We start from the raw sequence: 71,315 nt of genomic DNA, 5'->3' as shown, positions 1-71,315 counted from the left end.
AGGCCAAGCCACTGGCGATGCCTACACCACTGTGGAGAACATACTGGATCTTCCCAGGAGTGACAGCCTTTGTCTAAAGCCAGAGAGAATGGGGGTGGGGGGGGGTTGTTAATTTGGATTGTTCCAGACACCCCCCACCAGGCGCCTGCAGGAGTCCAAGCTGCGGGGTGCTGCGGGCTGAGCCTTGAGTGGGAATATGGAGGGTTCTGGAAGGTCCTCGTGAATAAGGGCCCCAGCAGGGTTTTAAAAAAAAGGAATCTCAGTCTCACGTGATTGTTGGTGGTCGACATTTGAAAGCAGTAGCTTGAAAGATTTTGGCCAGTTGTATATTCGTCTGTATTAGGGAGTCTAGTCTTTACTAATTACTACATCATGGCAGCCTGAGGCCTTTTTTTTTTTTTAAGCAACAGAAACTTATTTTCTCATATTGTGGAGAATAGAAGTCCCCGGTGAGCAGGTCTGTTTCCTCCTGAGGCCTCACTCCTCCCGGCTGCCTCATCACCGTGTCCGCACATAGTCTTTCTCCCAAGCTCACATCTCTTGTATTCTGTCCTCTTCTTACAAGGCTGCCAGTTAGACGGCATTAGAGGCCACGGTAAAGGCCTCACTTTAACTTAATTACTCCTTAAAAGGCCCTAACTCCAAATTCAGTCATGTTCTGAGGTCTTGGGGTTTGGGCTTCAACACAGGACTTTCCAAAGGTCATAATTCAGCCCGTAACACCTCAGAAAGGGCTCGGGAGCTGGATTTTCATTGACAGCCTCAGGTGACATCGAGACTGTTGGCTGTCGTATCCCACTTTGAGAACCTCTGGCCTGGACTCGACAACCAGGAACACCCCGGCACGGCACCCACAGAGGCTGCTGGCGTGTGGCAACACTCTCCTGCCACCCCTGCTGCCACTCTCGCTCACAGTGGCCAAGACGCCCATTTTTCTCACTGCTCCCCAAGGCTTCATGCCGCCCTGCCTCAGCCTGACACACACTGTTCCCTCTCCTTTGATTCTTGCTCTTTCCCCCACTTACTCACTGGACTTTCACCTGATTTCTACTGCTCCTGGACCCAGAGCCATTGCCACATACATTTAAGCAAGGGCATGTAACATCTCAGGGCTTGTTTCTTCAAGTCTAAAATGAAGTGTCCCTTCTGTGCTTGAGTTTTACATTCCATATGAGAGAAAGACAGAATGATCAGGACACAATCTCTGCCCTTCAGGAAGAGAACACCTGCAAAGCCAGTGGTTATAGGACCTTCTGGAAACCTGTCCGCACTCAGTGTGTTTTTGGCCGTGGGTGCCTTACCTGTCATGCCCATGTGATAGTTGTGGAATGCATCGGTAAGCCCATCAGAGAGGATGCTGTCTGTCAGTGGCATTTCCCCCATCTTGACTCCTGCCCTCAAATGAATCAAGTGAGGAGCCTGGAAACAAGAAATACAAATGGATTTGGGATTGTCTGTCACTAGCTCTGTCCTTGTGATCCCACTAAAAACTACCCAGTGGCTACTCAGTCTTTACCTAGATCCCCCTTGTGACCCTTCTCCCCAGTTCTGGCCCATCCTCTGCCCCACCCAGGTCTGGGGCCTGGGGACCCCTGGAATCAACAGACTACTCTATCATTTCTACCCCTGAAAAGCTGTTACTCTCCTACCCTATTTCCATTTATCACCAAATCTCTCCATTCTGATTTCCTTAAGAACCTCATTTATTCTTTCCAAAGAGGCAACTAGTTATCTGTTAAATGAGGAGCTCATCTAAAGGCATAACTGACGCTAACAGTGTGTAACTTCCTCTGATAAAAGACATAATGCCTATAGTGAGAATCATCAGGTGGCCTAACTAACTAATGGAAAGGGATTTCTAGGTGGGGATCTTTTTAACTCCTACCGATTCAATAGCAGCTGTAATAGAAAGGAAACACTTGGAGTCAGAAGATCTGTATTCGAATTCTGGCTCTGGGCCTCAGTTTCCTGATCTGTAAACTGGGAATGATACCTCCTACCCTCTAAGAGCTGTTGTGACTATGTGACTATATAACCACGGATGTGTCAGACCCCTGCTCAGTGGGGGGCCTGCTTCTCCCTCTCCTTTTGCTCCCCCTGCCTCCAACCCAGCTTATGCTCTTGCTCTCTCAAATAAGTAAATAAAATCTTTAAAAATATAAAAATAAAACCATCAAGATAGAGATCAAGGTTGAATCCGTTTTTTGTGTGTTTACTGTTTGGTTTCAGCTCTGCTATGGCACGGAGGTGAGTCTATTGGCAAGAGGTCAGTGACAGCCATCTCTCCAGAGGCCTTACCTTGCTCATACTTTCCATGCCTCCTGCAACCACAATGCTGGAGTCTCCTATCCCTATGGACTGTGCTGCAAGGCACACGGCTTTTAGGCCTGACCCACAGACCATTTGGCAGCTCCATGCTGGAACAGAGTAAGGGATTCCTGCACCCATACTGGCTTGTCGAACAGGATTCTGCCCACAACCTGGCGGAGGGAACACAGAGACAGCTCAGCAATCAAACAGAAGGGGAAAATGTTTAGATGAAAGTGCACAGTATTAGATTAGCAACTGGGCTCCTATCACTTCCCAGCCAAGCTGAACCAAGCCACACTCCCAACCAGACAGAAAAAGGCCCGTGTCCGTTCTATACCTGCCAGTCTAGCCCCTGAATACGGATTAGTCTGTGCTTATGGATATAAGCTTTCTTTTCCACAAGGAAGTTATTAATATCATAAGAAGGAGGAAATGTTCCTTCAGTGATCTTTCAACTAGATTGTGAAGGGTACCTAGGCTTAGGGAGTAGGACAGATGAGGATTCAAATACTAGCTGCACTTCAAACTGTGCCCCTCAAAAGCTCACTTACTCATTTGCAAAACGGAGATAATACGATTCAACGCACTTACTGACGGGACTCAGTAAAGCAGTGAAAGCACTAAGCCCAGTGCTTTAAAGGCCCAGCATTCAGCAGGCCCTCAATGAACATAGCTATTATTTGTTTTATAATTATGTGGAGATACTAGAGAGCACAGATGTGGAAGAGATAATGGTCCATCCGTCATGATGGACCCTATGGCATCTGAGTAAGTCTAAATCATGGGTCTGAGAAGGAAGGAGGATGTGCGCTGAAGACAGCCAGTCTGAGAATATTACATATTTTAAAGCCCTTGAAAGTCATGAGAAAGTGGTAGGCTCCAACTTTATGGCCCCTCAAGACAGTATGAGAAAGGAGAATCAGGAATTAGAACTACAAAACTATAAAATGAATATATGCAAAAAAGGGCCAGGTCTCAGACAGGGTAAGGACAAAAGTTGGTCGTAAGTGAGCATTTCCAATTACCACGAGGATCAGAATTTATGTGGCTGCCTGAGCATGAACCTAGTTCTTAATAACTGTCTAAGAACTGTCAGTGGTCAAGGATCTAGAAACTCAGTGGGAAGTGAGACTGGAGCACTCTGGTGACTCACCTGCCCCCATCCAGGGATTTTATCCCCTGTGAGGAGCTGGAAGTGAGCCTTACCAGGCCTAAGGGCCCGAACCTTACCTGTGTTGTTGGAGCCCTATTCCCAGCACCTGGCACAGTGCAGGGCACAAAGGAGGAATTCATCCACTTTTGTTCAATGTGTGACACTTTAGGCGCACATAGAGGGCTGTGTACACTCTCCAATGGGCCTGGTTCTAAAGAATGAAAAGGCAGGGGCGCCTGGGTGGCTCAGTGGGTTAAAGCCTCTGCCTTCAGCTCAGGTCATGATCCTCGGGCTCTCTGCTCCGCGGGGAGCCTTCTTCCCTCTCTCTCTCCCTACCTGCCTCTCTGCCTACTTGTGATCTGTTTGTCAAATAAATAAACTCTTAAAAAAAGAAAAAAAAAAGGAAGAATGAAAAGACAGTGGAGGGCGGTGGTCTAGCCTGGGCTCATCAGGAAACGCCTAGGAAAGTCGCGGGGTATCAAGCTGGACAGAAGCTATCGACAGGGGCATGGCAGGGGAGCGACAGGAAGAATTCCAACAGAGGTAACTCCAGGAGCAGATCTCCGGAGTTGAACACTTGAGTTTCGGGAGCAGGAGGTGTGAGCGGGGTGTTGGCGGGCTGCTTCCAATGAACCTGACCTCCGAGGAGTTACCTGCTGCCAAAACGTGTCCGAATATGACCTCTGACACCTCTTCGGGAGCCACAGCGGCCCTCTTCAGGACTTCTTTGATGACAGCTGAGCCCAGGTCACGGACAGGGACAGCGGCTAAAGCACCATTGAAGGAACCTAGGGCAGAAAGGAAGGCGGGCGCGACAAGGGCGCCCAGGCGGCTCTTCTGGGTACGGACCCGCGGGAAACCCTCGCATCCATCTCCTAAGCGCCAGCAGACGGGGTCGGCCCACACTTCCCTAACAAAAGGGCTCGACAGTCCCGCGCGCCCAAGTCTTTGAAATCTCTGCCGCACTAAGCACCGGGAGGCAATTCTCAGGAATCCTCCATTCAGCTGCGCGGCCCCGCTCGGACCACCAGCGACCCCACCCTTGCGGCCACAGGGCTGACCTGGTTCCTCCAGGAGGGGCCAACCAGAGGACTCGAAAGAGAGCACCTCCCTTCGCCAGCCAATGGGAGAGCAAGGCGGCACGGTGGTTCTACCCGCAGACCCAATCAGAGCACGCGAGGCGGAGTGGGCTCCGCGGGCTACGACGGGGTGGGACCGTCGGCCGGCCGGCCCGAGAAGGCGTGGAGTGCCGGTTCCGGGAGGTCCCAGAGGTTCCGGGGTCCTCGCGGCTGAGCCAACGCCGGCCACTTACCTATGGCGGTCCGCGCCGCCGAGACGATGACCACGGGATCAGAGCTTGCACTCATCCTGCCGCACGATCAGTCCTCGAGCTGCTACCCACCTGCAGCTGTGGGCGAGTGAGGCAAAGCCTTGCTCGGCAGCTCACAGGCCGCGCCGGGGGGCGGAGCCGCAGGCTGCCCCGCCTCCGTCTCCGCGGGCGCTAGTGCGCAGGCGCGACGGCGGGGCGTTCCGGGATGAGGTGGACTCTGGGGGCCGAAGCAGTGGGCGGACCCGCGGGCCCCGCCGCCCCCCGCCTCAGGCCTTTTATCCGAACGCTCGTGTTGTTGTTTGTCTTGGCGTTTTGTTTTGGGGGCCGGGGGTGGGTTTTTTTGAACCTAGTGTTTTTCGAGTCATTGGAAAGTGGGGGTGACAGTAATACCCCACGTTCAACCCAGGACTCAAATCCCACTGGCGAGAATGTGGCTACGAATCCTGACAGCTGCAGGCCTGCAGGCGGTTCTCTGTGTGCTTCTGCTCTGGTGGCTTCGAAAGCGCCTCTCCATTTTGACCGGGCGCCACAGATCATCATCCATTCATTAGGGGTTAACTGGGTTCTCCTCTGGGCAAACCCTTCTCCGTGCCTTCCTGTGGGGTTGGCACCACTTGCCTTATAATCATGCTGGCAGATCAGCTCCAGCGCTGATGTGTGAGGAGGTCGGAGTGTCTTAATCCCACAGACCAAAAGGATTTCCTCCAGGTAACAGTTTGGAGAAATTTGCAAGAAGCGGGTGCATGTAACAAGCTGGACCACTCCTGTTTCAAACCCTTTACGACTTCCTCTTACCCGGCAAAGCTCGGACTTTCTCAGAGCTATCTAGGACCTTAATACCCACCCCCAACCCCACCCGTTCACTTTTCAGCCTCCGGTTTGGGCGTTTTCTTCTAGACACACCCCACAGTATAGCCCACCCTTCCAGAGACAGACCTTGCCTTGTCTTCTCTCTAGCCCTCAGGGCAGTGTTGGACCCACAAGGGGTTAATGCATTAATAAATATTAATGAATTTTCATATTATCCAAAAGCTTTAACAATCCCCTAGGGTTGCCTAAGACCTCGGTTTCTGCTCAGGTCATTATCTCACAGTTGTGAGATTGAGCCTCGAGTTGGGCTCCGTGAGAGCGCAGCATCTGCTTGAAATTCTCTCTTTCCCTTCCCCTGCTCATGTGCGCCCACGGGCTCTCAAATTGTTAGGTCCTTTATTAAATGAAACAAGACTGAGACAAAGTGAAAGTTATTTAAAGCTTTATTTTATGATAAGTATTAGAAGTTAGACTGATCGGTCAGGGGAATGAGACTGAGACAAGGTGAAAGTTATGCAAAGCTCTATTCTATGCCAAGCATTAGAAGTCAGACTGACCGGCCAGAGCAGTGATTGATTCCCAACATCCATTTTACTCTAATTAATCAATCTTAGCCCTGGGCAATGGTTTCAGAATAGACACGTGACCCAGAAGGGTGAGGGGAAGCTGGCTGGCTGGGCTCTGGGAACAATATTCTCACTTCTAAGAAACAGGAGGATGGATCCTTCTTTCCTTTGGACAGTGTCTGGATGCGAGGCCTTGAGCAAGAGGGGAGCCAGTATTGCTGCTTTGCTAACAGCACACGGGGTAAGAATGAGGTACAAACAAGTCAGCTGTAAGAGAATGGCAGCAGGGGACGACAGCTGGAAGGACTGTGCCTGAACAACTCCTCAATCCCGTATTTATTAGATACAAGATAACAAAGGAGAAGAAAAGAAGTTTATACATTAGCCGTATGTGTAGTAGGTAAACAAGGAGGAATGTGAGTCATATGTAGGTCACAAGTTTTAGAGGTAAACGAAGTAAACAAGAAGAGCAGGGCATGTCTGGTCCAGCAGCATGATTCGCAGTTGTGCAAATGCACTTAAAGGGGTAACTGTAACAGGAGGCTTTCTCCAACAACGTGGGGGAGACAACGACAAAGGGAAGCGGCTGGTGTTCCACCCTGAGCGGGCCAGAGTTCCAGCTGCTCGGCTTCCAAGACGTGTATCATCCCCTGCACTAGAGGCCTGCTGCTAGGACATGTTTTTCTCAAGGTCATCTTTAAGTATGCTTGCGTGACCAGTACAACTCCTCGTTGGTTAAAGTTATAGTTTAAGCAGTGTATTATTCTGAAGGACGGTTACAAGCATGACCCTTGGCAAGGCCAACACACTGAGGACAGCAGAACAGAGATGGAGAGAGTACAGCCTTTGAGGGCATCTCTGAGGTCAACCCTAAGTTCAGTGTCTGAATCCAACCTCTGATTCTCCAACTATGTGAGACAAATATTCCTCCTTGTTCAAGCCAGCTTGAATTAGACAAACTAACACATGCCACTGAGAGCATCCTGATTTATCCACACTGAATTCCTGGGAGGAAGGTAAGATTTCTGGATATGGGAGGAAGGAAAGGGGTTTCTCGGCAGGCAGTGCAACCTGTTGAGAACACTAGGACAAGAGAAATTTGTCACAAGGTTGTGTGAGGGAAGCTGCTGCCAAGCCTCCTCCTGAAGAGCTTTCAAGCAGATTGAAAACTCATTAGGTCTTAGGAATGGACATTAAGACTTTGCAGAGGTATGCGGATGGGCCAAATGAACCGGAGAAGACCGCTAGAGCATTGGCCCCGCAGTAGGAATAGCTTGGTTAACAGTGTCTTCTTTGGAAAAGATCCTTGCTCTGGAGTAGTGATTACCAGCAGTCCTCCCTAAGAATTCAGCAGCAAATCTAAGATCCTTCTGTCTGAACGGTGTTCCCTGTTCTGAAACATACGAGTTCAAGGAATGTACGGAACTTGTGCCTTGGCTTCATGCTCTGTTCTACCCCGGTGTCCCTTTACATCTGAGGCTACTCAGTCTCCTTTGTGGGCTTACTTTGACTGCCCCTTAATATTTTCCCCGGGTTGTTACTTTGCACCAGCACTCTGGGTAATACCCGCCACTCCCATGGCTTCAGTTACCCATAGGCTGATCACCCTGAAATCTCTCTCTAGTTGTCTCCTGAGCAGATGCCCTCTCCATTAAAATCTCCCACAAGCACATCAAGCTTAACACATCTAAACCAAACTCATTATATATCCACCTCTTCTAGCCTTTGTTTCATCTCTGTTCAAAATCTCAGCTGTAACTTATCTCCTGTCAACCAGCCTACTGGGTAGCAAGCATTCCACTAAGGCATCACTTCTTCCAGGAAGCCTTCCTACCTCCTGCATTTGGTGCCCCTTGGCATCATCTACCTAACTTGTCTTCTTACCAGATGTTAAAATTCGTAGTTTCATCCTGTCGCCTCTAGTAGACTACATAAGCTTTGCAAGATCATCTTGTTACACTGTGTTATGCATAGCCCCTAAAACATTGCAGGAATTAAGTATGAATGAATATAATGTATTCCCTATGCCCAGTGCCTAACACAAATGAATATGAATTTATTCTTCTGGATGCAAGGAATGTATTCAACTGTCTCCTACCTAGAGGCTCGATCAAGAACCAAGTTAAGGGGCGCCTGGGTGGCTCAGTGGGTTAAGCCTCTGCCTTCGACTCGGGTCATGATCCCAGGGTCCTGGGATCGAGCCCCACATCGGGCTGTCTGCTCAGCAGGGAGCCTGCTTCCCCCTCTCTCTCTGCCTGCCTCTCTGCCTACTTGTGATCTCTCTCTGTCAAATAAATAAATAAAATCTTTAAAAAAAAAACAAAACCAAGTTAAGATCAAAACCGAAAGGATACTTGCTTGCTTCTGTTGAGGGGCTACACAGCATCTGTGGCAGGGGGTTCCTCATTATTGTAGCTCATCAGGCTCTATTCAGAGCTCTGTATGGGCCAGAAAGGAACGAAGAACAATAAATAGGCAAAAGTAGAGTATCATTTTGAAAATGGCATCAGATCTACAGTCATATGCTACCTAGGCTGGTGGAGTGGGTGGGCAGCCACCATCATCTCCAAGTGCAAGTGAGGGGCCACGGCTACAGCAGGGCTACTGAGCCAGTTTCTCCTGAAGGAGCCTTGCAACCATTCTGGGTTAAGTTTCACAAATAGGGTTGCAGGAGTACTGGCCAGATTTAAGCCGGGAGGTAAATTCCCACAGCCTACCATGTAGCAAACTCACCGGTTAGTCTGGAGGGATCAGTGACTCAACACTGTGGGCTGGCCACAGCTGGTTTGCGGTGCACTCCTGACAGTAGTGGGAGCTCCATTCCTTCCTGGCACACATCCCCCATGGTGGCTCCAGATCAAAAGTAACATCACCCAGGGTTGTAAGAAGTATTCATTATAACCACGGGGATAGACGAACTCCAAAAGAAAGAGACAACAAAGGAGGGGGCAATGGTCTAGAGGACAAACTGCTAATGAAAAATAAAGAATATCTGAGAGAAAACTGTGAGAAAGAATGGCTTTGCCTTATGTTTGATGCAACTGATGCAACTCACTTGATGCAACTAAGCCCTCTAGCTTCTGAGAAGTGTCCCAGAAGCTAGAGGGCTCAGTTGCATCAAATATAGCTGAGAGGCCAAGGAAACAAAACATCTAGAGAGCCCTCTGCACCAAGCATGGTTACGTTTGCTCTCGTTACCTTCCCAGCAGCAGCATCCACTGAACCTTACGTGAAGAGATGGCAACTGGTACACCACCCTCCCGTCATGCCAGACCCTCATGAAATGTTCTCATCCCTCTCGTCCACAAACTGGTGCATCCTTCCAAAGTCAATCCACTTCTAAGACTATTCTTAACTAAAGCCTCTTACTTTAGCCAGCATCTTCAACTATATATTCAAAATTTTTATAATTTGCATTTTCCCCCATCGCCGCATTGCTGGTTCATTTGGCTGTTTCCAGCTCCTACGTGTTTGGCACAGCAACCATTCAAACTGCTTGCGAGATGTCACGCTCAGCTCCAGTTCTTCCTCCTACTCCAGCGGATGAGACAGGAGGACACAGCACCAAGCCTGGGCTCTTGGAATCAGATACACGTCTGCTGCCTGCTCTGAGGTGGGTATTGTCCAGGAAGCTCTGATGACAGCACCTAAAGGGCTGACCCAACACTTAGCAACCCTTGGGGGATCACTTAACCTTTTGAAACCCATTTTGTTTTCTGTAAAACACCCAAGTGCCTCCTATCAAAGGGGTGATAATGAAATTGAATATGAAGTATGTGTCAGTTTCTGGCATTTTAAGTATTCAATAGATATCAAAATGTTAAGGGTTGTTGTTGTTGTTTTTACTATCTTCATAGTACAAATATCCCTGGAATGATGCTAAAGTAGAGACATTGAAACTATCTTACTAACTTTTTGGTTTTTTTTAAGATTTTATTTAGTTATTTATTTGACAGACAGAGATCACAAGTAGGCAGAGAGGCAGGCAGAGAGAGAGAGAGAGGAGGAAGCAGGCTCCCTGCTGAGCAGAGAGCCCGATGTGGGGCTCGATCCCAGGACCCTGGGATCATGACCTGAGCCGAAGGCAGAGGCTTTAACCCACTGAGCCACCCAGGCGCCCCAACTTTTTGGGTTTTATTCAAATCGACTGCCCTTAAAATTAACCTTCTTTGGCAGTACACTCAAGCTTTTGCCAAATGGTGGGGTTCCCAGTTCCAGGAGTCATCTAAAGAATGCCTCAGCACTCCCACTCGCCCCACTTGAAGAGAAGTAATACACTTTTAATAACTTTTCACTATTACATCCAAGACATCACAATCCATTTAAAGTAAGCTTCTATCTTTTCTATCCAATAATACAAATTTATATTTGAAGTAGTTTGATCAAGGGAGATGGCCTGTCATCAGGACTGGAACTTTGAGATAATAGTAATGGCTAATATCTACTGAACAGTCACTCTGTGCCTGGCACTGTCATAAGCATTTTACATGTATTAACTCACTTAATGCAATTTACAGGAAAAAACTGAGCCACAGACGGAGAAATGAGTTTCCGCAGGCCATGAAGCAGGTTAAGTGGTAAAGCCAGGATTTAAATCCATTCGTTCCAGAGGCCACTCTCTCATCCTGGATTATGATTTACCACCTCTCTTATCATAGTCATACTAGCAAAAAAAGTATCCAATTCCAAAAATGAAGAATACTCTGTACAATCCAAAGTTCTCTGCCCAAGTTACTCATCAACTAACACAGATACAACAGAAACTTGAAAATTGGTAATGACATACAACAGGTCTACATTAAATTTAGTCATAAAACTTCTATCGCTTGTTGAAAATTTCCTATTGTACACCAAAGATTACAGAACATTGAAGGAAAGAAATTCCATTTTTGTTTAAACTGGGCAAGTTAAAAAAGGACACACGTGAGAAAAACCAAAGTCAAAAGTACTTCATAAATCAAGGGAATATTTAGCATTTTAATATACACCAAATCGTTAAATTATCCTAAATAAATGTATTTAAAATTGTGTAGATCTATTTACTTGAGACTACAGGAGAGGCTAATCAAGAGTCGGGGAGTACAGTATCTTAAACACATCAATGAAGACAAGATGTATCTGTATGCCAGTTAAACAAAAACACAGGAGGGCACCTGGGTAGCTCAGTCGTTAAGTATCTACCTTCAGTTCAGGTCATGTTCCCAGGGTCCTGGGATGGAGCTCCGCATTGGGCTCCCTGCTCGGTGGGAACCTTGTCCCTCTCCTACTCCTACTGCTTGTATTCCATCTCTCGGTCTGTCAAATAAATAAATAAATAAATAAAATTTTTTGTTAAAAAAGAGGACTTGGGCGCCTGGGTGGCTCAGTGTGTTGGGCCTCTGCCTTCGGCTCAGGTCATGATCTCAGGGCCTGGCATCAAGGCCCGAGTTGGGCTCTCTGCTCTGCTCCCCACCCCCGACCCCTGCCTGCCTCTCTGCCTACTTGTCTGTCAAATAAATAAAAAATCGTAAAAAAAAAAAAAAAAAAAAAGCGGTTTTTAAATAAGCTTTACCTCAGTTTCAAGTGTCATAATTCCACTTCTGAGGTGCCTTATGTTACAATACCTAAAACAAAAAAATATTTTGCTTTCAGCATAAATCACATTTCATCTCAACCACATATATGAAGAGCTACAGATTCTAAAGCCATTCCATACCATAGACTTTGTTTAAAATCAGAAAATGGGGCGCCTGGTTGGGTCAGTCCTTAAGCGCCTTCCTTTGGCTCAGGTTATGATTCCAAGAGTCCTGGAACTGAGCCCCACATCAGGATCCCTGCTCAGCGGGAAGCCTGCTTCTCCCTCTCCCACGGCCCCTGCTTGTGTTCCCTCTCGCTGTGTCTTGCTCTGTCAAATAAGTCTTTAAAAAAAAATAAAATCAGACAATGAAGCAACCTTGAGTCAAAAACATTTTCTCCTTCATTTTAACACCCCACAGCCTTACCACATAGTATCAGCAGACATGTTATTATAATAGCAGTGGCCAATGTTTTTTTTTTTTTAAAGATTTACTCTAGAGGAAGAGCAAGTAAGCAAGCGAGCAGCAGGGAGAGGGGCAGAAGAAACAAATTCCAAGCAGACTGTGGTGATCGCAGAGCCCAATGTGGCACTTGACCTAATGACCCCAAGATCATGACCTGAATGTGGCCAGTGTTTTAAAATGAACATCACTGGGGCCCCTGGGTGGCTCAGGCAATTGAGCATCTGCCTTCGGCTCCAGTCATGATCTCAGGTCCTAGGATGAAGCACAGTCAGGCTCTCTGCTCCGTAGGGAGCCTGCTTCTCCCCTCTGCCTGATGCTCCCCCGCTTGTGCAGTCAAATGAAAATCTTAAAAAAAAAAAAAAAAAATTGACTATACAGATACCCTAGTTATCTGAAATCATTTCGCAAAAATAAATCTACTTTTCAACTAAACACTAATACGTAACTGTTCTTCTTTATACTTTTCTTTATATTTAAAATATTTAAGTATTTTATAATTATTTTTACAAGTCAGAAAAAACATTTATAGTCCTAAATTCCATGTTCATTTGAAAAAAACAAAGCATACTTGTTTTTAAAAGATTTTATTTTTTTAAGTAATTACTATACCCAACGTGGGGCTGTAACACACAACCCTGTGATCAAGAGTTGTACGCTCCACTGAGCCAGCCACACTCCACAAAGCATACCTTCCTTAAAAATTAAGTGCACAATCAAAACTGATGCGTGAACTTAAGCTTCACCATTGTGGTATGTTGAAGGATAAGGAGTAGAAACTCAGCAGTTCAATGAAGAGAAGTGGCAAATGCTAAACCTACAGATACAAGCAAATAAAAAAACTAATGCAAGTGGTTACAATAAAAATCTTTATTTAGGTTTGGTCAGTACAGATAAGATATACTGGAGTCACAGAGCAATATGCATTAACAGGATACAACAGTTCATAAAAACTGAGTAACTATGCACACAAATTTCTTAAACATTCAGTCACCTAAAGAGAAAATGCACAGATGTATGGTGGAAAAACTGTATCTAACACTGAAACTACTATAGGACTCCATCAGCAAGTCCAACTTTTAGTGATAAAACTACTGTACTGGGCAAACTTGGCAGTCATAAACCCACATCTACTACTCTAACAAGTCTGAATGGTGCATAAGTATACTAACAGCATGAGTAAGAATGCCCTTACACAGCACAGGTTCTAGGAGAGACACAGATTCATACAGACATCATTGTGTTATACTTTAAGGAAAGATTTCCATTTACAACTTCACATTAACTCATATAAAAATAACTTGACCCTACACAAAATGTCCTTTTAGCAACATTCAAGGTAATTAACTGTTACAATTTCCAAAGTGGCAGAGGTATTGAAGCAAAGAAAGGGAAGGGGAAAAAAAGGGGGCGGGGGGGAAAAACCACACCCACAAAAAAAGGCAAATTGTGACAAAAAGTATGCGTTAATTTTCTGGACAGCATCCTCTCCCAAATTAAATGACACGGTATAAAAATTTGCTGGAAAAAATATTACAAAACTGAACCCTGTACATTTACACTTGAGTCCAAGCCATTCTGAACGTGGCGGGAACCCGCAGTTCGGTTACCTTTCCCACTCACTGTTTTCTCCTCTTGAGGGTCATGATTGGAGTCTGTGTCATTTGAGTGGTGTGTGAGAGAGTTTTCACTGCCCGTGGGAGAGTCTACACTTTCATACCCCGCACTGAGTTGATTTACGTAACTACTACCTCCTCTGCCAGTTCTCTCCTCTGAGCTGTTGGAGGCCTTATTACCATTCCCTGGAGAAGAAGGAAAGTCATCTTCGGCTGTGTCCCCCTCCCTGTGAAATCCAGACCCAGACGTCCTCTGCCGGGAGGAGCTGCCATTACTTGGTCCGTTGGCCAGTCGACTGCAGTCTTTACCTGTGGCCTCTGCCTGTCCTACAGGCTCGGAAGATGTAGTCCTGCTGGTACCTGGGGCTGGAGCTTGAGGCTGCTGCTGTTGGTACTGAGCCAACTGTTGGCGAGTCTCTTTCAGTTGTTGCTGAAGAACTAGAATTGTGCTCTGCATACCCTCTACTTCTTCGTCAAGTTGAATGATGAAGTCATTCAGTTCTGTGCAAAGGAGAGTCAAATCTACTTTAATATCTCTTAAACATATTTTAAAATATAAATCTTTAAAAAGTACAATATTAGTGTCTGTCACAAAGCCAGATAGTCAATAAATGTTTAAGTGAATGAATGTAATTCTGAAAATCACAAAACATTTTTAATTTTTTTTGGCCTGGAATTTAAAAAATAGTCATTGAAGAATGACTGATTTTGGGGGAGGGGGGAAGGGGAGACATGCTTAAAATATCTTAAAGCAACCAAGTTAACTGATTCAAACCATCTAGCCATATACAACTGATTATAGCCCCCCAAATCCACTCAACATGTTTACCTGTGGGCCCACATGCTGGTACCCTTCCTCCTTACCCCCCCAGCTAGTGTTTGTCTCAGCTCCACAGCAGGTCTAGCCCTAGGGAGCAGTGGGTCCTCTAATCTAACACTCAAAAGAGGCCTATGCTATAATGAAAACAAAAATCAGAGAAAATCACTCTTGAAAATTGATAAAAAAAACACATGTCCATTAAGTCCTTAAAAAAAACGCTTGACAGAGGGTAAAGTCCTTCGCTACTATACAAAATCTCCTAGTCACTGTTAACAAAAACTAAGAGCTAATAACTATCACTTTGAAAAGGTACTTTAAAAGGTATTCTATTGATTGATCTTTTCAATTGTCAAATATATTAATTTCCATTTATTTTGAAAATTTATTTGACAGAGAGAGAGCAGAAGCAGCAGGATCAAGAGAGAAAAGCAGGCTCACCAATGAGCAGGGAGCCCAATATGGGGCTTGATCCCAGGATCCTGGGATCATGACCTAAGCCAAAGGCAGATGCTTAACTGACTGAGCCACCCAGGCACCCCTTAACTTTCAATTTAATTTCCAGAGTTCGGATATTTTAGTTACTATTCATCTTCCTCAAAAAGAAGAGAAACAGAAGGGACGCAGCTATACTTGCCCCCCAAAAAAGGTGGGGAGGGCAAAAGGGGCTGACAGTGCAGTTCAGTTTATCTTTAGCAAATTTAAACATTACATCTTATTTACTAAACAGGACCATAACAGGTACAATTAATTCTGTGTTTTTAGACCACTGGATAGCCTAATACTTTCAAGATTTAACACTCAGAAACTGGTTAAATGAAGATAATCCCCTTTTAAATATTGAATATAAATTTGTATATGTAATGCCTTGGTAATAAACAGACTATCTTTCACCAAATTCCAATGCCCCCAAAACCAAAAACTTACAAAATTTGTACAATAAACAAGAGTGTGCGTGGGGAGGGGGAACCACTAAAATTAAATGGCTTTGCTGACTCAACTAGAAATGTTTCATTTGTAATTTTTCAGACCCACTGGCACAGATTAGTACATACAGAACCTCATCTGTAATATTCATGCCTGGCAAGGTTTTTTGAAGCCAGTGCAAAGTTAACCGAACTTTCCAAAAAACCCCTTACCATCCTGACTGCTTTTAAGCTCCTCACTATATTTCTTCTGTAAAGCCAACTCTGCTTCAAGTTGTGCAATACGTCCCTGGGACAGCTGCCTTCCAAGCTCTTGATTCTCCTGGATAAGCATTCGACACTTCGCCATTAACTTTTTGCCTGTTTGGCTGCAAAGGAAAGAGCCGTCCATCACAAAATGAAGACAAGTGTCTACAACCTTGCTTGCTTACAGTTATTACAGCAATAGATGTAACACGTACAGAATATAACTGTCACAGCAGATGCCTCCCTATAATTACCATCTTCTTTTCTGGAACACGTCCATCTTCTGCATTTCAGTATTTTGCCAATACAGCAGCAAAAATAAACCCTTAACAAAAAGTACCCAAATGGCCACACCTTCTACTACACTAATAATGGATTCTGATATCTAGTTTCATCCCAAATTATCATTTGAAATGGAAACAAGCTAGTTAAACAATGCAAACCTCAGATATACTGATATTAATAAAACACTAAGGTACTTAACTTCATAGAACAGAAAAGTTCTTGAAAAGGTAAAAGCAGTAACGTAGAATATATTGATTGTTGCTAAAGTAGCATTTGATGAGGGTGCCTCTTCACAGGCAGTTGTCATAAGAATGTTTATTGCAGTAAGTGAGGCATATTCAGTAATTAATTGTTTATAGACTTTTAACAGATTTTTTTTTTTTAAGAAATCTCTACACCCAACATGGGGCTTGAACTCATGACCCTGAGGTCAAGACTCACATGCTCTACTGACTGAGCCAGCCAGACACCCTTAAAGAAACTTTTTAAAAAGAGCCTTAAGAATATTTCCATCCACTAATCCCTCATTTTTTATATACTTTTGAGCTGTCTTAAACTGTAACACGAGTTAAAAATTTAATATTGATATGTGGTTAAGATTTTATTCATGTTATAAAGGATTATCTGTAGAACAGAAAAATAAGACTAGGGTTATTTGTCACAAATAATGCAAATATGTTAAGTATCTGCCAAACTAGGAGCACCAAACTTTCCACAAATTAGTTACCAAGTATTAGTGCAACCTTCTACAGAACCTACACACACATACACAGCAACAGCAAAAATACAATCAAAAGCCTTGATAAGTCCTTAATGAAGCTTGGGTCTTTTCTTTAGCCTTAACAAGAGAAATAATCACTTTTAAAGGGATCTGATTACATAATTGTGATCTGACCTGATACTTGAGTAGGGACACCCTGATACTTTAAAAAAAAAAATTTGGCTCTACACCCAGCATGGTACTTGAATTCACGACCCTGAGATCAAGAATCACATGCTCCATCGGGGACAGTCTGATATTCTCGTGATGGCATGAAGTTCAGAAAGATCTAACCTAACTGGTCAAAAAAAATTTTTGTTGACACTTTGTTCTTTTCTTCACTTACTAGGGCTTTCAATTGATGATGTATTACTTCAGATGCAAGGCCTTCAAAATTAAAATGAGAACATTTCGTAACTAATTCTCATTCTTTCATTCAGTGTTGTAAAATGGTCCATATTTTTTAACCCATAGTAACCCATAGTACATATTCTACCCTGATGTAATTCAAGCAGAAATTTGTAATTTAAATTTATTTGTTGTACAGTAAAACCTGGTTATTGCTGCTCAAAGCAGCCTCAGGTGAAAGCACTTGCTAAGGGTTTTATTCTCTATATGGCAAATTTATTTGCGGGTGTTCTTGTTCATTGCAATTGTAGCTCCAGACACCTGCCCTCCCCACCATTTTCCATTAGCATCCTCACACTTTGGCCTCAATGAACATGAGTTTAGAAATCCCATGAGGAGTTCAGAGATAGGTACCACTGTCAGGCAGTGTTACTCCTCCCACCTTACTGTCCATGATCCCACATTTTGTTTCCTTACAAAATCTATTTAGCATTAGTGTTTTCCAACTAACCTGAAAATCCTTCTATGTGAATTTAACAGAGATTAGAAAAAAAAACTATAAAACCAATACATTAATTTGTGACCTGACTTAATCTCATATAAAGTATGTCATAAACTGAATGCAGAATGTTTCATTCCTAGTTATACCTTTTCACAAATGCCTGTTCTAAGACAATCCTATCACGTATAAAATTAGTGGTTATTCAAACAAGTCTTAAGAAAACTGTTCTTTACACATTTTGTCATTTTATCATGTCATATAGTAAAATTTATGTTGTGTTCATCACATCCCCCAAAATGAGAAGAGTTCAATTACAAGTAACTGTCTTTGGAATAATTTTAATTACAACCCTCCCAACCCATTCCTAAAATCAAATAACTCCAAAGAAAATATGAAAGGAAACACTTTGAGAGAAAGATTTATAAAAAAGAACAGACGCTATACATTGCTTTCCGATCACAAGAAGGGGGCTAGGATATCTGAGAGGTGTACACACAATTACCTAAATGATTATAATGCAAAACAGAACTGTCAAAACAACTGAAATAGATCGTTCTTAAATACTCTTAAACTATATTCACTGTTACATGTATGGAATATCTTAACTAAAGCAGAGAAGATAACTCAATCTTTCTCTTTCAAAATTAAAACAGAATAAAAGTGTGTGGGGAGGGCCCACAACCCACTCTATTTGAATTGTTCCAAACACAATACTGATTGAGCACTATTCTGTTTCAAGTTAACGATGTATTTATCGTACCGTTTATAGCCTATTCTTTACAGAACAAAAATCCATTTGCAGGTGATTAAAATATATTATGATTTATTAATACAAAGAAAATATCATGTAACCATTAAAAATGAAGTAATCTAAACGTACTTAAAAAAAACTGTGCAAGGGATAAAATGTATGGTGGTGATTGCGGGGGGGGGGGAGGACGCCAAACTTCAATCATCTATGTTACGTATGTTCACATTTAAAATCAATATATATAAAATGACTGTATATGCATAGAAATTATCTTGATGATACCCAAGAAATTTAACAGTGGTTACTGCTCTTAGAGAACAGACTGGGGAAGGAAAGGTCACATCCAGGAGTGACTCTCACTTTTTGTCTCCATCTTTCTTCATGCTGTTCCAATTTTATACATGAGCATGTATTACCTTATTAAAAAACATTTTAACAGTATGAAGAGGAAAACCCACAGACCTTACAGTGACTCTTACCTACGTGGCAAAGAAAGATGCTGGCTAACAAATCTGAGTACATGTTAATAATACATTTTATGAATTATTTCTTGACCTGCTAAAAATAAGTAGGCCATTTCTACTGTAATCTTAAATGGCATAAAATATAAACAAATGCCTTAATGTGGCAATATAAGCTAATTTCAAACAGATTTGGTTACTTACCCTCCAACCCCACAAATAGTGAGAATTTGAGAAGCGGATTTCTTGCCGTAAAGTCACACAAACCACTTCTTCAACCCACCCTCTGCCCCACAATCAGTTCCCTAGAGCACAAACATACAAGATACTTACAATTGATTTGAATGGATAAGAGAGAACTTAAGTCACCCTTGTTAAAACTGCACTTAAACGTTGGGACAATCTGGAACATATATCTTCCACACATCTTAGACTCCATTATCACCAAGTGAAAATTCGCACTGGTGACTTATAGAATGATCTGACGAAAAAAATTCACCTCCACGATTGGATGGAAGCATGAAGAAAATAATGCCTCATTTATCTAAATGATTAAATGAATTTGCTAGAAATGATCACTATACCTTTTTTTCAATTCACAAAATATCTCACTTAGCCCAGCCCACAGTTCCAGTACATGAGTTCCCCAATCTTCTGGCAGGCACCCTGTGAAGCTGTCCCACATTAATTTCTACTTCAATATCCTGCGACAAGGTGTCAAAAAGTAAGAAGTGTCAAGTCTCCTTGTCTTTTACGATACCAGCTGGAAAAATGTAGGTCTTTAAAAATGAGACACGGAGCCTTTTCCTTCACTTTGATGAGCACAGCAACAATTTTTCCCAAAATCAGTCTGCTCTGCACAGCCCCCCAAAATCAAAACGTTAAAAGTACAACAAAATCATCATAGTATTCCTTGAACTTAAAAAAAAAAAAAAAAAAAAAAAAAAAAAAAAAAACCAACTATTTCAAGGCACATTTAATTTAATATCAAGAGTGCAATACAAAAGCCCCAAATACAATGAAGGAAACACATTCCCCCATTAATACCAACGACAATGCTCTTTCAACATGTGCCTGTTGAATGGAATGGGGATTTAATTTCACTACTAAAAAAAAAATAATGCAGTGAGTCTCTTCACAGCCAATATCCTTATACAATCTAGTAGTGAAATGAATGTTTATAATGCTTCAAACAGTTTCAACCTGCAGTTTGATACCACACCTTTTTGTTTGTACAGTCCTCAGTAAGATGATCTACAGCAATAGCAACCATTCAAAGAACAAACCATTGATTAAAACCGCATTGATTTAAGGCTCAATCAAGTAATATAGAGCCCCAAACTAAATGGTTAAATATATGAACTACTTGTATTGAAATCTATTATTTCTCTCATGACTATTAAATTGGTTCTTAGCAAATAAACTCTTTAAAGGCAAAATTCACCTCATTTGAGTTTTGACCCAGACGTTCAACAACAATCACGAAGTCCACAGTCTTATTGGCAAAACTGATATACAGTGTCTCTAAGTCACTATGCTCAAGGTTAAGAGCGATGCATATTCCATTTTTACATTTTACTGGAATTTTACATGTTCAATTCATGATTTTAAATCTCTAGGTTTTCATTCCTCCAAACTGTCTGAAGACACAGTGTGCCACAGACTTAAGACTTCTGTTTCTCTCTCTATTTTCTTCAAACAGAAACATTTCTCAAGTGTCTACATGTTCTAGAAGGGGAATTTTTCGGAGGCGGCCACTTCTTCGGAATAGTCCGACGCCATCAGGCCTCTGAAGCAAGGGGAGGGGGAAGAGAAAAAAGCTGAAACACAAGGTTCATCTGGTAAGTTTTACATTAACCATTACAAGCTGGATAGTATAAGAATGTGGCTTTTTTGGCTCAAAAAGTCTGAGTCTTGGTGTGGAAACGCGTACTTGGCTGTCCCACCACAGCTTTCTCGTAGTGGGACTGTCAGGGAAGTCTTGACTGGGGAGTATGATTTGTTTACCTATCAGGCGTAAACTTCCAGGCACTCAGTTCATTTTGGGCTTGTTCCAGTTTGTCTTTAGTCTGTTCCAGTTCACCTTTCATTTTTAGGAAAAACAAGTTGATCGCTGGGTCTACCATTGTTGATCTCAGTTGGGCAACACTAGGCTGCTGGACTTGCTTGAGGTACTGGATTTGAGTCTGTACAAAGCAAAAAAACACAATTACTACCAAATCAAAGAAAAATATATACATAGGAAGGTGGGATAAAATCCCTTTCGTTCACAGAATTTACCAACTTGTTAAGTCCTTCCCTCTTTGAGCTTAACATCCTCTAGGAAAAGTACAAATTACAAACAACTATTTAAGGTTATCCATGTAGGAATCAAGGCTATGATTGCATTTCCATATATGGAATCTTTAAAGAGGCTACATCCCACTTTGCAACCAAAACGATACCCCCCGCCCCCAAAATTCAGTTATATTTACTAAAAATGTTGATACCCACTAGAAAAAAGTCATATAAAATATTATATAAAAGAGTACAGGGAGGGGTGCCTGGGTGGCGCAGTTGATTAAGCATCTGACTCTTGGTTTCGGCTTAGGGTTGTGATCTCAGGGTGATGAGGTCAAGCCCCACTGAAGTTTCTCTCTCCCCCTTTCTCTGCTCTGTCCTACTGTGCACTCGCACTCTCTCAAAGTCAATCTTAAAAACAGAAAAAAATACAGTGGTTTACTCTTTCCAGTTCATATCTATGGAAATTATTCTATGTATAAGTCTTCTAAAAATACACCTAGTTGTATCACATTGTACTTAGAATACATATCTGTATTTCCAAATTTAAAAATACATAATGCTTATATTTATGTAAGTTGGCATTACAGCATTATAAATAGCACTGTTAAGTCAAAATAAAAGTATGTATTCAATTTTTCCTTCTGAGTGGAGCTGAATCACAGAATTGTATAGGTGGAAGGTACCTGATCAAGTCCAAACTGCTTATTTTTGAAATTATATAAGCTAACTGTCCAAGGATACAGTTAATTCAGTGCCAGAACTTTGACTAGAAAATAGTTCTCAAGCCTCCTGACTCCCAATCTAGGGCTTTTTCCACCACACCACAACCCCACTACTTACATATGAAACCTTCAATTTCCACTTCAGTTGTATTACTTACTAGCACACTAAAAATACATTTCTAAAATATGAAATACAGTTTATTAGCATTAAATGCATCACTTTCTTCACACCCACAGTAGATTTGGTTCAACATCCTGCTACACACTAAGGCTTAAATAGGATTAAAGTTAATTTATAAACTGCTAATTTCTACCATAAATTTAAGTAAAAAATACAAATAACTGATTGGGAATATATTTACTATTTCACTGAGCAAACAGAAGTAATTTTTATTTAGCTTAATGAGATTTTCTTAAGTAACTCATCTTAAACAAAAAACTACAACTGTTTATTCAATGTAAGACCAGTTTCGAAGATAACCGAATAGGGATAAAGCATGTCATGGAGTTATATACACCACGGGCTGGGATCCCTAAAGAAAACACGACTCTGCAACACTGACATAGTATTTAGGCTTACAAAGTGAACTGCTCTCATCTGCACATATAATCTTGCCCTTTCCTTGTGTTTTTGCTCCTGCTACCCTTTCTGCAAAACCTTACTCTGTAACTGAAAATGAGTTGTTCAGCTTATCTGTGCAGGGAAGAGCTGTAAAAAATGTGACTAGAGGGGCGCCTGGGTGGCTCAGTGGGTTAAAGCCTCTGCCTTCGGCTCAGGTCATGATCCCAGGGTCTTGGGATCGAGCCCCACGTCGGGCTCTCTGCTCAGCAGGGAGCCTGCTTCCTCCTCTCTCTTTGCCTGCCTCTCTGCCTACTTGTGATCTCTGTCTGTCAAATAAATAAATAAAACCTTTAAAAAAAAAAAAAAATGTGACTAGAAATGGTTAGGTTCTAGTTCAAATAGCCTTAAAAACCTGGGATGAGAAGACAAAGGGTAATAGAGCATCACCAAAGGCTCTGATCAGGCACGATATGATCAAAACTGCCAGAGTATATATAAAATAGCTGGAGAATCACAGAGTGTATCAACAGCATACACTGTCTAGGTAAGTGTTAAGAAGTCTAAGGACTATGTGTTGTATGAAAGGAACATCCCTCTTGACAAGGATCCAATAGGCCCTCAGTCCTGACATAGGGGTAAGGCATTGCCATCTACTGCATGGTATCTAACCATCATTAAAAAAAAAAAAGTATATGAACTAGGAGAGCAAGAGTAGGACTCAAGAAGAAAGAATTCAAGAGACACTGGCGCTATGAGATGTAACTGTTGGCACAATCCACTCACACTCTCATCAGCAGTCAGCCCTTTGAAAGTAAGAGCATCCTTTATGTGTGACAAGCATCTAGCAGAATGCCATGCAAACAGACACCTAAAACTGGGTAGAATCTAGAATCCTTAGTAACAGAAAAAGAAAAGAATTAAAGAAATGTGAAACTCTAGAGACAACGTGCCCACTCCATTAGATATGAAAATCTAAGAGGGAAAAAAATTTTTTTTGAAGGGATAGAGTGGGTATTACAAATAAAGAAAACTATATTCAAACTACTGAGCAAGACTTCCTAGAACCGCATGTCCAGATTAAAAAAATAACCAAAGGCTGGGATGGTCAAGAGTTGAAACTGCAGAAAGTAAAGGTATGTGATTACTGAGAAAAGTAATTTTAAGAAATAAAAGGACTGTGGGCACCTGGGTAGCTCAGTGGGTTAGGCCTCTGCCTTCGGCTCAGGTCATGATCTCAGGGTCCTGGGATCGAGCCCCACATCTGGCGCTCTGCTCAGCAGGGAGCCTGCTCCCCTCACCCCCGCCTGCCTCTGCCTACTTGTGATCTCTCTCTGTCAAATAAATAAAATCTTAAAAAAATAAAAAATAAAAGGACTGTGACTGAGCCCTAAAGAGCACTATATTGGTGAGAAAAGAACTGGGAATAAGACTGTGTCCCATATATTATCAGCCTCCAATGACCAGAACATTGCCTTCTGCATCAGATTTAATAAACAATGTATCAGACCAATGGAGATTACACAAAAGAATTCAAGCAAATTTCAGATTTTTGGGGTGCCTAGCTGGCTCAGTCAAAAGAGCATGCAATTCAGTCCCTTGGGTGGCTCAGTCAGTTAAGCGTATGACTTTGGCTCAGGTCATGATCCCAGGGTCCTGGGATTGAGTCCCACATCAGGCTCCCTGCTCAGCAGAGTCTGTTCTCCCTCCACCCTGCCCCCCTGCTTATGATCTCTCTTGCATATAAATACATAAAATCTTAAAGAAAAAAAAAAAAAAGCAAGCATGCAATTCAATTTTGGGGTTGTAAGTTTGAGCCCCACATTGGGTATAGAGATAACTTTAAAGAAATAATTTTTTTTTAAACCTCAGATTTTCAAAATTAGAATAGATAAAACTACCTCTACTTTACATAACATATATGTAAACACTAATAAAAAAAGAACAGATAAGACTACTGAAGATAGCATGTAACTGAACCTAGACTCAACCAGAGCTGAATGACCAAATATGTCACTGGACTTCAGATCCATGTAGACATGGCAAATACTACAAATGAAAGCTGTAACATTAAAAGCAGATATGGAAGAAGTTACTGATACTAACAAAAAAATTTTATACACAGAGAGGTCAAGACAGAAGAGAAAGAAGACAGTCCGCTTAGCCATGACCAAGTGCTTCTTATACCCTCAGGCATCAAGAAAAATATCTGAATCGATATACTAACTCTATCATGGAAATTTCAGAGAATAACTTAAAATTTGTAACTTCTTGGCCAAAAAAAGTATTTTTAAATCCAACAATGGGGTGATCTACCAACATTTTAGCATAATTATAGTTTAAGAGATATTCACTTATAACATTAAGTTTGTAAAATTAGCTAAATACCAATAATACACGTAATAATGCAGACTAAAATCCAATTCCTCAAAAAGACTTGAAACATCCGAAATACTTACAGTACACTCTTGCATCTCTTGCTCCTTGGTTGCTAGTCGCATTACAAGGATGTTTTCCCTGCGAGCAGACTCTTGTTGCTGTTGCTTTAATTTTTCTTCAGATTCCCTTAACCCAGTGACATCATTAGCTGATGAAAAAAGAAAAAAAAGTTCCAGAATATTATGAAATATAATTTCAGGATCAAAATGACGTACCCAAAATAAAGTTCTGACTGCCTTTATCAAGAATAATAAAAACAAGGCCAAAAAAATTTGAGTCTTTTGTTTCTATCCTACTTTTATAACAAAGAAATTTGTTCTTGATCATTAGTGTTTTTAGGAGATAGTGGTGTGAAGAGGCTTAAAGCCACCTAATACTACGTAGAATTATATTACTATACAATCTACCTCCAACAGAACACGGGAATTTAATTATCTGCATCTGTCTATACCATAGTGTGTCCACAAAGTCCTGACTATATTGTTCGTAACCTATCTGATGAAAACATGCCAATAACTGCATAAACAATTATCACTTGACGCATTCACCATACTGGGACACCTGGATGGCTCAGTCCGTTCAGCATCTGGCTCAGGTCATGATCTCAGGGTCATGAGACTGAGCCCCACATGGGACTCAGGGCGCTAGGAGGAGTCTGCTTGAGATTCTCTCCTTCTCCCTCTCTCCCTCCTTTGCTCAAGCACATGCACAGGCACTCTCTCTCTACAATAAAATATTTTTTTTTAAGATTTTATTTATTTATTTGACAGAGAGAGAGATCAGAAGTAGGCAGAGAGGCGGGGGGGGGGGGGCAGACTCCCTGCTGAGCAGAGAGCCTGATACAGGGCTCAATCCCAGGAGCATGAGATCATGACCTGAGCTGAAGGCAGAGGCTTACCCTACTGAGCCACCCAGGCACCCCTAAAATAAAATCTTTAAAAAAAAAAAAAAAGTTTCCAGGGCACCTAAGTGCATCAGTTGTTTAGGCGACTACCATCAGCTCAGGTCATGATCAGTCCCTGTGTCAGGCTTCCTTCTCAGCAGAGAAGTCTGTTTCTTCCTCTCCCTCTGCCACTCCCCCTGCTTGTGCTCGCTCTCTCCCTCCCTGAGTCAGTTAAATAAATCTTAAAAAAAAAAAACCAAAACTTTCACAATATGAATACCTATAGATTATAATATAGTCATATAGTAATTGAAATTTCAGGGTATTAAGCTTTCTGAACTTGGAAAACAATATTGCTTTGTATACTCACAGATATTATATTACTGCTAACTCAGTGAAAAATGACAGAAACTAAAATGGTTTGAAATTAGTAAACTTTGTTGGTATTATTTTTCATCAGGTTTTGAAAAATCTGTATATATGTGCCTATACCCTACTGTTACACATTAAACTCTCAGAATTTATTCTGTGTTGCTTCTATGTATCTCCTTTCTTAAACTAATAACTCCTGCTTCACTTCCAATTCTTCTGTGGAAAGACTTATGGACACATCAAGGAGTTTCAAGTAGTTGTACATTTCCCCATCTCTACTCTCAGACACCTGTATGTAATTCTACTAAAACAATTATGCTATTATACAATTATTACATATCGGTCTTCCCCAAATGACTGGGTAGGAATTCCTCAAGAAAAGGGATCAGGGTTCATTCATCTATTTCATAGCAGCAATAAAGTGAGTGCTTGGGAGAGTTTTTAACAAAATGCTTCAATGAAAATTACAATTGCTTAGGCGAACCTAGTTGGCTTAGTTGGATGAGCGTTGAGACTTTTTTAAAATAAGATTTTATTTATTTGACAGAGAGACACACAGCTGGAGAGGGAACACAAGCAGGCGGAGTGGGAAACGGAGAAGCAGGCTTCCCACCACTGAGCAGGGAGCCCAACGTGGGGCTCGATCCCAGGACGCTGGGATCATGACCTGAGCCGAAGGCAGAAAGAAGCTTAACGACTGAGTCACCCAGGCTCCCCAAGCTTGACTCTTGATCTCAGGATCATGAGTTTAAGAGCCACACCGGGTGCAGACATTACAACTGCTTAGTAAAACCAATTACCCGGTGTCTATAACAAAAATCTAAAAGGAGATATTCACACAATCTTTAGGAAGGTAAAACTCAAACTTACAATTAAGATCTGTGTACTTGCCCTCCAAAGCTTGGACATATGCTTCATATTGTTTCCATCTAGTACAAAGATAAATTCGTACATTAGTTGTCACATTAATACTCCCAGAAAAATCACACCTAAACTTATAAATTTAAGTAATGACAAGAATTTCACTATGATTTTTAACCAATAATAAAATTAGCCACTTCTTTATTCCTTCTCAACTTACAGGAACTAGGTAAAAGAAAATACAGAAAAAAGTATCCTCTGCTGAGAATATACCAAGTATGTGCCTTTGGGTCACTTCACACACCTTACAGGACTTTGTATCACTGAGTCTCAGCACGATGCCTTGATTACAAAAGCGAAGTAAAAAACTTACTACTTTCAAATATACTGTCTACCTCAAACAAATGGCACCTAAGAAACGTGCTTAATTATCAAGAACTAAAAGGTTCTTTATCTTAGCTCTTTCATGAAAATACCATAAAACCAAAGCAGTGGTTCAAAGCAGTATTTATTTTTGTCTGTAAAAAAGGGAGAATATACTATTTTCCAGGACAATTCTTTAAACACCTACTTGGCAGAAACAATCTGCATAAATGACGTATACTATCTGAGTATGAAGGAATCTTTCTTCCTTGTTATATTCCTCTACCCTCAAAATACAGGCTATGCTAGAGCCTGGTGATTACTGTTGAAAACAAGGTCACCAGTCTTATGTTTAAGCAACTTACAAAAAGTAACATGCCCTGAATGTCTGCTATCCTGCTTCCTGAAAAACCTATGCTTTTCAGCTGCTCTTCCGTTACAGCTATCAAAATTTACAGCTGATCCCTGAACAGTGTAGGATGGGGGTTTAGAGGTGACAAACCCTAAAGTAAAAAATCTGTGCATAACTTCTGAGTCCCCCAAAATTTAACTAATAGCCTACTACTGACCAGAAGGAAAACTTACTGATAATATAAACACTTAAATTACACATATTTTGTGTATATATATTATACACTACATTCTTACAATAAAGCTAGAGAAACATTTAAAAAAAACAATATACACTTAAAGTACTATACTGTACAAAATCTGCACATTAAACGGACCCACACAGTTCAAACCTGTGTTGTTCAAGGGTCAACGTACCTCTGATTTTAGAAAATCTTTCTATAAAACTTCAATATGATAGCTTTGCTATGAGATGTATTAATACTATACCATAATTTAAAAAATTCCCATAATACCATACTAATCCACCTTTTATGTAAAGACTGTTCAGTCAAAGGCATGCTTTTTTAGGATTTTTTTACCTGAGAGAAAGTGCACGCGTGAGCATTAACAAGGGGTAAGGGTAGAGGGCGAAGCAGTACCCCTGCTGAGCAGAGAGCCCGATGTGGGACTTGATCCCAGAACCCTGGGATCATGACTTGAGCCGAAGGCAGATGCTTAACGACTGAGCCACCCAAGCACACTGGCATGTTTACTTTTATGGTCCCGAGGACACAAAACAAGAATTTCACTCAGTGTTTGGGATGAATAAAGGTCTTTTGTGGAGGCTAAAATCTATTTCAGGAATGCCTGGATGGCTCAGTCAGCTAAGCGTCTGACTCTTGGTTTGGCTCAGGTCATGATCTCATGGGCTGTGGGACTAAATCCTGTGTAAGGCTCTACTCAATGGGGAGTCTACTTGAGATTCGCTCTCTCTTCCTTGCCTCTTCCCCCACTCGTGCTTGCTCTCGCTTGCATACTTTCTCTCTAAAATAAATCAATCTTAAAAAAGGAAGAACTATGTGTTTAAAGGAACAGAAAAACGTGAAAGTTCAACCAGTTTTGTTTTGTTTTTTAAAGTTTTTATTTATTTGTCAGAGAGAGAACAAGGGAGAAAGCACTAGCAGGGCGAGCAGCAGGTGGAGGGAGAAGCAGACTCCCACTGAGCAAGGAGCCCAGTGTGGGACTTGATCCCAGAACCCTAGGATCACGACCTGAGCCAAGGGCAGACGCTTAACCAACTGAGCCACCCAGGCATCCGTCAACCAAGAACATCCTTATCAGGATGACAGAAAACACAGAACAGTTAAATAAGTAGCACTTGATTTAAAATCACCAAGAGAATTAATGAGGGGGAAAAAAACCACACTTTAAAGTCACATATGAGAATCCCCTAAAAGAAGTTGAACTGACCTCAAGAATATAAACTGCAGAACTTAAAAACCTTAAAGGTAACTTAATATAAAAAATTACTCCTATGAATTTTATTTATTATATTACTGATTTCTTTCCCTATAAGTATGTCAAGAAAAAGACTGGGCACACTAACTAGAGATACAAAGAGAATATCAACATGTGAGTGACAGTATAGCACAAGCATGGGTTTACACCTCAGCAGGAGGGCAAGTGTTTTAGAATACTAAGAATTTAAATTTCATGCATGGGAAAATAAATGCAATGAAAAAAGAGTCCTTTGCATGAAGAAGATAAAGAGCTTGTCCACAATATGAACAGCTAAGGAAGGTGGGAAATTATCAAACTCCAGTTAACAATGGAACATGCCATCTGCATCTGCCTATTTTCTAAAACACCTCTTCTGGAGGGCCGGGGTGGCTCAGTCGGTTAAGCATCTGCCTTCCGCTCAGCTCATGATCCCGCGGTCCTGGGACTGAGCCCAGATTCTGGCTCCCTGCTCAGCAGGGAGTCTGCTGCTTCTTCTGCCCCTCTCCAGCTCATGCCCGCTCGCTCTCTCTCAAAATAAATAAATCAGAAAGACTTCGTCATCTAAAAATTACCATCTAAAAAATTTATCACCCAAAGTAATAAAATGTAAAAAGAACAAATTTAAGTTAGACAATGCAAAACATGCATTGATCCCGTTTTATGCTAAAGAAATAAATAATGTTAATGCTGCTCCTGATTCTTGGCTTTTCAAGACATCTGTAAGTTAACCACAGAAATTCCGAGCTTGGAGTAACCTTTGAAAGTAATTTAACTCAACTCCCTAACTTACAGAGGAGAAAATGATACAAAGTTATATGAACTGACCAAGGTCACAGTTATAACAAAGAGTAACTTTGCTATCAATAAATAATGTATTTCTTCCATAACTAAACATGGCACCCTTTAGGACTACAACTTTTTCACACATTAAATAGAAAAGGAAAAAATAATGACATCCAAACGAGTCTACATTTTGATCAACTGAAAGCTTTCTGAGAGTAGGGTCTTTCCCCACAGCAAGTTCTACACATGAAGTACCAATGCTTAAAGCTAAAATTCTGAGTATCTTCCCTCTGCAAGAAAAACTCAGGTTTTCCTAGCCACCTAGAAGTTACCCAAGTTGGTACTTTAAAGTGTTACGTTTTTTAGTTCTTTAAAGTGTTATGTTTTCCTCAATGTTTACATAATGAAGAGACAGACCACAGAAAACATGGTCAAAAAGTATATTAAATGATTTGAGGATGTATTAATGTTAAAAACAGAATATAACTTAAAAATAAGTATAGGATAGAACCACAGTATGTTCTATAGAAAGTATTTTATACTTTTGATAAAAAGAACATTTTACCTTAGAATTAACTCATCTCGTGCCATAACTTTGAAGTCTGTTTCACTCAGCCGAACCTATATATAACGAGAATTAAAATATGAACTGACTGCTTTTCCTAAAACTTTAAAATATTAAATACCACTGGCTCTCATGTTCTTCATATTTTTATAGACAGGATCTTAACTTTTTGTCCCCTAACTGCTCATTTCTGGTATTGGGAATATCCTTGACTACTGAAGACACACAAAGTCCCTCCCAAAGGACCACCGTGCTGAATCATACGAAACCTCTCCAGAGCCCCAGGTTAAATGGCTCAGTATATATTACTGTTTTTTAAAAATTCTTATTGTTTTTAAAAGGTACATTACTTATCTTAATACGGCATCATTCTTAAGGAAAAGCAAATTAAAAGTCCAATGAGCTACTGATACACATTATTAGAATGGCTTAAAAAAAAAAAGTGTTAATACCAAATGCTGGGGGAAGATGTAGAGAAACCAAACTTTCACACACTGTTGGTGAGAATGTAAAATGGTACAGCTACTCTGGAGAATATTTTGGTAATTCCTTCTGAAACTAAAAATGGATGTGCCATACAACCAACCCAGCAGTTGCATTCATAAGGATACATCTCAAAGAAATAAAAAAAAAGTATTTTCACAGAGAAATTTGCACACAAATGTTTACAGCTTTATTTATAGTAGCCCCCGAACTGGAAACAACCCAAATGTCCTCCAACTGGTGAATAGTTAAACTATTATTTAACCATACCCTTGGAATACTACATTCCCCATTAAAAAGAAATAGCCTATGGACCAACTTGGATAAACCTCCAGGAAATTGTACTGGGTAGAAAAAAAAAAAAAATCTCAGAAAGTTACACATAATGTATGACTTCATTTGTACATTTGTGAAATAGCATAATTAGTGAAATGGAGAACTTATTAGTGGTTGCCAAGGGTCTGCGATGGATGGGGTTACAGAGGAATGGCAAAATGGAAGCTTATGGTAATGCTTCCATTACCTATTTTGGTTGTGGTGATGGTTACACTAAGTTACACATGATAAAACTACACCGAGCTAACATACACAAACACACACACTGCACATATAAGCTCTGTGGATTTTATCAATGTCGAGCTCCTGGTTTTGATATTGTTATATAAGATGTCTGATAGTTATGCAAGATTAACACTGAAGGATGCTGGATGAGGAGTGCCACAAAACCCCCCTGTACATTTCTTTGCAACTGCTGGTATATCAACAATTATTTCAAAATAAGAAGTTAAAAAAAAAAAAAGGTACAATATTCTAGCTGAAACTGTTCTGTAAATTGAGAAATATTAAGTGTTTCTCTATACCAAATGAAGATTGTAAAGGCAAGGCACCTCTCTTGCTTTAGTATGAAATTAACGTTTCATAGGTTTCCTTTGTAAGAAACTTGTTTCAAATTACAACACTAACTGTAACATAGTACTATGACAGAAGAGGGAAAATCCCTGTACCAAAATATATTAAAAGTCTAAGAGAAAGCACAGAGTTAATTCTGATTATTGAAACACAGTAAAACTCTATTTCATGAATAATTGGACTCCAAAACTTAAGACAAATTTCCATAATACTTATCATCTAAACTATTCATTTAAATACTCACTGGTTAATAAGCTCATACCCTCCACTTGAAGTATAAATTACTTTCAGAAACTATATTATTTTGCAACTTGGTGCATGTGTGTGTGTAACAGTGACTACAGTAAATTAAGTTAGGGAAATAGTTAAGTTAGGGAACTAGAACAGGGAGAAAATGAAACTAGAAAACAAAAACTTCAGAGGAAAAGACAGAATCTAAGAACTAGCTATATAACCCTTTGTTGATATATAAAGAGGTGGTTTTACCTTACAACCAAAGAGATTTAAAAAGTACAAAAAAAGAATAAGTAACTTATAAGTTGTGAAGAAATCTTTTTTCACATTTACAGTTATGCAGGTGGAAATATTCACATGGCAAAGATTAAGAGCAGACCACAGAGATATACAAGTTTTTCAAAAACTGAAAATATTTTAAAAATATTGTATACAAGATACAATGTCTAACACATTATACACCCACAATGTCAGTAGTGTGATAAAGCAAAAGAGTGAAAGATAAGCAAATTAAGACAGTCCTTTCATCTCTATTAACTGCCCCCCCCGCCAAGGACTTAGAAACTGCAGGAAAAAAACACACCTTTTTGGGAAGAGGTTCCTCGTTGGTCATCTTGAATCCTAGGAAAAAGGGGCAGAGAGAAGAGGTTCAACTGATGTTCTTTCAGTTAAGGCAGGAACAAGAAATACTGGCCTTTCCAAACCAATTTATTAGGGAACTCAGTATGAACCAAATCATTAGATTATTTATTTAATAATAGTTTTAGATTTACAGAAAAGTTACAAAAATATTACAGGGTTCCTGTATACTCCACACCCACCTTCTCCTTTGCTAACACATTACCACTGTTTTTTTAAGTTATTAAAAAAAATTCCTTTGTAAAAAAGTTAATCATTCCTTTTGATGGCTCTATAAAGGACTGAAATGTAACTTTTCAATGCATTCTTATAACCGCCCCATGAGAAAGACAAATCTCACATAAGTGACATCACTGTGCTAAAGTCAGACAATGACCTCAGGCAGTATCCCAGGCATCATGCTGAAAGGATAGTAAGTATAGTTCCAGTTGCTAAGCCTTTCCTTTTACAGCATCATGTTGTTATAGTAAGGTAGATAGAATCTATCATCATAATTCACTACTGTGCAATACTTATATCATATTTAACCTTTATAAAAATATTCTGAGGGGCGCCTGGGTGGCCCAGTGGGTTAAAGCCTCTGCCTTCAGCTCAGGTCATGGTCCCAGGGTCCTGGGATCAAGCCCCGCATATGGCTCTCTGCTCCGCGGGGAGCCTGCTTCCCTCTGAGCCACCCTCCCCCGCCCCCCGCCTGCTTCTCTGCCTACTTGTGATCTGTCAAATAAATAAATAAAATCTTTAAAAAAAATTCCTATACTGTTTAATTTCATGCCGCAGAATTTGTATCTCAAATTAGTTTTGTAATTTTATACAAAATTTACTAACTCTATTGCAAAAGATACGTTATACAATAGAAAAACTCTCATTAACTTTATTATGCTCACTGAAAACACTTCTACTTCCTAATATTCAAATAACACAAGCTAATTTAAATTTATTCCTAGATTTTATTTCCAACAGCACTGTCATGAATCTTCCTCTTACATTTTTTATACTTCCTTGATATTCACTTTGCTTACTCATACTTATCACAAATCCCAAACTATTAAACATTTAACCAAAGAGAAGTAAGTCAAGGAGATGCACAGCATGGTAACTATAATTAGTAATACTGTATTGCATGTTTGAAAGTTGCTAATAAATCCTAAAGGTCTTCACAAGGAAAGAAGGAAAATAATTTTTCTAACAATGTGGTAACAAATGGTAACCAGGCTTAAAGTGGTGAGCATTTCACAGAATATTTAAATATCCAACCATTATGTTGTACACCTGAAATTAATTGACCTTCCATGTCAATTATACCGCAACTTTTTAAAAATTAGCCAAAGAACTAAGAGTGAAAAACTGAATTTTTAAAAGATACTGGACTTCATATTATTTGAGATTCCTCAAAAGAAGACAATCTTCTGATACCATTTTTTATGCTACATACTGTCCCAACTCTGTAAATCAGAAATTCCAATCATATACTGCCACTAAAACCTCATTTTCAGACTAGATAGATATACTGTTACATTTTAGGGAAAAAAAAACATAAAGTGATCATACATCACTGGCTTATTCCGTCTTTAATAATCGTATCACTGGATACAGCAAGGAAAAACCTGAGTATGTCATTTTCTTCTGAGCTAATGAAGCTGATCAAGCCTCTGACCAGTATTTATGAAGACATAACCATATCTCCACAACTTAAGGTCTGCATATTTTTCTAATTTTTTTCCTTTAAATGGGTCTCTGTTTACTTTAGACTTCTTATTGCCCAGTTTATATTCTCTGTTGGAAATAATGGACAGCTACTTAGTGACTATCCTAACATGACACCAGTGATTACAATCATTTGGGAAACAAACCTTCACCTTGTTTATCCCCACAGAGATCTACTTCTGTTTTAGTATGTTTAAAGTACATTCACTCTACTTTACCAAAACCCACTGGAACCCAGCTATCAAGCTTGGCATTTCCTTGGAATACCCCACTTGTCTGAGCTAAATATACTAGGTAAACATGGATTCTAGCCATTGGAACTTTAAGCCAATTTAATTAGTATATGTGTACTTATATATGCCACTAATCTGATTAAATCCTTCTTAAAACTAAGCTCCCCATCTCACTCAAAATAGTGCATGCCAATCCTCTGCTATCCCCTCACATCATGCTTTATTTTTCTTCACAGATTCTTATAATGATCTGATATTTTACATACTTATCTGCTTCTCCCAATTATAAAATTAGCTCCATGAGAGCTGTTTCATTCACTGCTGATGCCACAGGACACAGTAGGCACTCAAACATATGCTGAATGGAAATATGAACAAACGAATTTGCTTCAGTTACTATTGAAATAATAGTAAGCTAAAAAAGCCAATCTAATTTCCCCCCAAAATAAACAAGATGACATTCTGTAAAATTTTGAGAATAAATGTGAAACCTAATATAACAAATACTGTGGGGTAAGAATGCTGTATAAACAGTTAAATTTTCCACTACAGATAGTCTACCTGTTAACTAGTTAATGGGCACTATAGCTACTCAAAATTTTAGTTATAAAACCTAAGAAATATAAATTCCAGTTATAAACTAGTAAATGCTTCTATAACATGACATTTTCCCTAGGTTTATTTGTTCATTCTTTTCTTAATACATATTCAGGTTATTCCACTAAAATAAAATTAACTGCAAGCTTAATTAGCAACAAGTAAGATACTATTTTTAAAAGGCATTGAAAGGACTTGGAAACACAGGAAAGAAGTTCTAGTAATCCTGCTTTTCTATAAGAGGGTGGCATACTTTAAAAACAAAAAAAAAAAGCCACAAAACCTGAGCCTCAGTTTCCCCAACATCAAAAGGAGTATCACCACCAAGGCTCAAAATGAGCTACTTCTAAAGATAAACATTAATCTTTAGCATGGTGACTAGCACAAAATAAGCAATTATTAGTTTCCTTCTCCCCATCAAAAAACAAAGACTCTCAATTACTACTTCTTGAAGAAAGTGAAGGGAGAATTCAAAAGCAGAGATAACAGGGGCGCCTGGGTGGCTCAGTGGATTAAGCCACTGCCTTCGGCTCAGGTCATGATCTCAGGGTCCTGGGATCGAGTCCCGCATCAGGCTCTCTGCTCAGCAGGGAGCCTGCTTCCTCCTCTCTCTCTCTGCCTGCCTCTCTGCCTACTTGTGATCTGTCAAATAAATAAATAAAATCTTTTAAAAAAATAATAAAGCAGAGATAACAATGAAGACCTGTTGCTCTTGTCTTTTTTTTTTTTTTTTAATGATTTATTTATTTGAGAGAGAGAGACAGCAAGAGACTGGGAAAGTGGGAAAGGGAGAAACACACTCCCTGATGACCAGGGAGCCTGATGTGGAGCTTGATCCCCCGACCCCAGGGATCATGACCTGCCTGCTCTTGTCTTTGTTTCTAAGCCCCACTGCTCTAAGTCCCACTGCAGAACTCTTGGTAAGCTCGAGTTTTTATTTTTTTATTATTTTTTTATTTTTTAAAGATTTTATTTATTTGTCAGAGGGAGAGAGAGCAAGCACGCGCAAGCAAGCAGAGTGGCAGGCAAAGGCAGAGAGAAAAGCAGGCTCCCTGCCGAGCAAGGAGCCCGATGCGGGACTCCATCCCAGGACCCCAGGCTCATGATCCGAGCTGAAGGCAGCAGCTTAACCCACTGAGCCACCCAGGTGTCCCGAGCTCGAATTTTTAAAACTCTAAAGAGCACGTTTTTAAAATTTTTAAACACTGGTTTATATTCTCTTCTAAAAAGTTTGATGGTGGACAAACTTCAATTACATATCACTCTGAGAATATATATATTTTCTTTATAAAAATAAACTTATCGATTTGTAACATATGTCAAAGATAAATGCAGTTTTTGCATAAAGGTTTGCATTTCACGTTGACTCTGAGTCATGTCATTTCACATGTTATAGAATATGTGACATGGGAATTCAAAGGTTAAGCATTTCGAAAAATTCTTCCCTGATTTTTAGCCACTCAAAGTCAATCTCTCCTTCAGAGACCATATATGCTGTAAGAGTTAAATAAACAGCTTGGCAAAAGGCAAATTAGAACAGGTTTAAATTCAAAAGTATCAACACTCAACTATTTAGTCAAAATAGAACTTGGTTCTCAAATCTGATTTTCACATTGCATGAGTATACTAAGAAAATTATTCCCCAAGGCAATTTTTTTTTTACTCTTTTTGAAGATTTTATTTATTTATTTGACAGAGAGAGACACAAGTAGGCAGAGAGGCAGGCACTGAGATGGGGGAAGGAGGCTCTCTGCTGAGCAGAGAGCCCAACATGGGGCTCAATTCCAGGACCCTGAGATCATGACCTGAGCTGAAGGGAGAGGCTTAACCCACTGAGCCACCCAGGCACTCCAAGGCAACCTTTAAATTACAACTGAAAGCACAATAATCATCTAAAATCAATTCCAGATTCATGAAGACAGTGAACATCCCAGGTTCTCAGATCTATTTTTATATCAGAAAAATCAAATAACTAAGGGCCCCTGGGTGGCTCAGTCGCTAAGCATCTACCTGCTCTGCGGGTAGCCTGCTTCTCCCTCTTCCCACTCCCTTTGCTGTGTTCCCTCTCTCCCTGTGTCTCTCTCTGCCAAATAAATAAATAAAATCTTAAAAAAGAAAAAAGAGGGGCACCTGGGTGGCTCAGTGGGTTAAAGCCTCTGCCTTCGGCTCAGGTCCTGATCTCAGGGTCCTGGGATCACGCCCCTCATTGGGCTCTCTGCTCAGCAGAGCCTGTTTCCCTCTCTCTGCCTGCCTTTCTGACTACTTGTGATCTGTCTGTCAAATAAATAAATAAAATCTTAAAAAAAAAAAAGAAAGAAAATAATAGAAAAATTGAATAACTAAAATATTGAGTTGAATCCTGAATCTTGAAAAGGGGGGGGGGATGAGTATATACTCATTACTGAGTCACACACTTAATAATCACAACTTTTCAAAGTCGAAGTTAGCCTCCATTTTCCAGATGATGAAGATGATTATGAGTCACTAAATGATTAACTCTGGTCAAAACACCATTAATAAATCGGCCGTTAGGACCCCAAACACAGCACCTCTCTAAAGTGATAGAGATGGATTATTCTTCTACTCTCTCATTCTCAATAATGAAAAAGCTTTACTAAAAAACAGAAAAGCAAAAGAGAAAAGAACTTAAAATTGGCCAATTTGGCTACCTTTTAGGAGGTTTAAGACTGGTTAAAACATGGTCTTAAAATTATTTAAAGGTTTCAGTTATTCACATTCAGATAATCTCTGAAATTCAGATCTCAGAATCACCATGTACTCTTGATGCTTTTGACACTGAGAAATACTTTATGATGGAGAGTTTGGTTTTGGTTGGCTAGGTGCCTAGCATCCCAGATCCCAGTACTTCCACCGCTCTTAGCACAATGACCTAAGTTATGCAACTCAGCTCTCTCTTAGAGAGGTGAACACCAGCCAACACAATTTGAGAAAGCATGTGCCTCACTGAAAGTAATTTTAAGTAAACTCAAGAAAATAATCTGACAGCATACAACCTTGGCTCTGGTTAGGAATCAGATGCCCAACTTTTCCGGACTCTTATTATCAGTCAATGGATCTTGAGCAAGTCACTTAACTCTGGGTTGCGGTCTCCAAGTCAGGGGGAAAAAAAAAAAAAAAAGATACCAATTTTGCCTGCCTTACAAAGTGCTGCAAATCTCAACGCTCAAGAGCCATAAAAATGTTATACAAAGGATTTTGCAAATAAAATATCAACATCAAAAGATAATGTGCATTAAAAAAATTAAAACTAAAGAGTATTTATTTATAACGCCCAGTTCTAGCCTGATCAACCAGCTTAATATCCAATGGGATATACGGTTATGGGAACACTGAAAAGTTGTTCTAAGAGGCTGAATATCAGAAAATATTTAGAGGCAAAAATGTAGGAAATAATTTAAAAAATAAAAACAAGCATAAAACCAAACACTACCTCGTCTAGTTTTGGTAAAACACCCATCAACTTTATTTTTAGAGTAAACTACTTTTTTCAAGAGCAAGATAACATACAATTATATGAAAATGCTATGACCACCAAGTACAGGATATTTTCAAGGGGATTCTATACTACATACACACAAGAACACAATGGTCTTTGAAAGCTGTTAACATCCTGTACAAATATAATTATTACACCTCTTGTTTCCACACTGTAGAGCTACTATAGATTTTCTATATCATACAAACCAACTCATTTCTAACACACAAAAATACGGAGCAGGCATGACCCAAAATTGAATCAGGAAAACTAGGTATTATTAAGTTCTGATGAGCTGATCAGTAAAACACCAGCAGTGGCTGGGACACACTTTTATTACTACTTTCCTCCTCTGGGACTTGGAAATTCATTCTTAAATTCCGCCACTGAGAACTGAAAATACTGACCACTGGCTATAGCTATCTGTTTAACACAAGGTAAGCTCTCAAAGAACTCCCCAAATACACCCAAACCCTTAAAATTAACTTCATCCTTATCTCATGCCACCTGGTGGACTGCAATTTCTTTCCCCGACTTGCCTCATCAGGTGCTACTGAACGGCCGTATTAAATAAAATTTAGGTTATCTTGAAAGGATTTTCCCACATGGTTTTTTTTCCTTAATGGGGGCATGAATGACGACGATATATGCCCCTACCGTAAAAAATTTAAATGGTCAGAACTTAAAAATTAAAAAACGAGAACTCGTGATTGACTCGTGACTTCCACTACCTTCCTCAGTAACAGAATTAACTAAATTCTAGAGAACTCACGACTATAAATACACTCATGGAAATACTCTTCTCAGGGCAAAAGAACAGTCTCTTTACTTTCGAAACAGTTATTTAGGATTGTAACACAGTCCTCTGAGATCAAACGGACTTCATCAAAACAAGAACTTGGACTTTTCCACTGTGTCCTCTACTGACTAATGAAATACGGTTTTCAAAAACCAAGTAACAGCCTTAAAGAGACCCAAGGCGAGACTTTAAAACTGCACGAAAACCCCCCTCTACTGTAAAGAATTCTTTCTTTACTCAGAACGTATGCCATCATTTAAAAATGGAAGTCTTCAGGAGGATGCAGCCGCAGCAATAAGCTACTGCGCGACGGGAAAACTGGTCAGCGAACACGGCTCTCCTTCCCTTGCTGAACTCGTCAGTGCCGCCAACCCTCGGGATCCAGAGCAGAGATGGGAGGGGGCCACAGAGAGGCGGGGACACGACGCGCACCGAGGGGGCGGCCTCCCGGTAAGGCCGGCCCGCGGGTGCGCCCACCTCGCCCCCCAGGACGGAGGATGGGGGCAAAATGGCCTCGGGGCGGCGGAAGTGTCCCCACAGGCGGGAAGGAGATGCAGCTAACGGGAGGCCTGCGGGCCCAGGAGGCCCGACTCGCCCTGGGAGCTCTGCCCGCCCCTTCCCCGGCAGACCGCGCCTCAGCCCTAGGGACCCCGAGGTCCTCGCGGCCGCTCCCGCCGGCGGCCCGCACCTACCTCTCCAGACGGAGGCCGCGCCGGCGCCGCCCAGTCACATAGGCCAAGGCCGCGCTGCCCGCTCGCCAGCCGGACCTCCAGACCGCACTACCCCCAGCCCCCGCGCTCCTCCTCCCGCCGCAGCCCCGGCGCTCCCCTTTATTTGCGGGTCTCGCTGCCACAAAATGGCGCTGAGGGAGGACGCGAGGCCCCGACGCCCCACCCCCTTCCCGCTCCTCCCGCAGCCCCGCCCCGCCCCGCCCCGCCCCGCGCCTCCCGCGGCACCGCCCGGCCCCAACGCGCCGCAGCCGGCGCCCGCCCTCGTCGCCGCCCCGCCATGTTCGCGTCCGGCCCACTCACTGAGTCGCCTCCCGGACGCGGCCGCAGCCACCGGTCCGTCACGGCGCCCCGCCGCAGGGAGGAAAAGCGAAGGGACGGCACCCGCCCGGAGGCTCCAGACCCTAAGGGAGGAGTTGCGCGTGGGTGGCACGCCCCGCAGATCCAGAGCCCTGCAAATTCGGCGGGGGCGGGGGGAGAAGCGGACCGAGGGGAGGGGTGGGCGACGAGGGCGACGAGGTCAGAGGTCAGCCGCGGGGCATCACGGGAAGGGCGGCGGGGGTCGCGATTGGCGGCGCGGGTAGAACGCGCTCGCCCGGCCACCTGCGGCTGCCGCGCAGCCTCTGGCGGAGGAATCTGGGCCAGGCGGCGCGTGATTGGTCGCTTTGTGGTGCAGCGTCCATCGGTGATGCTTCCGCGCGCTGGCGGCCCAGGTGCAATCTCAGGATCTGGGTGCTGGGAGGGGAGTAGGGTCAGTTCGGGCTTCGCATACTCTTGCTGTTTGAGAACTTAGAAACCAGTGTTCTAGCTTCTGAAACGCAGCCTCCCGGCTTCTTGGTTCATCCCCAACTTGACATCCCGAGGCTAAAGGGAGGAGCTATTGTGTAGCAGATGGGGGTTGTGCCTCTGTCAACAGCTCTAGGGGCACCTTGCAAACTCAGAAACGCCGGGAAGGCGAACCCAGTGAGTTGTTAATGAACCTTATGAAATACGTTTTGTAATTTGAATATGCTCCCTTACGCGAGACTTGGTGTCTCCCGGACCATTGCGTAAGAACTATGGTGTTACCTGCTAAATGTGAAACTATCTCTAACGCTTAATACAGGGGGTCGGGCAGCTCTTGACTGATGTTTCCTTACCCGGCTTTTCTGAAAGTGTTTATCGCTAAAGGAACTGCCCTGAAATGAGGTGATTTATAAAGATAAGATTAAAGTGTTCTCCTGATGGTCAAAGGGTGCGTGGTATATTCCCAGTAAGTCACATCGGTTTGGAGAAAATATTTGCAACTTGCAGCACAGGAAGTCTTGAAAAGTGGAAAAAGACAAAAATCCAGAGAGAATTTTTTGGGCAAGAACGTGAACAGACAATTCACAGAAAAGAATAGCAGTGGTCCTTAGCTATTTGTCCTCACTTATAATGGAAGTTCACTTTGAAATTGCAAAACTCTGGACAAACAGTGCTCATAAATTTCTTGGTGGCAACGGGAAAATGATTCAAGCTCTATTGAGCACCAAAATGACATTTGCGTCTATTCTTATATCTTGGAATTCTACTTCTAACTCTAATCGTATTCTGAAAATACACCTCCACAGATAGAAACAAATATAGGCAAGGTTACTTGTTGCAGTGTCATTTGTCACAACAAAAGTTTGGAAATAAGGCGAATGTCCTTTAATAAGGAAGTGGTTGTACATGATAAAACCATGCAGTGGAGTACAATGTAGCCATAAAAAAAAAGAATGAGTTGCTTTGGAATGAGTCTCAGGTTATAAGAAAAATTATAAAGATAGGGAGGCTGGGTGGCTCAGTTGGTTAAGCATCTGCCTTCAGCTCAGGTCATGATCCCAGGGTCCTGGGATGGAGTATTGCATTGGACTCCCTGCTCAGCGGGGAATCTGCCTCTCCCTTGCCCGCCCCCTCCCACAACTCTTGCCCATGCCACTGCCTTCTCTCTCTCTTTCCAAAAATAAAATCTTAAAAAAAAAAATAAATAAAGGATATTTGGAAGGATATCCTAGAAACAAAAATGGTTACCTACAGGGGATTGTGGAAAAGTGCAGGGGAAAGGAGTAGAAGCCAGACATCTGATTTTGACCTTCTAAAGTTTTACAAAGCCAAAAAGTAAATAAAAAAGGAAACAAAGTAAACCCAGCATTGAAAGCAAATTGAAACAAACTTAATTTTAAGTCAAATTGGTAACATAATTAATGTTGTTACCCAGAGAAAAGAACTATTCCTCCATGGCTTTTGAACATAGTACTCAGGCAACATCTGTGGTGGGATATGTTCTAAGGATGAAAAAGAAAAAGGAATCTTAAGCTTCTCTAAGTGGTTTACAATTAATGGCAATACTGTTGCTTTGGTTTTGAAACTATATAATAGGGGAATGCGAGTATTATTGTAATGTATAACTTTTAAGCAGAAGAGAAAATGAGGTACAAATATAAATCAAGGAATTTCATAAAAAACCTGTAATACGCTTAAATTATAGGTATCAATTTGAGCACATGATTCTAAAAGTACATTTCCTAGTTCTGTGCACTAAAATGTCCAAGAAGCACTAGGTTAACAAACTGTCCCAAGGGATTTTCCAGGATGCTGCATTTTCAGTGTTAAAACTGGAACTGTCAGAGGCAAACCAAGATGGTTGGTCGCCTCCAGGAACCATGAACACACTTGCCCTCCAGATCATGGTTTCTAAATTCCATTTCTCACTAAATAGATCCAAAACTCTTTTTGGAGAATTGGCTGATTCCACACTGGGGCAAAGAAAGTACAGGATGAGTCAGACATTTTGTGCCTGAATGCAGAGGAAGTGCTTAGGCTAATAAAGATATGTCAACTAGACTCAGAAGAACAGGCAAAACTGATCTATAGGGATTGAAGTCAAATCCATGCTTGGCTAGGGGTGAGGGGGAGGAGCATGAATCAACTAGAAAGGAAAATGGGGAACTTTGGGGGGTTATGGAAATATTCTACAACATGATTAAGGTGATGCTTACCCAGGCTTTATAGATATATAATATAGATATATAGACATATATGTAAACATTCATCACACTGTATCACTAAAACGGACACACTTAATGTCAGTTTTACCTCATATAAGTTATATATATTTATTACATACATATACTTCATATAAATTAACCCTCGTATGTACGTATTCAGGGCAATTTTTACATCAAAAGGAAAATGGCAACAATTAATTGTAAATACTGAATAGATAAAAATCTATGACCCTAGAGTAACACTTGATGAGAGAGGGGGTGGAGGACGATTTGCTCTGAAAATGAACAATTAAAGGGAACATAGTATTTGCCCTACCTTTTTTTTTTTTTTTAAAGAAAACCAGGAATTGTGGTTCACTCCCGTTTAATGAGAAAAACCTCTTCCTCACAATAGGGTGCTAGCAAATAAAGGTAGAATAAATAATGAAATTCGTGAATAACTAGTATGCAAATCTAAAGAAATAATTGATTCAGGCAAGAGTCATCAGTGGACTTTAAAACCTTTAGATGACAGATTGCTGGGAAACGAAAGTATACATTTGGAACCAAAATATCATTTCTCAGATTATTTATCTAATTGTAAAGAGAATACACTTGTATAGTGGAGTCATCTGGTGGTCACCATCTGAACCCAATGAACAAATTTAAAATCTGTAATAGCGGGACAATCTCCCATTCACCGAAAATACAGGAGAAAGAGTAGTAGTAACAAATCTAATGGCGCTAGCCAATAGTCCCCCAAACCTTGATGAAACTAAGCAGTAACTATTTATTGAATACCTGAGTTAGGTCTAGCCCAGTCCTCAGTGTCAATATCCACCCAAATTTAACCTACAATTTTAAAAGAGGTATCAAAGTATGCTGAATGTTACTTGCATTTGACTGTTTTAAATAGCACATGCTATTGAGTTAGATTGATGTGAAGTAAATTGGACACTTCTTTCCCATCAGCCTTATAGTTAGCCTATAACCTGTATTCCTACTGCTTTGATTTAGGAACCATCTAATAAAATATGAATAGGAAAAAAGAGGAAGAAAAAGGCATTCACAGTAAGTCTGGCCTTTGTCATTGGCACATTAGAAGTCCAAGGAGCTTGGAGATGGGCAGAATTGGCGGTCAAAGAAGTTGGCAGTGCTTCTTGGATGCTCTTCTGGGCTCAGAGATGGCATGACCATGACCCTGAGCGTGTCAAGTTTTCCATGAGTCAGTACTTTGATTTGGTCCATTCTTTTTATCTGCCTTGCTCTTTCTACTCTTCCTTACCAGGTTATCTCCTATTACACATTAGCAATCAGCTTCAGAGACATTATTTAGCCTAGTGTGTGTCAATCAGAGAGATTTGCGGCTTCACACATATGGGAGCTAAACAAAGCTTTCTAGACCAACTTTCTCTTTTTAAGCTAGTGGGTTTTACAGTGAGTTTCTTACAGAGTGTTTGTTTGAGCAGCAATGCAATATGCTAACCCAATGTATTTAATCTTTCAGGTTTAGTTAACATTTATAGTCATAGAGCTAGTGATGTTTAGTCTTTCTTTACAGACCACAAAAAAACTCCACTGGTACTCTTTAAACTAGTTTTTAAAAGTAATTATATTCATATAATAATTTTTACCAGTATTATTTAAAAAATGCTATTTCACCATACCTTTCTCCTTGAATATAATACTGAACAATTTTCCAGGCTTTGTTTCCTTGCATTTTTTTTTTTTTTTTAAGATTTTATAGAGTAGGAGGGGGAGGGTTAGAGGGAGCAGGAGTAGAGGGCTCCCTGTTGGGAGTGGAGCCCAATGCAGGGCTCAATCCTAGGACCCTGAGATCATGACCTGAGCCAAAGGCAGATGCCTAACTGACTGAGCTACCACGATGCCCCTTCTTGTATTGTTTTGAATCAGTGTATTTGTTATATACCCAAGAAACATTCATTAGATACTTGCCACACTGTACTGAGTACAAAGGAAATTTTATCCCCCAAATAGTGGCTCTACAGTGGAGTTTCAATCATTCTGAATCCTTGATGGGGACAGGGAGCAGAGATAATAGAGGTGTGGGGAATGCAGAATCACTTGTTCTAGGAAACAGGCTTTTCTAGTTCCTGGGAAATCCTTTATTTAAAAAAAATAAAGGCAGACCTTGGAGATAATTTCCCTATCATGATCTCTGTCCTTGTCACCCACTCAGTGCAAATAACGTGCTTTCGGAAAGGATTCAGTATGCCAGCATGAGTAAGCATCCCTGTACTCCTTCCAGCTTCTATGAGGGTACCATGGTATTCACTGCTGGAAGCCATGTTCCTCTTCTTGCTGATGATTCCCTGATGGTGTTTGAGCCGTGAAAACTTAAGCCCAGGGGATGAATTATGGCCGGTATGGGCCAATGTTTCTTAACAGGAATGCTATTGATATTTGGGGTAGGTTGAATTTTTGTGTGTGTGAAAGTGTCTGTGCAAGTTAGGACATTCTGCATTCCAAGACTAACCCACTAAATACAACAGTATCTGTCTATTTGTGTGACAACTGAGAGTGCCCCCTCTATATTTCCAGTACCTCTATATGGAGAGGATTCCCCTGATGAGAACTTTGGTTGATGAGGGGTTTTGGGATCTTCTTTACCAAATCATGACACTCCATCTTCCTGCAGGCAGAATTAGCCAGTTGGCTAATTGTGGCCAGGACCAGAGGAAATCTCCTGGTGCATCTGAGAAAGGCTTTTCTTTCTGATAAGAGAGGTGTTCATAAGGAAAAAGTGTTTTCCCCCCTCCCTTCCTCTTAATAGTCTGGAAGAGGCTGTGATGCTTACATCTGTAGGAACCATCTCACAATCAGGAAGTACCCAAAGGGAAAACAGAAGCCAGCCAGCTGAGAATACAGAGTAGGGGGTGAAAAGTTCTTGGATCAAGGATGACATTGTTAAGCTTCCACATGAACCCAGGGTTCATCGTTCATCTTTTTATGAAGTAAAATAGAAATGTACTTATATTTTAAACCACTGTCCATTAGGGTGCCTGCTAACACATCACCAAACATTTTCTGACTTAGGCAGTTAGGGGAAAAGAGTATTTAAATAATAAGTTAAAGAAAATGGAAAGATAGCAAGTAAAGCTAGGTTTTTCTTGGGGGAACAATATAATACAACAATTCACCTGCAGAGAGTTGAATACTTCAAAGTGTCAATATATGGATTGTGTTTGCTTTACTGAACCCATGCGTCAAAATAATTGTTATTCCTGTACCACTTTGTTTTATTGATAATGCATAAATTTACATACTATTATTTACTTCCAGAAACCCAAGCTGTATAAGACACAGACCTAGCTACATTAAACGTGTAAAGATCTTGGAGAATCTTATTTTCAGAACTTTTCAAAACTACCATTCTATTTTCCTTTGCTGCTTGCCAACCTATGGGTACAACAGTTAAGTTCTGTTGGGTCAAACACTCAATGAAACCTCTTCTAATTTTTCTGTTTAAAAAGGACAGCCTTTTATTCCCCACAAATGAAAGAACCACTAGCTCAGGAGACAGTCCATCCAAAAGCCATGTGCCTGACTCACTCCTGACCATGAAATCTGTACTTCTGCCAGAGAAGAGTAGTTGTTCAGTCACCATGCTGAACACCTGCTAGAGACATCTATTAGGAGCAACATAAGACTTATTTTCATTGTTCTTTCCTGCCTTTTTAACCTCTTTTTTTCCTCTGTCCCACTCATCTGTGTCCAATGCTACTGGCCACATCCCAGTCTCATGGAAAACTCCAACAACCTCCTAGTTGGTTCCCTGACACCCATCAAAACCATCGTCCACAAGGCAATTCTGGGAGATTTCCACATTTGGGGTTATGAACAGACATACTATTCCATGTTCCTCTCACTAAGCACAACAAAAGTCCTGCATTTTACCTATGAAATGAGCATAAGAAAGCACATAGAGTACGGACATCAGGACTGGAGAGCAACACAAAGCTTGTCCCACGTTCCCTGGGCTTTCTTTTAGCTTCATAAACTCAGAAGCTAAAAGAAGCAGGCAATCTGGAAATACCAACAGGCACAGACAAAACATGTCCACCCCACCTTGGCCCCCAAGAAAAGCCTGCTCCTTATAACCAAAGGCACAGGGAAGAAGCATCCCAGCAAGACAGAAAATCTTTATACAGCAGCCACTCTCTCCAGCCAACACCTCTACCCATGTCAGCACAGGATACTGATTTCAAAAGCATGGGTGAGCCAGGATGTGGTTAATCCTGGAGATTATCCGGGAGTTATCTCACAACCTTCACACTCTGAATCAGTTATTTGTTACATCTTTTCAACAAGTGGCAGCACAGGAAGTGCTTTATAGCACTCTGGGAAAGCGCACCACCTTGTGATGAAAGAAAAGGAAACAATCTAAACGCCATGCTTCTAAGCCCTTGGTCAAAGCCAAGTCTAGGTGGACCCTTAGAGAATGACTCCCAAGGGGGGAATGTACCTTCAGGAGAAGGGGCTGATGAAGCCCAATGTTCCAGATCAAAGCTGGGCTCATCCCTCTTGAGGAGGGAACATTTCTTAATATTTTTTAAAATCTTTAAAAAATAAATAAATAAAGGCCTGGATCCTAATCCTCTTCTCCATGGGGGACTCAGGGATATCTGAGGTCCTGGGTTTCTGGAGAGGAAAAAGAAGATGGGGCAAGTTATAAGGAAGAAAGAGAGAAGGAAAGTGATGCTTAACACTATGCCAAATACTTTACATACATTGTTTCATTAGTTTTCACAAGTCAACTACTAGGCAAGTGAGGTCTTGTTTTAGGGTGCGACACCTGAGGCACAGAGAGGTTCAATAACAGCACAGGTAAGAAGGGGTAAAGCCTCAACTTGGACAAAGTTAAGCTGATTTCAGGGATTCTGTCCTAAACATACACAACAGGCTTTCCTCACATACATATGCACAAAAAGAAACCTTCAGCAAAATTAAGGTAAAAACTACTGCAGAGAACATAACTTAAAGTATGTTTACTCTCCTCAGCCTCATATTATAAAAATAAGAGTCTCTCTTTGGGACATCCTTATTTTATACCTGTAGACCGCTGTGCCGAAGAACAAGTCCCAAACCACCAGTAAGCACCACCAGTTCTTCTGCCCCAGAGAGAGGAATAGACAAATGATAACGAGGGCAGATTTGGGTAGGAGGCAATCTAAAAATGGCTGCAGTGACCACAGGGTCTTTCTTAATAAGGAAAACCCAGGTGTCCAAGGCCATGTCCAGAAGGCATAGAAAATTTAGGTATTGTTTAGGCAAACAAACATTTCCAAAGCTCCATTCTCTGAGCAGGGATCAGCAGTGAGGGGTCCCGCAGGTGGAAAGTGATGCAGGACAGAGTTTGTGGTGGCGGTGCTAATTATAAGCCAAGTGGGAGCCCAAGCAGGAGCCCAGATTCAGAGAAGAGGATTAGGATCCAGGCCTTTATTTATTTATTTTTTAAAGATTTTATTTATATATTTGACAGGGAGATCACAAGTAGGCAGAGAGGCAGGGGGAAGCGGGCTCCCTGCTGAGCAGAGAGCCCAATGTGGGGCTCAATCCCAGGACCCTGAGACCATGACCTGAGCCGAAGGCAGAGGCTTTAACCCACTGAGCCACCCAGGTGCCCAGGATCCAGGCCTTTAGAAGAAGGGATTGGCAAGGGCCAGGAAGTGTCCGTGGGCCTCAGACATTGAAAACGGAACGGAGAATGAGTAAGATACACAAGAGGAATCACAGCAGATAAATATGTTTTGTATAGGAATCTTACTAGAAGGCATTACAAAGATAATAAATATTTAATAAGTTTTTCAAAATTTTACTTAATTACTCAAGAGAGAGAGAATAGGGGGAGAGGGACAAGCAGACTCTTCACTGAACAGGGAGCCTGATGTGGGTCTTGATCTCAGGACCCTGAGATCATGACCTGAGCCAAAGGCAGACCCTTAACCGACTGAACCACCCAGGCACTCCTATTAAATAAGTTTTTAAAGGATAAACCATGGTGTGGCTTTGACCTAGGTATTTTTCAAAACCCACTATATATGTGGCTTCAGCCTCGGCCTTTGGAAAGCTGGAATCAAGTGCTCACTTTGTTGTCAGTTGGACCGTCCCTGGCCTTGTGCTAGACAAGGGATTGTGTACTAGCTTCAGTTAGTGTCATATTCCACTGGGGTAACAACGTCACTCATGGGATCAAGGCGTGCAGTCCAGATTCTTTTTAATAGATAGATGTAGCAGATGTAGCATAGATTGAACATCTTGGGTTCTGTGTTCGCTGAAGTTCTATTAGTTGTATAAATGTATATGCATTACACAAAAACTTTAAAAGAGCTAAATACATCTCTCTTCTGTGTAATATTTAAATTTTTATGAACATTGATTGACTTGGGGGCGCTTGGGTGGCTTAGTCGTTAAACGTCTGCCTTCAGCTCAGGTCATGATCCTGAGGTCCTGGGTTCAAGCCCCACATCGGGCTCTCTGCTCGGCAGGGGGCCTGCTTCTCCCTCTCCCACTCCTCCTGCTTGTGTTCCCTCTCTCTCTGTGTCTCTCTCTGTCAAATAAAATCTTTTTAAAAAATTTTAAAAATAAACATTTATTGACTCAAAAAGAATATAATGGTCTTCCTAAAGTTATCTACCTAATATTTAACACTCTCATTAACTTCAACTTGTTTTCAAATGTATTTAGCTTTCTAAGTGTTCTTTTTTTTTTAAGATTTTATTTATTTATTTGACAGACAGAGATCACAAGTGGGCAGAGAGGCAGGCAGAGAGAGAGGAAGGGAAGCAGGCTCCCTGCTGAGCAGAAAGCCCGATGCAGGACTCGATCCCAGGACCCTGGGATCATGACCTGAGCCAAAGGCGGACGCTTTAACCCACTGAACCACCCAGGCACCCCTAGCTTTCTAAGTATTCTCAATAACTACTTTCGTACAGGGATGGCTGGGTTGGTTAAGTGTCTGACATTGGCTCAGTTGGTTAAGTGTCTGACATTGGCTCATGAACTTTGATCATGATCTAGAGGTCCTGGGATGGAGCCCCATGTAGGACTCCATGCTCAGTGGGGAGTCCTCTTCTCTTCTCCCTCTCCCTCTGCTTCCCCCCGCCCCCGCTTGTGCTCTCTCTCAAATAAATAAATAAAATACTTTAAAAAATTAATTAAGTTAAATTCAAACTACTGCTAAATGGTTTTTTTTTATTTTTAACTTTTTTTCAAGGAGGGAGGCAGGAGGGGCAAAGGGAGGGGCAGAGGGATAGAATCTCAAGCAGACCTCCCACTGAGCCCAGAGCCCCCCACCTCCCTGCATCTACACAGAGCTCAATCCCAGGCCCCTGAGACCATGACCAGTGCTGAAATCAAGAGTCAGGTGCTTAACTGACTGAACCACCCAGGTGCCTCAACTTTTCTAAAGGAATTTTCAAGAAACATTTGAAAACAAGTCAGGCTGCCATAACATGTCTTGAAGAACTGAAGTTGTGACTTTTCATACTACTTGCTAACTGTAAAGTCACGTTTGGGCTGATTAGAGGTGGGTACCCTTCAGTAAAGTGGTGGGTGCAGGCTTGCCCTCTAAAATCCCACCGAAATGACCCATGGGACAAACTCATGGGGGGAAAACATCCACATTACTGCCAGAAATCTGAAGTACACTCAAAAACCAGATATCTGGGAGAATTCTTGGTAGACATAGTCTTTTTTTTTTTTTTTTCAAATAAGCGGGGGAGGGACTGATGGAGAGAGAGAGAGAGAGAGAGAGAGAATCATGGGAGAATTTCTGGTAGACCTAGTCTTTTTTTTTTTCTTTTAATTGGTGGGGGGGCTTGAAGGAGAGAGAGAGAATCCTCAAGCACACTCCCCGCTGAGTGGAGAGCCCTGCACAGGGCTCCACCCCACGACCCTGAGATCATGACCTGGGCAGAAACCAAGAGTTGGAGGCTTAACCGACTGAACGCCCCCGCCCCAGGCGCCCCTCTGGTAAACATGGTCTTGATGTGTCACTGTCACATGGGGTAGCAATGATCTGTGGGATGTGATCATACAGTGACTCCACTGTGTCGTTACACTGTCCTGCTGAGCTTGGTTTTTTCTTTGCCCCTGGACCAAAATGCTTGTGCTAGGGCTTTTTTTTTTTTAAATTGTAGGTGATAAATCATATAATCACTTTAAGTTGGGACACAGGCTCAGTTTTAAATGCCCAGTTCTACGTACAAACCTCTGTCATGGACTTTAAGTTGAGACTTATCCTTCAGTGCAGGCCTCTGGCAAGCTGGCAGTCTGCAGCGGGAGGAGGAGGGGGAAGTGGTGAGTTCTTCCAGTCTTGGACCTTGTTCTCCTGCTCTTGTTCTCTTACCAGGCTGACCCTCGCTCCTGATTTTCCAGGGACTGAGATGCAGGAGAGAGGAGGTGTGTGGTTATGGTTCACGCTGGTGGTGTGTGGAGTGAGGGGCCCGTGGGGGGATCTTAACTTGACTACTATTGTCTTGTCTGGCTGTTGTTTGACACTGACTCTGTGGTTTGTAGACCACCTGTCACTGAGGATTTCTCACCCAGAACTTAGTGAAAAAGCTGAGAGGGGCGCCTGGGTGGCTCGGTCATTAAGTGTCTGCCTTCACCTCAGGTCATGATCCCAGGGTCCTGGGATCAAGCCCCACATCGGGCTCCCTGCTCAGTGGTGGGAAGTCAGCTTCTATTTCTCCCAATCCCCTGCTTGTGTTCCCTGTCTTGCTATGTGTCTGTCAAATAAATAAATAAAATCTTAAAAAAAGAAAAAAAAAAGCTGAGAGACCGCATTGTGTTCCAGAGAAGCATAAGGAAAGAAAGCCAAATCTCCACTTTATCCTGAACCAGAAAGAAAAGTAGACCATCAGAAAGTCAAATTTTAACAAAAATGAGCGTATGTCCAAAGACCAGTCTTTAAACACAACTTCCAAAGTGCATACCCAGAGATAAGTGTTCTTCATTGAGCACTGAGACATCTTCTTATTCCATGTGATCAAAAAAGTTGGAGTCATAAAAAAAAGTCATGTACTTACCTTGAACAATGCATTTTAACTTAAAACATGCAAATGCATATCCATTCAGTACTTCTCAGATGAAGAGCCAGAGAATTGTTGGAGCTGCCCATGACCACACTAACCATGCATTGTCTATGGTTTCCATTGTCAGTTCTCTGGAGTGGAGCATTCCAGCAAAGCATTCCAACCCTTTCACTGTTCAATGATCTTCCCAATCTTATATTACTCATTTTGCCCACATCTAATTGAACAGTGATTATAATTAGCAGTTCACCTTTATGGAAACTTTCCAAAGTATTCACTGGTTTTCACGAAAATAACTTGCTTTCTCATATCTTATCAGTGTACACAAGACTTCATTAAATCACATAATTTTAATAAGTGGTAAATAAGTGAAACTAGGCATAAATCGGGGGAACAAATATAGCTGCCTCTTGGTAAGCATCCTTCTCAACTGTTGGGGCGGTAGTGAGGGGTCTGGCCCTGATCCTTCATGGGTTACTGGTGTCTGTCACTGTGCCCTCCAGAGGAACGGAAAGATGTCTGTTAATCTGGAAAGCTGTTGAGGTAGACTGTGTATAAAAGCTTCTACTATATGTATTCTGCCTGGAACAGCATGGTATGATGGAAAAGCATGGGCTTTTCCACTATGTCTTCCAAGGTCTGGCATCCTTTGCTGACTAACTCACTCGGTTTCACATTTTTGTAATAGTTTTACTTTAGGACAAGGGCCCTCAACTGGAGAGGATTTGGCCCTTAGGGGACATTTGGCAATGTTTGAGACATTTTTGGTTGTCAAAGCCGGAGGTGCATAACATCTAGTGCATGGTGTCAGGGGGAGGGTAAGTATACTACAACATTCAGGGTAACCCACATAACAGAGTTGTCTGGTCCAAAATGTCAGCAGTGCTGGGGGGACACCCTGCTCTCTGAGTTCTGGTCTCTGACTCCAGACTCCTGTGTTTGGGTGGCTTATGGGGCCTTCCCATCAGCACTCCCAGATCCCACCATCCTTCCTGAGTGACGGGCTTCCCAGGTCTGTGACAGAGCTCCTGGGGATAAGGATGATGGCTGGTTCTTTGCACAGCTTATAACAAGCTTAGCCTCCAGAGGACAGTAGGTACAACATTGTTTAAATAACAACAACAGAACATGGAGGTTAAAGCACCAGTTGAAATCATTTCTCACCCACCCTCCAACTTCAATGAATGGAGTCAGCTGTTACCAAAGGCAGATTCTGGGTTCCCTCCAGCCTGGATCAAAGGTGGAGAAGCTCATGCTGTGGACAGGCTGTGTGGGCTTGGCGGCTTCCCCCCGGGAAATACAGAAGGGGGCGGGAAGGAAGAGGTATTCTGGCCTTTAACAGAGTGTTGGGCTTGATCCTTTCTGAATTTGCTATCCACTCATGCCTATGTGCCCTGAACCTTGGGGGTGAACCTGGACACCGCTACCGGCATTTGTCAGGATATTTCTGAAGGTGGAGGCACCAGCCAGTCTCTGAGGGAGCATGGTGATGAAGCACGAACCAGGCCGCCTGCCCTGCATGTTGACCAGAAAAGGGACAGGCCACATCTGGGCAGGGGCAAGGGATCAACCTGACAAAAAGCGAACTGGGGGGAAGCTGAGCCGGTTATGTCACCTGTACAACAATGTTTGTCCGTATGTGGGGCCACTAGAATGAAGTTGAAGCAAATGGAGAGAAAGTGCACTTCTTCTCTCAGCCCCTGACTGTAGCTGGAGCTGGTACCTGGGGTCAGATGACACCAAAGCAGGAGCCAGCTGCGAAAGGCCAAGCCTCCTGGATACAGACTTCCCTTTCCCTCCCAGTAGGTGAATGCCAGCCAGCCCTCTGAATGAGCAGGGCAGGGAGGAAAGCAGAGGGGACTGCCATGGGAGGAAGTCCCCAGTGCAAAGAAGACCCAGTGATTATGATTATAAACCCAACTGTGGCTGACAGTTTGATAACCAGATTGGATTACAGAAAGCTGTGAACTGTCATTATTAGTTTGCTCTGGTTGTAAAGCAAAATACTATAGAGGCAGTGGCTGGAGCAACAGAAATCTATTTTCTCACGGTTCTGGAGGCGGGAAGTCTGAGACCACGCTGTCAGCAGGATTGATTTCTCCTTCGGGCTCTCTCCTTGGCTTGCAGATGGTCATCTCTCAGCCCATGTGTGACTTTCTCTCCCCTTATAAGGACACCTGTCACTGGCTTAGGGCCCACCCTGAAACTCTCATTTTAACTTAAATACCTTTTTAAAGGCCCTCTCTCCAAATACGGTCACATTCTGAGGTGCTGGGGGTTATAACATACAACATTTGGGGGAACAGAGAGGGGGAGACACAATGCAGTCCATAACAACTGAATTAAGTACTAAACTGATGTGGGACAAAACTAAGATGTCTGCTCAAAGGAGAGTTGAATGTTCAGGGTCAGTTTTGAGATTAACAGAGCTTCCGGAGGAGTCCAGATGGCGGAGGAGTAGCAGGCTGAGAGGACATCAGGTAGCAGGAGATCAGCTAGATAGCTTATCAAACCATTCCAAACACCTACAAATCCAACAGGAGATCAAAGAGAAGAAGAGCAGCAATTCTAGAAACAGAACATCGACCACTTTCTGAAAGGTAGGACCGGCAGAGAAGTGAATCCAAAGCGACGGGAAGATAGACTGTGGGGGGAGGGGCCGGCTCCCGGCAAGCGGCGAAGCAACGGACACAAAATCGGGACTTTTAAAAGTCCGCTCCACTGAGGGACATCGCTCCAGAGGCTAACCCAGGGTGGAGCCCATGCGGGGACAGCATGGTCTCAGGTCCCATGGGGTCACAGAAGGATCGGGGGTGTCTGAGTGTCGAGAGCTCACAGGTATTAGAGCAGGGAAGCCGGCTACAGAGACGGAGTCAAGGAGTGAGCTCTCAGCTCGGGGTTATCTTAAACTGTGATCCGTGGCACAGTCAGACCACTGCTCTGTGAGCAGGGACCCCACAAGTGGCAGATCTGGGGAGACACCCATGGAAGAATGGCAGGGACCTGCTGGGTTTGGAGACTCCAAACGGGGCTTTGTGCCAGAGACAGAGACGCTTGCTCACAGGCTGGGTGAGCTCGGAGCATGGCCAAGGACCAGGGAGACAGGAGTGACAGTGCTTTTCTCTGAGGGCGCACTGAGGAGTGGGGTCCCGAGCTCTCGGCTCCTCCAGGCTGGAGATTGGGCAGTAGCCATCTTCATTCCCATCCTCCGGACTCTACGGAAAGCCTTCAGGGAACAAAAGCTCCTGGAAGCGAACCCGAGCAGATTACTTAGCCCGGCACCTGGTAAGGGCGGTGCAATTCCACCTCAGGCAAAGACGCTTGAGAATCACTGCAACAGGCCCCTCCCCCAGAAGATCAACAAGAAAATCCAGCCAAGACCAAGTTCACTTACCAAGGAGAACAGCGAAATTCCAGAGGAGGAGAAAGCAAAGCATAGAATTCATGGCTTTCTCTCCATGATTCCTTAGTTTTGCAAAGTTAATTAAATTTTTTTAATTTTATTTTTTTCTTATTCTATTTTTTTAAGTTTTACTCTTTCCTCTTTTAACGTTTTTTAACTAGTTTATCTTAACAATACCTTTCATAAAAAAAATCTTTTTGAACCTTCATTATTATAGTCATATTTATCCCTCATTGAATCTAACTTTATTTTCTGTATATACATAAGGTCTTTTCTTCTAAAAAATTTTGGGATACAACTTCTAATAGATCAAAATATACCCTAAATCTAGCACAGGGCTTTGCTCTAGTCTCCAGCCTGAGCAAATTCTCTCCACTTTCTTTTTCTTTCTTTTCCCAACCAACTTATCTTATCAACTCCTTTTTTAGATTTTTTAAAAATTTTCATCTTTATAGTCATATTCCATCCCTTCATTGTGTTTACCCTTATTTTGTGTGTGTGTATGTGTGTGTGTATATATATATATAAAATTTTTTTTCTTTCTTTAAAATTTTGGGAAGTAGAGTTTCTTCTAAGAGACCAAAGTACTCCCAAAAGTAACTGGGTGGCTCTGTTCTATTCACCAGTCTAATATTTATATTTTCTTTCTTTTTTTTTTTTTTAACTTCTTTTTACCCCCTTTCTCCCCCCACGATTTGGGTTCTCTTCTTATTTGGTTAACTCACATTTTTCTGGGATCTTTTGCCACCCTTTTAGTATTTTATTCTCTCCTCCATATATTCTTATCTGGACAAAATGACAAGGTGGAAAAATTCACCACAAAAAAAAGAACAAGAGGCAGTACCGAGGGGCACCTGGATGGCTCACTGGGTTAAAGCCTCTGACTTTGGCTCAGGTCATGATCCCAGGGTTCTGGGATCGAGCCCCACATCGGGCTCTCTGCTCAGCAGGGAGCCTGCTTCCTCCTCTCTCTCTGCCTGCTTCTCTGTGATCTCCATCTGTCAAATAAATAAATAAAATCTTTAAAAAAAAAAAGAGGCAGTACCGAAGGCTAGGGACCTAATCAATATGGACATTGTAATATGTCAGACCTAGAGTTCAGAATGATGATTCTCAAGGTGCTGGCTGGGCTCAAAAAAAGCATGGAAGATATTAGAGAAACATTGTCTGGAGAAATAAAAGCCCTTCCTGGAGAAATAAAAGAACTAAAATCTAACCAAGCTGAAATCAAAAAAGCTATTAATGAGGTGCAATAAAAGATGGAGGCTCTTACTGCTAGGATAAATGAGGGAGAAAAGAAAATTAGCGATACAGAAGACCAAATTATGGAGAATAAAGAAGCTGAGCAAAAGAGAGACAAACAACTACTGGACCACGAGGGGAGAATTTGAGAGGTAAGTGATACTATAAGATGAAACAACATTAGAATAACTGGGATTCCAGAAGAAGAGGAAAGAGAGAGGGGAGCAGAAGGTATACTGGAGTGAATTCTTGTAGAGAATTTCACTAATATGGCAAATGGAACAAGCATCAAAATCCAGGAGGTGCAGAGAATCCCGCTCAAAATCAATAAGAATAGGTCCACACCCCATCATCTAATAGTAAAACTTACAAGTTTTAGCAACAAAGAGAAAATCCTGAAAGCACCCCAGGACAAGAATTCTGTAACATACAATGGTAAAAATTAGATTGGCATCAAACTTATCCACAGAGACCTGGCAGACCAGAAAGAACTGGCATGATATATTCAGGCCACTAACTGAGAAAAACATGCAGCCAAGAATACTATATCTAGTGAGGCTATCATTGAAAATAGAAAGAGATAAAAAGCTTCCAGGACAAACAAAAACTGAAAGAATTTGCAAACACCAAACCAGCTCTACAGTATATATTGAAAGGGGTCCTCTAAGCAAAGAGAGAGCCTAAAAGTAGCAGACCAGAAAGGAACAGAGACAATATACTGTAACAGTCACCTTACAGGCAATACAATGACACTAAATTTATATCCCTCAATAGTAACCCTGAATGTAAATGGGCTCAATGCCCCAATCAAAAGACACAGAGTATCAAAAGGGATAAAAAACCAAAAACCATCAATATGCTGTCTAAAAGAAACTCATTTTAGACCCAAAGACACCTCCAGATTTAAAGTGAGGGGGTAGAAAACAATTTACCATGCTAATGGACATCAAAAGAAAGATGGGGTGGCAATCCTTATATCAGATTAATTAGATTTTAAGCCAAAGACTATAATAAAAGATGAGGAAAGACACTATATCATACTCAAAGGGTCTGTCCAACAAGAAGATCTAACAATTTTAAATATCTATGCCCCCAACATGAGAGCAACCAACTATATAAACCAATTAATAACAAAATCAAAGAAACACATCAACAATAATACAATAATAGTAGAAGACTTTAACAGCCCCCTCACTGAAATGGACAGATCATTCAAGCAAAAGATCAACAAGGAAATAAAGGTCTTAAATGAAAAAAAAAAAAAGGCCTTAAATGACACACTGGACTAGATGGACATCACAGATATATTCAGAACATTCCATCCCAAAGCAACAGAATATATGTTCTTCTCTAGTGCACATGGAACATTTTCCAGTACAGATCACATCCTGGGTCACAAATCAGGTCTCAACTGGTACCAAAAGATTGGGATCATTCCCTCCATATTTTCAGACCACAATACTCTGAGGTTAGAACTCAATCACAAGAGGAAATTTGGACAGAACCCAAATACATGAAGGCTAAAGAGCATCCTTCTAAAGAATGAATGGGTCAACCAGGAAATTAAAGAAGAATTGAAAAAATTCATGGAAACAAATGAAAATGAAAACACAACTGTTCAAAATCTGTGGGAACAGCAAAGGCTGTCCTGAGAGGAAAATATATGGGATTACAAGCCTTTCTTAAGAAACAAGAAAGGTCTCAAATACACAACCTAACCCTACACCTAAAAGAGCTGGAGAAAGAACAACAAAGAAAGCCTAACCCAGTAGGAGAAGAGAAATAATAAAGATCAGAGCAGAAATCAATGAAATAGAAACCAAAAAACCAATAGAACAAATCAACGAAAGAAACTAGGAACTGGTTCTTTGAAAGAATTAATAAGAGTGATAAACCCCTGGCCAGACTTATACAAAAGAAAAGAGAAAGGACCCAAATAAATAAAATCATGAATGAAAGAGGAGAGATCACAACCAACACCAAAGAAACACAAACAATTTTAAGAACATATTATGAGCAACTATACACCAACGAATTTGACAATCTGGAAGAAATGGATGCATTCCTAGAAACATATAAACTGCCACAACTGAACCAGGAAGAAATAAAAAACCTGAACAGACTCATAACCAGTAAGGAGATTGAAGCAGTCATCAAAAATCTCCCAACAAACAAGAGCCCAGGGCCAGGCAGCTTCCCAGGAGAATTCTACCAAACATTTAAAGAAGAACTAACTAATTCCTATTCTCCTGAAACTGTTCCAAAAAAAGAAAGAAGGAAAGAAAGAAAGAAAGAAAGGGAAGGAAAACTTCCAAACTCACTTTATGAAACCAGCATGACCTTGATCCCAAAACCAGATGAAGACCCCATCAAAAAAGAGAATTACAGACCAATATCCTTGATGAACACAGACACGAAAATTATCACCAAAATAATAGCCAATAGGATCCAACAGTACATTAAAGGGATTATTCACCACAACCAAGTGGGATTTATTCCAGGGCTGCAAGATATGTTCAACATCCGTAAATCAATCAATGTGATACAATACATTAATAAAAGAAAGAACAAGAACCATATGATCCTCTCAAAGATACTGAAAAAGCATTTGACAGAGTATAGCATACTTTCTTGATCAAAACTCTTCAAGTGTAGGGCTAGAGGGTACATACCTCAATATCATCAAAGCCATCTATGAAAAACCCACAGCGAATATCATTCTCAATGGAGAAAAACTGAGAACTTTTCCACTAAGGTCAAGAACACGGGAGCGACGTCCATTATCACCACTGCTATTCAACGAAGTACTACAAGTCCTAGCTTCAGCAATCAGACAACAAAAAGAAATTAAAGGCATCCAAATCAACAAAGAAGAAGTAAAACTATCACTCTTTGCAGATGATACATTTTATGTGGAAAAACCAAAAGACTCCACTCCAAATCTGCTAGAACTTGTACAGGAATTCAGTAAAGTGTCAGGATATAAAATCAATGTACAGAAATCAGTTGCATTTCTATACACCAACAACAAGAGAAAAGAAAAAGAAATTAAGGAGTCAATCCCATTTACAATTGCATCCAAAACCATAAGATACCAGGAATAAACCTAACCAAAGAGGCAAAGAATCTATACTCAGAAAACTATAAAGTACTCATGAAAGAAATTGAGGAAGACACAAAGAAATGGAAAAATGTTCCATGCTCATGGAGTGGAAGAACAAATATTGTGAAAATGTCTATGCTACCTAAAGCAATTTACACATTTAATTGAATCCCTATCAAAATCCCATCCATTATTTTTTCAAAGAAAGGGAACAAATAATCCTAAAATTTATATGGAACCAGAAAAGACCTCGAATAGCCAGAGGAATGTTGAAAAAGAAAGCCAAAGTTGGTGGCATCACAATTCCAGACTTCAAGCTCTATTACAAAGCTGTCATCATCAAGACAGTTTGGTACTGGCATAAAAATGGACACATAGGTCAATGGAACAGAATAGAGAGCCCAGAAATAGACCCTCAACTGTATGGTCAACTAATCTTTGACAAAGCAGGAAAGAATGTCCAATGGAAACAAAACAGTCTCTTCAACAAACGGTGGTGGGAAAATTGGACAGCCACATGCAGAAAAATGAAATTGGACCATTTCCTTACACCACACACGAAAATAGACTCAAAATGGATGAAGGACCTCAATGTGAGCAGGGAATCCATCCGAATCCTTGAGGAGAACATAGGCAACAACTTCTTTGACCTCAGCCGCAGCAACTTCTTCCTAGGAACATTGCCAAAGGCAAGGGAAGCAAGGGCAGAAATGAACTATTGGGACTTCATCAAGATCAAAAGATTCTGCAGAACAAAGGAAACAGTTAACAAAACCAAAAGACAACTGATGGAATGGGAGAAGATATTTGCAAATGACATATCAGATAAAGGGCTAGTATCCAAAATCTACAAAGAACTTAGCAAACTCAACACCCAAAGAACAAATGATCCAATCAAGAAATGGGCAGAGGACATGAACAGACATTTCTGCAAAGAAGACATCCAGATGGCCAACAGACACATGAAAAAGTGGTCCACATCACTCGGCATCAGGGAAATACAAATCAAAACCACAATGAGATACCACCTCACACCAATCAGAATGGCTAAAATTAACCAGTCAGGGAATGACAGATGTTGGCAAGGATGCAGAGAAAGGGGAATCTTCCTACACTGTTGGTGGGAATGCAAACTGGTGCAACCACTCTGGAAAACAGCATGGAGGTTCCTCAAAAAGTTGAAAATAGAGCTACCCTACACCCAGCAATCGCACTACTGTGTATTCACTCTAAAGATTCAAAGGTAGTGATCCAAAGGGACACATGCTCCCAAATGTTATAGCAGCAATATCCACAATAGCCAAACTATGGAAAGAACCTAGATGTCCATCAACAGATGAATGGATAAAGAAGATGTGATACACACACACACACACACACACACACACACACACAATGGAATACTATGCAGTCATCTAAAGAATGAAATCTTGCCATTTGTGACGATGTGGATGGAACTAGAGGGTATTATGCTTAGCGAAATAAGTCAATCAGAGAAAGGCAATTATCATGTGATCTCCCTGATATGAGGAAGTTGAGAGGCAACGTGGGGTGTTTGTGGGGTGGGAAAGGAATAAATGAAACAAGGTGGGATCGGGAGGGAGACAAACCATAAGAGACTCTTAATCTCACAAAACAAACTGAGGGTGACTGGGGGTAGGGGGTAGGGAGAGGGTGGTGGGGTTATGGACATTGGGGAAGGAATGTGCTATGGTGAGTGCTGTGAAGTATAAACGTGGCTATTCACAGACTTTACCCCTGGGGCTAATAATACATTATATGTTAATAAAAAAAAAAAAAGAAAGAAAAAAGAGAGAGCTTCTGGTTTGTACCTCACTGAGAGGATTCTCTTCAAACCCCACACAGGAGTAATTGACCAGCCTTCTTTCATAATTAGCCAGAATAGCTTGTGCCAATATATAGCTGACTAGTTCCTTAAACTAAACTAATACTCTTTTTTTTTTTTTAAGATTTTATTTATTTATTTGAGAAGGCAAAACAGAGATAATAGGAGAGAACACGAGTGCTGGGGAGGGGGGAGAGGGAGAAGTCAACTCCCTGCTGAGCAGAGAGCCTGATATGGGGCTTGATCCCAGGACCCTGGGATCATGACCTGAGTCAAAAAGGCAGATGCTTAACCGACTGAGCCACTCAGGTGCCCCTACATTAATACTTTTAGGGTGAAGACACTTTTAGGCTTATTTCACATGTTTTTTTGCTATTTTTCCCACAAAAGGGCCAGTGAAGATGTAAGCCAGCACCAGAGCAGGGGGATGGGAGATGTAAGCCAGGATGGCTAGTGTTCTGGAACATGCCTGAGGAGGGACCCAAAGTTCATACTCTTCCCAGTGGACCAAGATCTGAACCTCTGTGGTATATGAGATTGAGCCTCCTGCACACCTACTCTGGTTCCTTGGTGTGGGGTGTAACACCTGACATGTGCTGGTCAGGAGATATAGCTACCCTGAGATCCTTATGCTAGTCATTGCCCTCAGGGATGTGAGTCCATTCTTCTTGGGTAGCTCTCGGGAATTATTCTTAGAACTGTGCCCATGAATTCAGTTTTATTCCATGATAATCCTGGGATATGAATAGATCAACACACTCCTCACACAGAATATATTGGCCATGTTGGTTTTTTTTTTTTTAACCTGGTGTGGTGGCTAATTTTACATGTCAATTTGGAGGGTTTTTTGGATGAAATTAACATTTAAATGGGTGAATTTGGGGTAGATTGCCTTCCATAATGTGGGTGGGGCTCATCCAATCAGCTGAGAACCTGAGTAGAAGAAAAACTGACCTCCCAAGCAGGAGGAATTCTGCCAAAGATTGTATTTGCACTGGATCCACACCATTGGCTGTCCTGAGTCTCCAGCTTGTTGGTTCACACTGTAGATTTTGGGCTTGCCAGCCTCCATAATCCATGAGTCAATTTCTTATAATACATCTCTTTCTCTCTATATATACAAATCATATCAATTCTGTTTCCTTTTTTAAAAAAGGTTAATTTATTTATTTTGGAGAGAGAGAGAGAGAGAGAGAGAGAAAGAGCATGCAAGGGAGAAGGGGTGAGGGAGAGAGAGAATCCCATGCAGCTTCTCTGCTGAATATGGAGCTCAACGCCCGCGCTCAATTTCATGACCCTGAGATCATGACCTGAGCAGAAATCAAGAGTTGGGCTCCTAACCAACTGAGCCAGACAGTTGCCCCTCTCTTCTCTTTCTTAATACATCTCTTTCTCTCCATATATACAAATCATATCAAGTCTCTTTCTCTGGGGAACTCTGACCAATATACCTGGAGTAGTTATGATGGTTATTCATTCCCCTAAAGGGGTAGATATTGCATAGTCTTTATGGAGGGATCTGCTGGACTCTAAATATGGGGTCCCTTTCTTTTTACCCTCCTTCATTCTGGTTTCCCAGGCTTATGGTCAACAAGGGTGGGAAGAGTCAGGTGACCTGATGTCAAAGGCAGCTTTAGGAAGCTGGGTTTTCACTGAGGCTGAGAGGCAAATGTGACTGAAAGCACAACCCAACATGAGAACAGAGGAGAAGTCTCAAGCTCAGGTCCAAGAATTATGACCTGGGTCATATGCAAGAGATGAGTCTGGAGATTAGATTTTACATTTTTTTCAGTCTGGAAATGTGCACAGCTAAATGACTACATCTTCCAGCCTTCTCTGTAGCTAAGTGTAGCCTTGTTCCTAAATTTTGAGTGGAATCTGTTGGGCAAAACTACTACAAAGGGTCCTTAAAAGGGAGACAGCTGGGGCCCAAACTTTTGTCCTTCCCTCTTCATGGGAAGGAAATGAAATGGCTGGTGCGCTCCAAAAGCTATCATGCATTGTGAAGCAATCTGGGGTCCTTGATCATTTCATGGCACTGTCATCCCAGCCCTGGACTGCCTACTTCAGATTGCTTTTACATGAGGGAATGGATATGCTGTTCTGTGTTTGAGACACTCAGTCACTAGAACATGAATGTGATTAATTGGCTCAAAATGATTTCATCTCAACCCATATTTTGCCTCCTCCAGCCAATATGTTGGTCGAACATGGTGGGTCTGAGTAGCCTTGGGAAGTTTATGCAAGAGAAATGCACAGTGATGATGCCGGATGTGGCAGATGACATCCTGAGCTGGCTGGAGGAATTTGGGACAGACCCCGGCGAACTGTAATCTAACCAACGCTGAATGAGTACTTCACATAGTGGCCAACAGAAAAGAAAAAAAGAGTCCTGTTTATTGGGTGTGACAGACCAAGGAGCTAAAAAAAACTTCTAGTCTCCAGTATCCCCCAAGTCCTTGGTTTCAATCCAGATACTCTGACAGTTGGTGTTGTCTTCTGGAAGGATGTAGCTGATACAGTTATGATGTTAGAGACATTTCTACCAGACTTACTGTTACTAGCCCCCCCACCCCTTGTTGCTTGTTCAAAAAGGCATCTCCTGAGGGAGTCAGTTTAAGTACCAAAGTATCATCATCTGTACAAACTAGGAGTACATCCATGCAGCCCAACTGGGTTCAGTCACCTTACAGGGATATTTTGTTCTCACTAGAACAAGCCCTTTTATTAGAGACTGATCTGTCACTGAATTTTGTTATTTCATCCTTCAAAATGTCCTTTTCTTCCAGTTCTCAGAGCTAGGATTCACAGAACAGCTTTCTAACTAGCTTGCCCTTCCTGATATCAATGCCAGACTACCTTGACTGAAAAACTACTTTATACCTCAGTTCAGCTAAAGTGCTTCTTAACTTCTGTAACCAACCATATGTTTGAGGGTTTCTTTCTTTTTTTTTTTTTTTTTAAAGATTATTTATTTATTTGACAGAGAGAGAGAGAGATCACAGGTAGGCAGAGAGGCAGGCGGAGAGAGAAGAGGAAGCAGGCTCCCCACTGAGCAGAGAGCCCAATGCAGGGCACAATCCCAGTACCCTGAGATCATGACCTGAGCCAAAGGCAGAGGCTTTAACCCACTGAGCCACCCAGGCACCCCCATATGTTTGAGTTTTAGGCACATGTCTTACTTGCCTGCAACCTGATTTTCCTCCTTTACCCAGTCACATATTCTTGGTTAGTTTCACAACTGTCAGCAAGCCCCAGTGCTCTTGCTGAGAAGCCAGCTCAGTGGTTCCCAGTTAGCTATTCTCCACCCCAAATCCTAGTCATCCTTGGGAAGGGGAGGGGTGAGGATGGGGGTGGAAGAGAGTAGCTGAAACTATTCAGGACCTACTCTCAGCTTCCTTTTATATTATTCTATACAATAAGGACCCAACTTTTGCCAATAATTGTGTAAGGCTTTCCTAACTTCTGTATAAGGAGTCGTCGCACAATTCAGGATTATTTTTTTTTCATTGTTAAGAAAGCATTAGATGCAGTTCATCAGACAGTAGGAAAGAATCTTCTGTTGTACTTTTAAAAAATATTCTGAGCTTTTGGTTCATGGAAGTCCCTCTGAACAAACTCAGGACCGGCCTGGTAACGCTTAGTCATCAAAAAAGTACGAACTTTCGGTTCTAATCCACGCTTTCACTTATTAACTGTGTGATCAGGACAACCCGCTTAACTTCAGTGAGCTCATTAATGTCATCTGGAGTCAACGATGCCTACTCTAGGAGTGAAATAAAGATAAATGCATATAAAGCCCGCAGCATAGTCTCTGGCACATTGTAGGCATTCAGTAACTCCACCATCAGGCCGCCCGGGTCCTGGCCCCGGTCCCAAGGTCAAATTCACTCGGAGAGAAAGGTCACTCCGGGCAGCGGTTGGAGGGGCACTGGCTCTTCACCTTACCAGCGCCCAGTAGGGACCTCCCCAGACCGCTAGGGCGCGCCACGGGGGCTCACGGAACCACCGCCTTCACCAGGGGCGTGGATGCACCGGCCGCGGCCCTCCCCGCGGGCCCCCGAGGGGCGGGACTGCGGACCGTACCATCTTCCACTATGGGGGAGGTAGAGCGCGCCCTTCCCTTTGGTCGCACGCCCAGAGCGGGCAAGTGGGGGCCGCCGTTCCCCCAGCTCCCTGGGGCAGGACCCTTATACCCCTCGTTCTCGCATCCCCTGAGATCCGCGCGCGGGCCGGCTCTGGAGGGCAGACCCCGGGGCGGTGCGCCCCCCCGGCGTGGGAGCGGGTGGGCGCGGCGAGCGCCGGGGGCGGGGCCCGTGGAGGTCGGCCGTGTCCTTGCGGCGCGGCGAGGGGTAAGCGTGTGTGTACGCCGGGCGGTCGGCGCGGCCACTCGGTCTCTGAGGTGTAGTCCGCGGGCAGAGCTCACCATGTTGTCCCGGGCAGCGCGCAGGTGAGGCGCCCGGGCCGCGTAGCGCAGCGGAGACGGGTCACGGCCCCGAGGGCGAGAGGTCCGCCTGCCTGCGTGCCCGCGCCGGCGCGCCGGGTCCCGGGCACCTTCGAGGCCCCGGGGTCGCGGAGAAGCGGCGGGCGGTGGTGCCTGAGGGCAGGTGTCCGCCGAGCGCGTCCGGGTGCCGCCGCGGCACGGGGTTGCCGCGTTGGTGTTACGCGTCAGGGAATGTGGAGGGGGAGCGAGCAAGCGGTAGAAAGGCCCAGGTGGCGCTGGGTCTGCGTAGATGCGTGAGCGAATCGGTCCGTGTCCCGTGTCTGCTCTTTTTGCAGCGCGAGCAGGACGCTGGTGCCGGCGTCTGGGTCGCTGGGTTCCAGGCAGAAGCACAGCCTCCCCGACCTGCCGTACGATTATGGCGCCCTGGAGCCTCACATCAGCGCCCAGATCATGCAGCTGCACCACAGCAAGCACCACGCGACCTACGTGAACAACCTGAACGCCGTCGAGGAGAAGTATCTGGAGGCGCTGGAGAAGGGTAGGTGCGGGGCTGCCGGGCGCTGAGCGAGGCGTGGCCGCGGGGGAGCCAGGGCCCTTCGGTGCGGGAGAGCGGCTCCGCGTGTCCTGGGATCCACGCGGGGTCAGAATTCGCAAGGAAAGCGGTCATTTTGTGCGAAACTGAAACAGGCTTGTGTGTATCTTCTGGTATTTAGAATTCAGTATTATGATAGAATACGGACTTACGCTTTTCTTTTTTCCTGAAGAGCCCAGTGGACCAAACCAGTAAGAAGTGTGTGGACTTTGTGTGTCTGGGGCGTGCGCGTACGCGAATCTGTGTTTTAATGTCTCTGTGCAAAATCGTATTACACTTTCCAGCCCGTTCATCAGTGGCTCGCACGAGAAGAGTGATTAACAGGTACCGCATAATAACCTGCCCGGTTAGAAGATACTTTGTTTCTTTATTTTTATGGACTTTAGGTCCTCTGAAATTTGCTGAGTAAATTTCAGACCGTGACGTCTTGTTGACTGGGGGCATCTAGTGGGAAAATGTAGTATTTCAGCCTCATTGCATGAGGTAATTGGCTAAACAGAAACAAGAGGAAGTTGCCACATTCTGGAAGATTTGTGACGGGAACCTTTTTGGAGGGGCGAGGGGGGGTAGTTTCATGATTTGTACGGGAAAGGGGTTTTAGAAAATAACAAAATCGGGAAAGATGTGCTAATAATGACAAGGTGGGGAATATCCCAGTTGCGAAATTATTTCCTGCATGACAACGCCTGACAACGTGAACCTTTCTCTTCAGTATTTTAAAAACAACTTAATTTCAGTCCTTTTCTTGTGCAATCACATCTTTACTTGTTTTCTTGAAAGTTACTGAAAAAAAAAACCTGTATATTATGTTGTGTTATATTGAGTATAGATTAATAAACACCGGTAGAGTTTTCTGTTATTTGAAAAATTATATATATTAAATACTGTTGAAGAACTAAATTTCCATGTTTGAGAATTTGGGGCGACAATATTAAGTGAAATAACATCATCAGTCTTGTTACAGGTAGGTAAATAAATACTTTTCAACCAAAAGTATTTAACTTCTATTGTACTTAACAGGAAAAAAATTGAATTGAAACTGAAGAAAATGTTGAACTTAAGAATAGTATTTTTATTTTTATATATTTACTTTTTTAAAGATTTTATTTATTTATTTGACAGACAGAGATCACAAGTAGGCAGAGAGGCAGGCAGAGGGAGAGGAGGAAGCAAGCTCCCTGCCGAGCAGAGAGCCGGATGCAGGGCCCCAACCCAGGACCCCGAGATCATGATCTGAGCTGAAGGCAGAGGCTTTAAGCCACTGAGCCACCCAGGCTCCTCAAGAATAGTATGTATGTATGTATGTATGTATGTATTTATATTTTTAAAAGATTTTATATTTATTTGACAGACAGAAATCACAAGCAGGCAGAGGCAGGCAGATAGAGAGGAGGAAGCAGGCTCCCCGCCGAGCAGAGAGCACGATGCAGAGAACACAATGCAGGGCTTGATCCCAGGACCCTGGGATCACGACCTGAGCCGAAGGCAGAGGACTTAACCCACTGAGCCACCCAGGTGCCCCAAGAATAGTATTTTTTTTTTAAAAAGATTTTATTTATTTATTTGACAGAGAGAGAGAGATCACAAGCAGGCAGAGGCAGACAGAGAGAGGGAAGCAGGCCCCTTACTGAGCAGAGAGCAGGATGCGGGACTCAGTCCCAGCACCCCGGGATCATGACCCGAGCTGAAGTCAGAGGCTTAACCCACTGAGCCACCCAGGCGCCCCAAGATTAGTATTTTTAAAAGCAGATTGTAATACCCCCCACATTTCTGTTATTATTACTGTTTTTTTTTTTTTTTTTTTTTAAGATTTTATTTATTTGTCAGAGAGAGAGGGAGAGAGAGCGAGCACAGGCAGACAGAATGGCAGGCAGAGGCAGAGGGAGAAGCAGGCTCCCTGCCGAGCAAGGAGCCCGATGTGGGACTCGATCCCAGGACGCTGGGATCATGACCTGAGCCGAAGGCAGCTGCTTAACCAACTGAGCCACCCAGGCGTCCCTGTTTTTTTTTTTTTTAAGATTTTTATTTATTCATTTTTGACAGAGAGAGAGACAGTGAGAGAGGGATTGCAAGCAGGGGGAGTGGGAGAGAGAGGGAGAAGCAGGCTTCCCACCAAGCAGGGAGCCTGACACGGGGATAGATCCCAGGACGTTGGGATCATGACCTGAGCCAAAGGCAGACGCCTAACGACTGAACCAGGCGCCCCCTATTTTTTAATGTAAACTCTGTTCTAGTATGGCGCTTGAACTCAAAATCTCAAGATTGAGTCATATCCTCTACCAACTGAGCCAGCCAGGGACCCCACAAATTTGTATTAAAATTTATTTATTTATTTATCTATTCAATTTATTTGAGAGAGAGAGAGAGAGAGAGAGATAACACAGGCAGGGAGGAGGGGCAGAGGGTGAGGGAGAAGCAGCCAAGCAGGGAGCCCTCTAAGCAGCTTGGTCCCAGGACCCTGGGATCTCCACCCAAGTTGAGGGCAGATACTTAACTGACTGAGCCACCCAGGCACCTCTGTATTAAAATTTAAAAATAACGAAGTAGGGACGCCTGGGTGGCTCAGTGGGTTAAGCCTCTGCCTTCGGCTTGGGTCATGATCCCGGGGTGCTGGGATCGAGTCCCGCATCGGGCTCTCTGCTCAGTAGGAGGCCTGCTTCCCTCTCTCTCTGTCTGCTTCTGCCTGCTTGTGATCTCTCTCTCTCTGTCAAATAAATAAATAAAATCTTTAAAAAAATGGTGAAATAAACTTTGAGAGGTTGTGATTATTAAGCTGGTTTTCAATAACCATGTTTCTTTCCCATTAGAAAAATTTAGTTACTGTTAATTTATTAAAAAACAATATAAAATCTACATTTATTTTTAGGGTGATTTTCCTGGAATAATTTCTAAGAGGGACACTGATCTATACTAAAATTATCCTGTGAACATAATAACAAGAAGTTGGCATCTTTAAACAACTCTCCAAGATGATCTGTGTATTCTGAGATCACTTGGCCCGTTTCTCCTCTTTGAGGTATGCCCTAAGAGCAGATTAGAGAACTTTTTCTATTATGTAAACTCCCTAAGCACACAGCTCTCAGTGGTTCTTGTGTCTTCCACTTTGTCTCTTAGTATCTTGTGAATAATAAGCACTTGGGACTTAATTGAACAAGGGAATTGCCATTTTCCCTAATAGTTAATCTTAGCTACTTAAAGGCATGAAAAACAATATTTTATTTTGCTTTCTTATTAGCAAGGTAGGAAAAAAGTTTTCCAATGTGACTTTTTTTGTATAGATATCAGAGAATTAATATTTTTTCCATGAATACTACATTTAATATATTCTTTTATCTAGTCAATCAAACATTTATTGACTGCCTGGTATGTAGAAGGCGATATATATATATATATATATATATATATATATACACACACACACACACATATATATATATATATATATATTTTAAGATTTTATTTATTTACTTGAGAGGCAGAGAGGCAGGCAGAGAGAGGAAGGGAAGCAGGCTCCCCGCTGAGCAGAGAGCTGGATGCGGGGCTCGATCCCAGGACGCTGGGATCATGACCTGAGCCAGAGGCAGAGGCTTTAACCCACTGAGCCACCCAGGTGCCCCTAGAAGGCGATATATTGGCCCCTGGGACATAGCAGTGCACTGAAGTCCTTAATACTGGAGCTTTTGTTCTAGTGGGGAGACAGATGGACAAGTAAATATGTAGTGGTATGCCAGGGCCATAAGTCCTATCAAGAAAAACAAGTTGGGGAACTGTTGAAAACTGCCCATTTGTATTGTGGTTTGTGAAGGCTCCACTGATGAGGTTGACGTCTGTGGAGACACGAAGGACAAATGTGGGAATGAGCCGGAGGCTCTCTTCAGGAAGAGTATTCCAGTCCAGGCAACGGCAGTCAGTGGAAACCCTAAACTGGGAGCAGGCTGAGCTTCTTTTGTAAGTGCAGGGAGGCCGGTGTGGCTGGAGCTGGGCCAACAAGGAAATGCAGAGTCAGATGACATGCACCTCGCAAGCAGATTGTAGGGACTTGGGGGTCACTCTGAGTGAGAGGAGCAGCCTTTGGAGGGGTTTGCCTAGAGGAGTGCCTCAGTAGTGTGGGGTCTAGAGGAGCTCTCTGGCCAGTGGTGAGAACAGAGAGTAGGGGGCACGTGTGGAAGCAGGAGACCGTTGTGGGCTATGGTGGCACAGATGCAGGTAGGTGATGCTCCTGGTCTGCCCCAGAAGTACGAAGAAGGGATTGG

The 71,315-nt window shown here is 42.2% G+C and overlaps 3 protein-coding genes, 1 long non-coding RNA gene and 1 pseudogene across 7 annotated transcripts in view; 3 read left to right on the top strand and 2 right to left on the bottom strand.

Annotated features, from left to right (window-relative positions):
- Nucleotides 1-1,047: 1,047 nt before the first annotated feature.
- Nucleotides 1,048-4,859, bottom strand: LOC116863025 (acetyl-CoA acetyltransferase, cytosolic-like). Its single transcript, XM_032850503.1, has 4 exons — nt 4,776-4,859; nt 4,117-4,251; nt 2,299-2,480; nt 1,048-1,419 (listed from the first exon to the last, which is right to left on the bottom strand). Exons 1-4 carry the CDS (start codon nt 4,828-4,830, stop codon nt 1,048-1,050), a joined length of 744 nt encoding a protein of 247 aa, XP_032706394.1. The 5' UTR covers nt 4,831-4,859.
- Nucleotides 4,860-13,037: 8,178 nt separating this feature from the next.
- LOC116863028 (pre-mRNA-splicing regulator WTAP) lies at nt 13,038-40,794 on the bottom strand. Of its 4 annotated transcripts, XM_032850508.1 has the most exons (9): nt 40,348-40,529; nt 32,771-32,808; nt 32,010-32,042; nt 30,562-30,619; nt 27,027-27,085; nt 24,922-25,049; nt 20,906-21,084; nt 15,759-15,913; nt 13,038-14,303 (listed from the first exon to the last, which is right to left on the bottom strand). In XM_032850508.1, the coding sequence occupies exons 4-9, from the start codon at nt 30,585-30,587 to the stop codon at nt 13,720-13,722; spliced, it is 1,131 nt and encodes a 376-aa protein (XP_032706399.1). In that variant the 5' UTR covers nt 30,588-30,619; nt 32,010-32,042; nt 32,771-32,808; nt 40,348-40,529; the 3' UTR covers nt 13,038-13,719. The 4 variants fall into 4 exon arrangements, with proteins under 4 accessions (XP_032706399.1, XP_032706398.1, XP_032706397.1 ...); XM_032850507.1 differs by lacking the exons at nt 32,010-32,042; nt 40,348-40,529 and adding an exon at nt 40,687-40,794 and having other exon boundaries at nt 30,562-30,617; XM_032850506.1 differs by lacking the exon at nt 32,010-32,042 and having other exon boundaries at nt 30,562-30,617.
- Nucleotides 23,037-23,145, top strand: LOC116863029 (annotated as a pseudogene).
- Nucleotides 40,795-66,340: 25,546 nt separating the features above from the next.
- The window catches only part of LOC116863026 (superoxide dismutase [Mn], mitochondrial), a 10,629-nt gene continuing 5,654 nt past the window's right edge, over nt 66,341-71,315 (top strand). Inside the window, exons 1-2 of the mRNA XM_032850504.1 lie at nt 66,341-66,476; nt 66,806-67,008. Of these exons, the coding sequence (XP_032706395.1) occupies nt 66,454-66,476; nt 66,806-67,008 (226 nt within the window). The 5' untranslated portion in view covers nt 66,341-66,453. The remainder of the gene's footprint in view (nt 66,477-66,805; nt 67,009-71,315) is intronic.
- LOC116863027 overlaps nt 70,647-71,315 on the top strand; it is an 826-nt gene continuing 157 nt past the window's right edge. Inside the window, exons 1-2 of the long non-coding RNA XR_004381755.1 lie at nt 70,647-70,831; nt 70,947-71,315. The exon at nt 70,947-71,315 is cut by the window's right edge and continues 157 nt beyond it. This is a non-coding gene — a long non-coding RNA (uncharacterized LOC116863027). The remainder of the gene's footprint in view (nt 70,832-70,946) is intronic.

This window comes from Lontra canadensis, unplaced genomic scaffold (genome assembly GCF_010015895.1).
Source record: "Lontra canadensis isolate GAN:19392208 unplaced genomic scaffold, GSC_riverotter_1.0 scaffold467, whole genome shotgun sequence".
NCBI classification, from domain to species: domain Eukaryota; kingdom Metazoa; phylum Chordata; class Mammalia; order Carnivora; family Mustelidae; genus Lontra; species Lontra canadensis.
This window is presented reverse-complemented; position numbering and strand designations above follow the sequence as displayed.

What these genes read in the sequence shown, in the direction of transcription:
- LOC116863025 (XM_032850503.1), bottom strand. Translation starts at nt 4,830, where the DNA reads ATGAGTGCAAGCTCTGATCCCGTGGTCATCGTCTCGGCGGCGCGGACC. An exon ending in GGCGGCGCGGACCGCCATAG is followed by an intron (nt 4,252 to 4,775) that starts GTAAGTGGCCGG and finishes TTTCTGCCCTAG; the next exon opens with GTTCCTTCAATGGTGCTTTA. An exon ending in CGGACACGTTTTGGCAGCAG is followed by an intron (nt 2,481 to 4,116) that starts GTAACTCCTCGG and finishes TCCCTCCGCCAG; the next exon opens with GTTGTGGGCAGAATCCTGTT.
- LOC116863028 (XM_032850507.1), bottom strand. Translation starts at nt 32,800, where the DNA reads ATGACCAACGAGGAACCTCTTCCCAAAAAG. An exon ending in AGGAACCTCTTCCCAAAAAG is followed by an intron (nt 30,618 to 32,770) that starts GTGTGTTTTTTT and finishes CGTTATATATAG; the next exon opens with GTTCGGCTGAGTGAAACAGA. An exon ending in GCTTAAAAGCAGTCAGGATG is followed by an intron (nt 14,304 to 15,758) that starts GTAAGGGGTTTT and finishes TCCTTTGCACAG; the next exon opens with AACTGAATGACTTCATCATT.